Here is a 72,089-nt window from a genome sequence, read left to right as displayed (position 1 = left end):
ATCTTGCCCCTCATAGAGGCCTTCAGTGTACGGTTTCCACCTATTCGCCCTGTTACTGTGCATTAAACAGTAGAACTCACGTTGTGCTATTAATGTTACCACCCTTGTTTTTCATTTCACCGAAAATTGCTTTGATTTCGATATACGCTGCGTCAGTCGCTCCGACAATTGTTTCTCTTTCCATTTATTCCATTTTTCATGCAACCGTTACGCCTTAAGTTCCCTGCCTTTCGTATTTATTTCATTCCCAAATGACTTGTATTTCCGTATCCCTGAACTTCCCTGAGCATTTTTGTACATTGTCCTTTCATCGATCAACTGAAATATTTCTTCCGTTACCCATGGTTTTTTCGCAGTTACCTTCTTTGGACTTATGTTTTCTCTTTTAGCTTTTGTGATTGTCCTTTTTAGATATGTCCATTCCTCTTCAACCGAACTGCCTACTGAGCTATTCCTCATGGCAGAAGCCTTAGAAAACATGTTACTGCTTCTGAATCCCACTTCTTTGCGTATTGATTCTCCTGACTAGCCTCTTAAACTTCTTCCTCATCACTACTAAATTATGATCTGAGTCTATATCTGCTCTTGGGTACACCTTACAATGAAGTATCTGATTTTGGAATCTCTGTCTGATTATGGTGTAATCTAACTGAAATCTTCCCATATCTCCCGGCCTTTTCATGTATACTTCCTCCTCTTGTGGTCCTTGAACAAAGCATTCGCTATTACGAACTGAAATTTATTGCACAGTCTTTATCCTCTCTAATTCCTTGTCCCAAGCCGACATTCTCCTGTAACTCTTTCTTCTACCTCTTGCCCTGTTACCGCACTGCAAACCCCTATTTTCATCTACCTTTACATATTGAATACCCGTTCAATCCACTCATATATTTTCTCTCTCTGTTCATCTTCAGCTTGCGACGTCGGCATGTATGCCTAAACTATCACTGTCGATGTTGGTATGATATCCTGTCTGATGAGAACAATCCTAACGCTATACTGTTCCGTTACATAGTCTACCTTCCTGTTCGTAATGAATCCTACCCTCGTTACAGTAATGTCTGGTGCTGTTGATATTACCCTATGTCCGTTAGACTAGACATCCTTGTCTTCTTTCCATTTCAATTAACTATAACTAGACTGAGCCTTAGCAATTCCCTTTCCAGATTTTCTAGCTTCCCTGCGGCGTTCAAACTTCTGGCATTCCACATCCCGACTCGTAGAGCGTATCCTTTCATTTGTTATTCTATCTTTTTCTCATGGTCTCCTCCCCCTTGACTGTACACTGCGGAGAACCGAATGGGGCTAGGCCGGAATATTTTGCCAATGGAGAGATCATCATCATACTTTGTCAATTACAGGCCACATGTCCTGAGAATATACATTATGTGTATTTAATGCACTGGTTTTTATTGCCTTCTGCATCCTCATGCCGTTGATCAATGCTGATTCTTCAGCCTTTAGAGGCAGTTTTCCACCCCAATGGGAAGAGAGTTCCCTGAACCTTTGTTCGCTCGTCCGCCCTCTTCGACAAGGCCGTTGGCGGAATGAGAGTGACTTCTTACGCTGGAAGTCTTTGGCCGCCATTGTTATTGACTTATTTTCAGAATTTAAGGGGTTGTGGTGTTCGAACCCGGGACTGAGAACATTTTGATTCCTAATCAAAAACGCTGTCCCTAGACCATACAGAATATATCCAACAAATTGGTAATATATGTAACAAATAATTGAGGACGTAAGGTGCGACTGCTACTCTTAGGTGAAGAAATCAGCACAGGAAGGGAGTTTTTGGCGGATTTCATCTAGCCTCACTGAAATCTTATGAAACACAGATTTTCGGTGTCCTTTTCTGACTTTGAAGACAAACATCGATCAAAATATTCACATCAATTACATACCGATCCCTTGTGAAATGCTTCCTGCTGGATCATTAAGGCACCATACGGGTTCGCGCCCTCAGTGATCCATTTGTAATTTCAGGGTAATCAGTCGTATGGAAGGTCAGCGAGACCTTGCCCGGGACGCACTAGGCGTCTAAACACTGGGGCGACCGCGAGGAGACCGGGTGGCGACCTTTAACCTTAAAACTCTTTATTTATGCCGAGCACCAGCAGTAGATTGTCCTCATCAACAGGTTTTATTTTGGCGTGCTGCATGCATATGCTAATAGTACTCCTTATGCACTAACAGCTTTCCTGAGACACTGCAGTTCCTAATGAACAAAACTCTGATTTGGGAGAATGCGCCTCAAAACCCGGTCTAGAAATCCAGATAGAAGTTATTCGTGGTTTCACTTTTAATCGTTCAGGCAAGGGATTGGTTTATTAAACAGGCGATTACCACCCCTTTTCCTCCCCACCTTCCCACTCTCTTATGAAATTTGTTATTAACAACCAAACCCAATTCAAAAGTAATAGCAGTGTGCATAACTACAATACTAGGAGAAAGGATGATCTTCACTGTTCAAGATTAAATCTAACTTTGGCACAGAAAGAGGTGAATTATACTGCCACTAAAGTATTTGGTCACTTACCAAATAGTATCAAAATTCTGACAGATAACCAACAAGTATTTAAGAAGAAATTAAAAGAATTTCTGAATGACAACTCCTTCTACTCCATAGAGGAATTTTTAGATATAAATTAAGAAAAAAATAATAAAATAGTTGTTATATTAACTTAATTATGTCATGTATTGGAAAATTTGACTCGCTCCGCATCATTACGAAATATCGAATTCATGATCCATGGAACTAGTATTAATCTAATCTAATCTAATCTAATGTAATCTAATCTAGTTAGTGCCCCATCTCTAACTCCACGATGTCGACAATAGTTCGAATATTAATATTCCTTCCTTCTTTGGAGAAATACGAAATTTTCTCCACGTACACACATTCTGGAGTATCAATTTGGGCTACGTCGTCCCTCATGAGCGATTCAAGTCATATACAGCGTATATACTGTGCCAGCTTATGTTGAAGAACGATAATCATAAAAGTGTGATAATCTTTGTTTGTTGATTACCGTATTATTTTAACCTACCGTTCGTAAGTTACGCGCATGAGATATTCACGATGTCAGGAAACTGTGGCGCGGCAGTTTATTTTTGATCCACAAATCCGCTGTCTGGTCTAGGACTACGAACAATGTAACTCATTCAAGAACAGCTGTGCAATGAACGCCTCTCTATTGATCGTAAATCTGTTCTACACTTCAGGTCAAGGTTCACTGACTGAAGTAAGCACTTTGGAAATTGGCTATGATATAGGTTCGTCCTCATTAATCACAAGTACTCCAGCCAAGTCCGTACTAAACTATAGGGATACAATTCTCGTAAAAAATGGTAATGTTTATTTATCTGAGTAACGTATCAGTCACTCAAACTACACGCTTGCAACTGAAAGTCAGCTTCCACATAGAAACATTGACCTTCCGATTAAAAGACACGGCTAAAACAGCCTGTTTACAGTTAAAACCTGCATATGGTATTCAGTAATCAGAAACGCTCTACGTAATAGTCTGCAGCTGCTTACCAGTCAAAGAGCTAGGGTCTTTAAGCAAAGGCCGTGTTGCAACCTGTAGCAAGGGAGGTAATTATCACTTTATTAGAAAAACTCACAGAAACGCAATCGAAATAGGATGTTAATATCCTGTCTGTCCAAGTAAATAATTGAACGCTTTACTATGACTTTCAGAGAAACGTGAGTCACATCCTTCCCCTATGAAAAATAAATCCCGACTCAACGATCATTAGTCTGCGTAGGTAGTCTACCGTCTACAGAATGCGGGGAAGCGCTCTTTTCGTGTTGGCTGATACAAACTAGGGCAAACGAGCGTTGTTGCTGCTCTTATATCACACCACGTAAACTTTAAATCTCAGCATACGACCACGTACGTGTCCGAAGGACAGAAGTAAAGATATTACTTCCTTTTTTACAGTCCACGTGATTCAGTTCACGTTTGCTCTGGGTTACGCACACGCTCTTAGGAAATTACATCCATCCTAATATTATAATTGTGAAAGTAACTCTGTCTGTTACGGTTTCACGACTAAACCGCTGAACCGATTTTGGTGAAATTTGCTATGGAGATAGCTTGAACGCCGAGGAAGAACATAGGCTACTTTAGAAACTGTGTAGTACAAGATGTTTATTGATTTCAAGAATATAACTAGAAATATGGAACAGTAATTACTCTTTGAAAAAGCTATTTACTCTTTGACTTTTGAACTTTATCATATTATTGAAAATGCTGTTATTGTTTGCTATGTTCTGTATAATATGATTCAGCGTAACGAGTTCAGTGCTTATACGCTGTTCTACGTGTTTTATCCACACTTCCATACTAATATCCGTCACAAGCCCGTCTCATTGTAGCCACTGAGCACCAACCCGTCTCTTATAACTTCTAAGATGTGTTCCGATTTGCGTGAACAGCTCGTGGCCATGTGGTTAGCATTACTGACTCTCGGTCAGGGGTCACGGGATACCAGGCATTGATTTTTTTCCTTTCATTTTCCGTAGCCCCGCCTTCCCTCCTTTCATACTACGGTGCTGACGTGCTATGGATGCTTCCAAAAGCAACTTAAATTACATTACGATAATAAACAAGACAGATAAAATTAATGAAAGCAATTTGAGGAAAAAGAATGCGAAGGAAAATGGCCAGAATGTCTTTGACAGTAATAAAACAGTATCGATCCACAGATATCATCTGGAATACCACAGGGCCCCCTGTTTTGTACCTGCGTAGTTCTCCAAATCTGTAAATAAAAGTGCACCTTCTGTTGTTGGAAAAGAAAAAAAGTTTCGATTCCTGCCCGGGTCGAATTTTTTCCAGTCATAACTGGGTGTATGTGTTACCCTCATCATCATTTTATCATAATCAGCGCGCAAGTCGCCGACGTGGCGTCAAGTAAAAAGACTTGCGCCAAGCTCCCGAACATCCACACCGTGGTCTTCCAACCAATAACTCCATACGCACATTTAATTTAATTTTATTAGTATGAGAACGTAGCCGCGTGTAACAGCTAGAATACTATACTTGTGCTTATACAATCCTCAACGTGGTTAATCCACAACAATTCATACTTCCGTATTAACATTACACATACGAAAGTAACTGTGTTATGTTTCCACGATCTTACTTCTTAACCGATTCCGATGAAATTTAGAATCCATAGGCTACTTTAGGAAGTTGTATCTTAATAAGTGTTGTTAACATCTTTAAATATGTTGTATACCCAGAATGAGATTTTCACTCTGCAGCGGAGTGTGCGCTAATATGAAACTTCCTGGCAGATTAAAACTGTGTGCCCGACCGAGACTCGAACTCGGGACCTTTGCTTTTCGCGGGCAAGTGCTCTACCATCTGAGCTACCGAAGCACGACTCACGTCCGGTACTCACAGCTTTACTTCTGCCAGTATCTCGTCTCCTACCTTCCAACCAGATTAAAACTGTGTGCCCGACCGAGACTCGAACTCGGGACCTTTGCCTTTCGCGGGCAAGTGCTCTACCATCTGAGCTACCGAAGCACGATTCACGCCCGGTACTCACAACTTTACTTCTGCCAGTATCTCGTCTCCTACCTTCCAACCGATCAGCCTCAACATTATGACCCCCTATTTAAATTCGGTAAGTTCACCTTTGGCATGGATAACGCCTGTGACGCGTCGTGGCATTGAAGCAAAGAGGTCTTGGTAGATCGCTGGAAGTAGCTGGCACAACATCCGCACTTACAAGTCATCAACATCGCGTATATTCCGGGGAAACGTGGCGATGAGCTTTGACGCCATTTTAATCACACCCGAGATGTGTTCGACTGGGTTCAGATCTGGTGAGTTGGGGTGCCAGCAGATCAATTGAAACTGTCATTGTGTTCCTCGAACCACTCCATTACACTTCTGACCTAGTGACATAGCGCATTATGTTGTGTTGAAAAATAGCACTGCAGTCAGGAAACATGATCGTCGTGAAGGGATGTGTGTGGTCTGCAACCAGTGTACGATATTCCTTGGCCGTCACGGTGCCTTGCGAGAACTTTACTGTACCCCTGGATGCCCACCTGCATGTTCCCTAGAGCATAATGGAGCCGCGGCCAGTTTGTCTCCGTCCCAGCAGTACAGGTGCGAACGAGCTGCTCCCCTAGAAGACGACGGATTCGCGCCCTCCCATCGGCATGACGAAGAAGGTAGATATTCATCAGACGATACAATGCTCTACACACGGGCAGCACGCTAACTAATATACGACATGCATCGTGGCGATGTCTGACCAGCAGTCTCATTCCTCGCGAAGTGACGCTTCTGTCCCCTGGACGGGTTTATGTCGATAGTAGGTCGGTGTTCATAATGTTCTGGATGATCAGTGTACTTGAGTGGTATGCAGACGGTACTGTCGCGATAGGCTGCGACAGCGTTTGCAGATTATTCCATGGCAGTGCAAATCCGATGTTATTGTGCGCGAGGTTTATGATATTTTGTTGCTAAACCATCTAGCATAGCTGCAGAGTTTTTGTGGAGATACAACGATAAAATCCGATGGTAAGCCCTAGAATCATGTTTAAGACTATTACGATGAACCTTCCAAATTAAGTCTGATTTAGAACATAGTTCTAAGATAGCTCAAGCTACGAAGTCTTTCTCTACACATTTATCCTCTACAGCTCCCTCTAGAACCATAGCAGTTACTCGCAGATGTCTCAACAGGCGTCCTACCACCCTGCCCCTTCTTCTTATCAGTATTTTTTGCCACTTCAACGGGGAAACTCCTCATTTCTTACCTTATCAGTCCACCTAATTTTCAACATTCGTCTGTAGCACCACATCTCAAATACTTCGATTCTCTTCTGCTCTGGTTTTTCCACAATCCATATTTCACTACTTTACATTGCTCTGCTCCAAACGTGCCATTCTCAGAATGTGTAGAGAAATTTCTCTTGGCCAGGAATGCCCTTTTTGCCAATGCTAGTCTGCTTTTGATGTCCTCCTTGCTCCGTCCGTCATAGGTTATTTAGCTGCCCAGGTAGCTATCTAGCTCCATCTACTTATACTTTGGGATCATCAATCTTGATGTTCAGTTTCTCGCTGTCCTCATTTCTACTACTTTCGACTTCCTTCGATTTACTCTCAATCTGTATTCGGTACTCATTAGACTCTTCATTCCATTCTGCAGATCCTGTAATTCTTCGACACTTCCGCTGAGGAAAGCAGTGTCATGAGCGATTCTTTTCATTGATATCCGCTCACCTTGAATTTTAATCCATTCTTCAATCTTTCCTTTATTTTTCATCATTGCTTCTTCGATGTATAGATTTTACAGCGGCCTGCCACGAATTCCTCTCCTGTGCCATCCTCTTCATCTCAGAGTAGCAGTTGCAACCTACGACCTCAATTATCCTCTACAGTTTTTGCCCTCTGCAGCTCCCTGTGGTACCCCAAGTGTCTTAACAGATGTCCTATCATCCTGTCCCTTCTTCATGTCAGTGTTTTCCCCATATTCCTTTCCTATCCGATTCTACGCAGAACCTCCTCATTCCTTACCTTATCAGACCACTTAACTTTCAACATTCATCTTTAGCACTACATCACAAATGCTTCGATTCCCTTTTGTTCCGCTTTTCCCACAGTCCACGTTTCACTACCATACAGTGCTGTACTCCAACCATACATACATGGTGTGGATGATATTTTCCCGAAAGGCAGTTGGTGTATGTTGTTGTGGTTTTCAGTCCTGAGACTGGTTTGATGCAGCTCTCCATGCTAATCTATCCTGTGCAAGCTCCTTCATCTCCCAGTACCTACTGCAACCTTCATCCTTCTGAATCTGCTTAGTGTATTCATCTCTTGGTCTCCCTCTACGATTTTTACCCTCCACGCTGCCCTCCAATGCTAAATTTGTGATCCCTTGATGCCTCAGGACATGTCCTACCAACCGATCCCTTCTTCTAGTCAAGTTGTGCCACAAACTTCTCTTCTCCCCAATCCTATTCAATACCTCCTCATTAGTTAGTAATCTTCAACATTCTTCTGTAGCACCACATTTCGAAAGCTTCTATTCTCTTCTGGTCCAAACTATTTATTGTCCATGTTTCACTTCCATACAGGGCTACACTCCATACAAATACTTTCAGAAACGACTTCCTGACACTTAAATCTATACTCGATGTTAACAAATTTCTCTTCTTCAGAAACGCTTTCTTTGCCATTGCCAGTCTACATTTTATATCCTCTCTACTTCGACCATTATCAGTTATTTTGCTCCCCAAATAGCAAAACTCCTTTACTACTTTAAGTGTCTCATTTCCTAATCTAATTCCCTCAGCATCACCCGACTTAATTCGACTACATTCCATTATCCTGGTTTTACTTTTGTTGATGTTCATCTTATATTCTCCTTTCAAGGCACTGTCCATTCCGTTCAACTGCTCTTCCAAGTCCTTTGCTGTCTCTGACAGAATTACAATGTCATCGGCGAACCTCAAAGTTTTTATTTCTTCTCCCTGAATTTCAATACCTACTCAAAATTTTTCTTTTGTTTCCTTTACTGCTTGCTCAATATACAGATTGAATAACATCGGAGGGAGGCTACAACCCTGTCTCACTCCATTCCCAACCACTGCTTCCCTTTCATGCCCTTCGACTCTTATAACGGCCATCTGCCTTCTGTACAAATTGTAAATAGCCTTTCGCTCCCTGTATTTTACCCCTGCCACCTTTAGAATTTGAAAGAGGGTATTCCAGTCAACATTGTCAAAAGCTTTCTCTAAGTCTACAAATGGTAGAAACGTAGGTTTGCCTTTCCTTAATCTTTGTTCTAAGATAAGTCGTAAGGTCAGTATTGCCTCACGTGTTCCAACATTTCTACGGAATCCAAACTGATCTTCCCCGAGGTCGGCTTCTACCAGTTTTTCCATTCATCTGTAAATAACTGGCGTTAGTATTTAGCAGTCCACAGCTCGTGGTCGTGCGGTAGCGTTCTCGCTTCCCACGCCCGGGTTCCCGGGTTCGATTCCCGGCGGGGTCAAGGATTTTCTCTGCCTCGTGATGACTGGGTGTTGTGTGCTGTCCTTAGGTTAGTTAGGTTTAAGTAGTTCTAAGTTCTAGGGGACTGATGACCATAGATGTTAAGTCCCATAGTGCTCAGAGCCATTTGAACCATTTATTTTGCAGCTGTGGCTTATTAAACTGATAGTTCGGTAATTTTCACATCTGTCAACACCTGCTTTCTTAGTGATTGGAATTATTATATTCTTCTTGAAGTCTGAGGGTATTGCGCCTGTCTCGTACGTCTTGCTCACCAGATGGAAGAGTTTTGTCAGGACTGGCTCTCCCAAGGCCGTCAGTAGTTCTAATGGAATGTTGTCTACTCCCGGGGCATTGTTTCGACTCAGGTCTTTCAGTGCTCTGTCAAACTCTTCACGCAGTATCATATCTCCCATTTCATCTTCATCTACATCCTCTTCCATTTCCATAATATTGTCCTCAAGTACATCGCCCTTGTATAGACCCTCTATATACTACTTCCACCTTTCTGCTTTCCCCTCTTTGCTTAGAATTGGGTTTCCATCTGAGCTCTTGATATTCATACAAGTGGCTCTCTTTTCTCCAAAGGTCTCTTTAATTTTCCTGTAGGCTGTATCTATCTTATCCCTAGTGATATGCGCCTCTACATCCTTACATTTTTCCTCTAGCCATCCATGCTTAGCCATTTTGCACTTCCTGTCGATCTCATTTTTGAGACGTTTGTATTCCTTTTTGCCTGCTTCATTTACTGCATTTTTGTATTTTCTCCTTTCATCAATTAAATTCAGTATCTCTTCTGTTACCCAAGGATTTCTACTAGCCCTCGTCTTTTTACCTACTTGATCCTCTGCTCCCTTCACTATTTCATTCCTCAAAGCTACCCATTCTTCTTCTACTGTATTTCTTTCCCCCCTTCCTGTCAATTGTTGCCTTATGCTGTCCCTGAAACTCTGTACAACCTCTGGTTTAGTCAGTTTATCCAGGTCCCATCTCCTTAAATTCCTACCTTTTTGCAATTTCTTCAGTTTTAATCTACAGTTCATAACCAATATATGGTGGTCAGAGTCCACATCTGCCTCTGGAAATGTCCGACAATTTAAAATCTGACTCCAAAATCTCTGTCTTACCATTATATAATCTATCTGATACCTTTTAGTATCTCCAGGATTCTTCCATGTATACAACCTTCTTTTATGATTCTTGAACCAAGTGTTAGCTATGCTTAAGTTATGCTCTGCACAAAATTCTACCAGACAGCTTCCTCTTTCTTTTATTAGCCCCAATCCATATTCACCTACTATGTTCCCTTTTCTCCCTTTTCCTACTCTCGAATTCCAGTCACCCATGACTATTAAATTTTCGTCGCCCTTCACTACCTGAATAATTTCTTTTATCTCATCATACATTTCTTCAATTTCTTCGTCATCTGCAGCATATAAACTTGTACTACTGTAGTAGGCATGGGCTTCGTGTCTATCTTGGCCCACTATATCTAACTTTAACCTATCCATTTCCCTTCTTAAATTTTCTAACCTACCTGCTCGATTAAGGGATCTGACGTCCCACGCTCCGATCCGTAGAATGCCAGTTTTCTTTCTCCTGATAACAACGTCCTCTTGAGTAGTCCCCGCCCGGAGATCCGAATGGGGGACTATTTTACCTCCGGAATATTTTACCCAAGAGTACGCCATCATCATTTAACCATACAGTACAGCTGCATGCCCTCAGGAAAAATTACGGCTGTAGTTTCCCCTTGCTTTCAGCCGTTTGCAGTACCACAACAGCAAGGCCGTTTTGGTTAGTGTTACAAGGCCAGACCAGTCAATCATCCAGACTGTTGCCCCTGCAACTACTGAAAAGGCTGCCGCTCTTCAGGACCCACACGTTTGTCTGGTCTCTCAACAGATACCCCTCCGTTGTGGTTGCACCTACGATACGGCTATCTGTATTGTTGAGGCACGCAAGCCTCCCCACCAACGGCAAGGTCCATGGTTCATGGGGGTATATAGCCAAACTTATATATTCTACACCTCAACATGAATAGCGGTCTCGTTGCCACTTCTCCAAATTATTTTAGAAATTCCGATGGAATGTTTTCTATCCCTTCTGTTTCATTTATCTCAAGTCTTCCAAAGCACTTTAAAATTCTGACTCTAATAGTGAATCCCCCACCTGTATATCGTCTCATGTTTCTTCTTACATTGTATCAGACAAATCTCTCCCGTCTCCCCTCCCTCCCCACCTCTTAGAGGTCGTCAGTGTACTCTTTGCACACCTGCACCCTCTCTCCTCTGCATTTAATGGTGGAATTGGCATTGTACTCTCGATGTTACCACCCTTGCTCTTAATTTCACTGAAGGTTATTTTCACTTTCCTCTCTGCTGAGTCAGTCCTTCCGATTTCTTCACATTTTTCGTGCAGCCATTTCATATTACCTTCCCTGCACTTCCTTTTGTGTCATTCCTCAGCGTCTTATATTTCTGTATTCCCAAATTTCCCTGAGCATTTGTGTACTTCCTTCTTTCATCGATCAACTGAACTATTTCTTCTGTTACCCATAGTTTCTTTGCATTTACTTTCTTTGCACCTCTCCTTTCCTTTCCACATGCTGTGATTGCCCTTTTTAGAGATGTCTATTCCTCTTCAGTTGCATTGCCTACTGAGTAATTCCTTATTGCTGTATCGATAGCCTTACAAAACTTCTAGCGTGTCTCGTCATTCCTTAGTTCTTGCATATCCCACTTCTTTGCGAACTGATTCTTCCTGAGTAATCTCTTAAACTTCAGACTACTCTTCATCACTACTACATCTTTGTACTTCCTTCTCTCATTGATCAACTGAGGTATATCTTCTGTTACCATTGTTTCTTCGCTGTTACCTTCTTTTTACCTATGTTTTCCCTCCAACTGCTCTGATTGCCCTTTTTAGAGGATTCCATTCCCCTACAACTGTTCTGCCTACTGAGTTATTCCGTATTGCTCTATCTATAGGCTTAGAGAACTTCAAGCGTATGTCTTCAGCCCACTCTTCATCACTACTAAATTATTATCTGAGTCTATATCTGCTCCTGGATACGCCTGATTTCGGAAACTTTGCGTGATCATGGTGTAACCTAACCGAAATTTTCCCGTATCTCCCTACCTTTTCCAAGTATAGCTCCTCCGATTGTGATTCTTGAGCAGAACATTCGCTACTACCAGTTGAAATTTATTGCAGAACTCAATTAGTTTTTCTGCTCTCTCATTCCTAGTACTGTGCCCATATTCTCCCGTGGTCCTTTCATCGACTTCTTTCTTTACAACCGCGTTCCAGTCTCCTATAACTGTTGGACTTAACATATTGAATTACTCATTCAGTATCCTCAAACACTTTCCCGATCTCTTCGTCTTCTGCTTGCGACGTCGGCATGTATACCTGAACTATCGTTGTCGGTCTTTCTTGATACAAGATTATCGTTGTAGGTGTTGGTTTGCTGTCGATTCTGACGAAAACAACCCCATTACTGAACTGTTCACGGTAACACATTCTCTTCCCTATCTTCGTATTCATAACAAACCCCTCTCCCGTTATACCATTTTCTGCTGCTGTTGATATTATCCTATACTCGCCTGAACAGATATCCTTTTCTTCTTGCCATTTAAATGACCTGAACTATATGAGCCTTAGTATTTACCTTTTCGGATTTTCTAGCTACAACGTTTAAACCTGACATTCCATGCCCCTACTCGTAGATCGGTACCTTTTCGTTGGTTATTCGATATTTTTCTCATGGTCACTTCGCCCTTGGCAGTCGCCTCCTGGAGAACGAATGAGGGAGTATTCCGGAATTTTTTTCCAATGGAGTGATCATCACGACACTTCTTGAATTACAGGCTACATGTCTTTAACTCAGTGGTTTCCATTGCCATCTGCGACCTTATACCATTGATCATTGCTGATTTTTCCGAGTTTAGGGGTAGTTTCCCGCCCCAAGGGCAAAAGGTGACTGCAACTCTGTTCGCTCTTCCGTCCTCTTTGACAAGGCCGTTGGTGGAATGAGGGTGACTTCTTATGCCGGAAGTCTTCGTCCGCCAATTTTGATGAGTTTTATTCATAATTTGAGCTATGGTGAGGTTCAAACTCGGGACCGAGAACGTTTTGATTACTAATCACAGACTCTTCCCCAAGACCACGGGTGACCGCATGGCAGCAAATAAGGACGCATTTCATTATGTAAGACTGAAAATTTCGTTTTAAGTGAATTTATCAATCCAAAAGTCATTAAAGTTATCAAATAGAGACTTGAATTGTGAACTATGTTACTACAATTTCAAAGAGTTGTGTGAAGTTTCCCTAGAAACTGGTGTGTTCGAACATACAAACCCATCCACAGTTTGTGCATGATGAACGCCTCAATAAGGGCTCGCACAACTGCTTCCCATATGGAGGAAGAAGAGATAAATAATTCCTCTTGAGTCATTAAATATCACTTCAGCGCAACACAGTAAAACAACAATTTATACGAATTAAATTTTAGGATATGGTGCAGTAAATTTAAGATTTGCTCAGGGCTTTATTACATGCTTTGCAGTGAACGTTCGATCATATTAAAACTGAATATACCGTGACAACTGAAAATTTGTGTAAGACTGGGCCTCGAACTCGTATCTGCTTTTCACAAGCAGTCGAATTTTCTAGTGCGCTATCTGAATAGGTAGTCAGAATGGACTTGCGCTGTCACTGATGTTTCCGCCTACGATTTCTAAAATCTACCTATGTGAGAATATACCCAACAAGGGAGCAGATTTGATGGAGGCTCGTCGATTACCATTACGCCATGGAGAGATGTGAATTAAATGTGACTGGCTCTATATCGATTTGATACCAATCAACCCCCGTTTATCCTTTCCGTATAATTAAAACAATCCCTATATGTACCTTTAGACAGAGTTAGAAACAAACCCCACCGGATCCACTCCGCCATTGGCGCTATTATCACATATCCAGAGGGAAAACCTCTCTATGCTATTCGGAAACTGTATACTGTCCAGGCGCATTAGTGTCACCACCAGTTAAAAGCCTGAAAAACCACCTTTTATTGCGCGGACCGCTGCGGGAAGTGCAGGAAGAGTGAGTGAGTTCCTGAGAGGTATCGATAGCGAAGTGGGGCCATGCCGACTCTGGTGCCGTGGCAGATGGGCTAGCCTCCTCGGCTGAGCGTGCACGGTGCGAACAACTCGATCGAGCTGGTCCCACATTTTCTCGACTGAGCTTAAATCCGGTGAGTTTGGTGGCCAGGGGAGTACGGTAATCTCAACCTAGTGTCCTTCGAACCATACACGTACACCGCGAGCTGTGAGACACATTGCATTGTCCTATAGGTAGATGCCATCGTGTCGAGGAGGTAGACACGGTCCCAAAGGATAAATGCGTGCTTGTGTTGACCCATTGTGCCATCCAGGATGACGAGATCACCCAGGGAATGGCACTAAAACATTCGCCAACCATAACGCTCCCTCCACTGACCTGCACCATATCGACGAATGTTGTAGGGTGTTTGCTATCAGGTGTTTCATGCATATGGAAAGATCACACGTCGCCAGTCAGCAGAAAGTCCAGTTGCTGTATTGGCGTGCAAATTACAGCCGTCGTCTCCTATGAACAGCAGTCAACATGGGTGCATGAACCAGGCGACTGCTGCTGCACAGAGTCCTGACTTGAATCATATAGAACACCTCTGGGATGTTTTGGAACGCCGACTTCGTGCCAGGCCACACCGACCGACATCGATACCTCTCCTCAGTGCAGCAATCCGTGAATAATGGGCTGCCATTTCCCAAGAAACCTTCCAGCACCTGATTGAACGTGTGCCTGCGAGAGTGGAAACTGTCATCAAGGCTAAGGGTGGGCCAACACCATATTAAATTGCAGCATTATCGATGGAGGGCACCACGTAAGGCATTTTCAGCCAGGTGTCCGGATACTTTTGATCACATAGTGTATCTCCGTAGCCTTTCTTCACCCCTCTCGTCTATGGCCCGTGGTGCACCAAAGTTGCTTTGGCGCCGGTTCTGGGTAACGCCATTTCGCCATGCACATTATACTTCGGAGGCACGCGAACAGTTTGCAAACGTATGTTTCGGAAATGCTTCCACCCTTGTTCCAAAGGTCTATGATCATGCCCTTTTGTACGTCAGTTGGCGCTCCGTTTTCGCATTACGTCAAAGACTGCACTGTTTTATACGTCCCCTGCAACACGCTTTGTATACCCATCACCGTTAGAGCTGCCACCTACCGTCTGTGAGTGGTTATTGCACACGGTGACGTCAAACATACTGACATTAACATGACTGGTTCCTTTATTTCCTGAGACCATTCACCGAACTTTTCAGACGTACCTTGTAGGCCTTAAACCCGTAATACTATGTTATGTTTTAGTTAATTACTGGTTTTTGAGTTATATTACAGTCATATTACATTTTTTCTATTACGGAAATTATCTCAAGAACAAATCGCAACTAAAAGAAATTATCTGTGGCGCATTACAGTGAGTTAGGGTTGACGATGAAGGTGTAGAAATATTCAAATAGAAATGCGTTCATTTAGAATTCAACGGTAGTCCTTGAGAGCGGCACTGTTTATGCATTATCGAATTATGGAACAGCTTTGAGAGAGAATTCTTAATAGAGTGCAGATGAAAAAGAAATTAAAGGGAGATAAGTTGGGCTCCCAGTGATTTCTTACGGTATTTCTGGACGAGTGTAAGATGATTTCAGCTGTGCCACTTCTTGCAAACAATTCATACACGTCATCATAGGAACATAACAAGCGTTAAATAATAAAATATCGCGAGTTGGTATTTTTGTGAACTTTCCAAGGCATTTGATTGTGTAGGTCATGCTACACTTTTAGAAAAAAAATTAAAGTTTTGTTGGAATTGTATTTGACTAACAGAATCCAAAAGGTTGTGCTGAATAAATCAGAGAAAGCTGGAAAAGTAGAAAATTTTAGTGACTGGGGAGAAATCACAAAGAAAATCCGCATGGTTGAATTTTGGATCCACTCCTGCTTCTTATAAATGTCACTTAACATTTAACAAGCAAAACTGGTCTCTCTCTCACTGACCTTGAGCCTTACTGATCGTAATTGAAGTCCCTTAAAATAAGTAGGTAAATGGGTTGGGATCATTGATATAGTCGGTATGAGAGAGTGAGAGAGGGAGATATTTACTGCTGCTGGTTCTGTGAGGTTTGTAGCTTCAATGACAGTGTGTCACATAGTTTTAATCCGCAGACGGGCAAGATGTCTAGCTTCTGCGCGTCTGCATGTTTTGTAATGTCGTGTAAAAATTTGAAGTAAGTCAGTCAAGAACCGTTAGAAATTTTATTAACAACGTTTCCTTGTTAGATATTATATATGTATATTTATATGTATGATATATATTGAAAAAATATATAACCTGTGTCTGGCCTAATGTTTATTAGAATGTGGAGTAAAAATTTGAAAGAAGTTAGTGAAGAAATTACCAAAATTTTTGTCGAAAATATATATACTGTCTACGTGTATCTACTAAAAATTTGCAGGAAATCGGTCAAGAAATTTTTGAGATTCTTGGTGTCAACGTTTCTCCTGTAAGAGGGTGAACATTAGTAAAACAAAACAAAACAAAAAAAAAAAAAAAAAAAACTGCACGGACGGATCCTTGCCTGAAAATGGGGGAAAAAGATTCTATGAACATGTCCCCAGAAATGCATCGTTGCTACGTGAAATGGCGCGCACGAATGACAGTTCCTCTTCCTTTTGTATTGCAGGCTGTGTGATTGACGCAGCGTACTGTAAAGAGGACTCATAACAGAAATCCTGTAATTGTGATGGTCTGCTGCAAAAACCATCGATAAAATCCTTCCCTTAGAGGGAAATTCACTGCTGATTATCCTTGCAGTCGTTGTAGGTGATAGGAGTAGTAGCGGTTGTCATGCAGGCTACACATAATCTTATTTTCGTTTGGTCGACGTTGGCGGGGCACTGGTTTGTACTAGGGTTCGTCTCAATATCCTGTAGGTCCTGGTCTTCCAACTCTGGTGTATGCAGAGTCCGCCGCCTCCTCTGCGTTCGTCAGTTTGAAATGATCCACGATCACACAAACGCCCAAAAAGGATTTGAAATGTAGTGTAATGTGGTTGATGTCTGTGAGGGTACTTGTTTTGGCACTGCCCTGCTAACTCTCGATCATTTCTGTCTGGTTGGCCATACATAAACACCATCTCGGTTTGTTCCTGAAACGAATATGGGACCATTATGCGGATTAAAGTACGCTCCGTCTATCACACGGCCTGCAACACACAAGGGTCACTCGGCACATAGTCAAACTGTCATTCGTCAGCATCATCTGCCTTGGCAACAATGCATTTCCGGATACATGTTCAACTACATTTTTCCTTCATTTACCAAATTTTCCACATCCCACACCCGTCCCTACCTAAGAGACTTACAAGAAAGTGAGTTAATATTACTTTGTCATCCAGTTCCATGTTTAAAATTTCAAATTTCTAGCTAATTGAGAAGTTAATTTAAAATTGCAGGAATGCAGACTAAATAAGAGTTTAAAATCAATTGCCAAATTTGTACTGAACAGAGAGACAGTCAAGAAAGCGACCTTATAAAAGCTTTAAAGACGAGTCAGTCATCTTTACTCTTAACCAAAGGCCAACAGAGAAATTCGGAGTTCATAATTTTCACTGGTAAACAATGTCCAAGAGATTAATTAAAAATAGCTCCAACCTCCTTGTTCCGGTCTATGTTTTCAGAAAGTTTCCGTTGATATAAGTTAAATGCAGAAACTGGAAATCTACTGCCAAAATATTCGTAGTTGGGAACCGCTCTGACCCAATCCCATCTCACTGGAATGTAACAATAAAGATCATTGCTGTTAAATATCCGCGTAAAATTTTCAACAACAAAAATGGTTCAAATGGCTCTGAGCACTATGGGACTTAACATCTGAGGTCATCAGTCCCCTATAACTTAGAACTACTTAAACCTAACTAACCTAAGAACATCACACACATCCATCCCCGAGGCAGGATTCGAACCTGCTACCGTAACGGTCGCGCGGTTCCACACTGAAGCGTCTAGAACCGCTCGGCCACTCCGGCCGGCCAAAATTTTCAACAGCTAAGCTGGCTTTGACTTATAAGCAGTTTTGAAAAACACCATAATATTAAGGATAAACAAGGAGAATACTTGTCTTAAAGCTGTTTCAGAATACGTAGGGAGTGTCCATTCACGTGGGAGAACTACAAGAGATTGAAGAGAAAGGGATGCAGTTGCCGATAGTCTTGCCAGTAACACGGAAGAATTGTTTCAATCTAAGGGGGCTGTCAGTGGCGCGGTTCTCACACAGCCAGCTGCCCCTTGAGGATAGAGGATGAAATGTGTTTAAAAAAAGTATGCACACTCAACAGCACAAATATAGGCTACTGCTATCGTAGTCAGGCGTGAAGTACTGTACAGCATTAATGCAAATGAAATCGTATCAATTTTTAAGTTTACGTGTGGAACAAGGGCCCTCAATAAATGGTGCCCTACAATTTTTTTGTCGAAACATACATTTTACTATCAAGCTGTCGAGTTGTGACGCGACTGTGTGGAATAATGGCATCCACGCTACTCACCACGTCAGCACATGCCGTGACAGGCCTTCCGAACGTGGGCAGCCCCGTTTTTACACTTCACGTCGCTTTAACTCTATTTATCCATTGTCCTACAGTACTAATGACCATATCAGCGTCATACAGTGCACAAAAAATGTTATGAATGTCCACCATGGTTTCTTTTTCCACAGCCAAGAATACAATTGCAACACGTTGGTTGTAAAGAGTGCCTTGGGTAGGTGCATTTTTATCGGTCACTACGGCTCGGCCATGTTTCAGAATTGTTCGAAACTTCGCTTATGTGCAGAAGAAAATTCAAATCTGAAGCACCAAAAAGGACGTTTTCATATACAGGATTTCCCTCCTAAGAGTCGTCAGGGGAATTTCTCTGGTATTTAGGCAAATATTTGCAATTTCGTTTTTGCACTGTGTAGCTGGAGTGAGTCGATACGAAAACTGTTCATCACGTCTTCTACGCGACAACCAGTGTCGACGGAAAGCGTCTGTTTATTTCGAGTTACAAAGAAAATGTTTCTTTAAGCGGAAATTCATGTGCTCATTCGATAGAACGGCCCCAAATTAGCCGAGTGCAATATTCATACAGTACTCCAGCAGCGGCAGCACCTCCGTGACCCTCTCTGGCTGCTAAAGCCATGCAGCAAAGCTGCTCAGTCGCTACTGCAGAACTGATTATTTTTCCCGTCTTACTGTCCCTGTTGGTATACATCGTTGAAACAGATATTACACTAAACTAACATGGGACCGCTCTATCGAATGGGTACATACAATTTCGCTCTTAAATTAATTTGTTTGTAAAGGGAAATAGCCGGCGCCTTCCTTCGACACTGGTTGTCGCATGGAAGACGTGATGAACAGTTTTGTATCGGCTCACTCCAGCTAAACAGTGCGTCGCGGAGAAGACGCGAGGACCAGTATTCGTTGGGGTGTTGGGATGACCGCAGATGCACACTAAAAACGCGAAACTAAACATCTTCTGACATATCGGAGTAAATATGTCTGGCGACTATTAGGAGAGACACCCACTATATTAACGACGGTAAAGAAAGGCGTTAGTTATTGAATGACCGTCGTACATCAGTGCTATGTCACTGAAGGAACAAGTAGACAAGTCAAGTCGACGCCGCGGAGGTTTGAAATTACGGAACACAAAAGTCAGAAATAGAATGTAAGAAACAAATACCAACGAGGCCTTTGCAATAGAGTAATTATATTCTTAAGATTCAGACAGCTAAAGGGCCTCAATAAATCAGAAATAACATTTCAGACGAACAAGCTGGAAAAAATTTGTTCTTGGAAAGCCGGCCGGGGTGGCCGAGCGGTTCTAGGCGCTACAGTCTGGAACCGCGCGACCGCTGCGTTCGCAGGTTCGAATCCTGCCTCTGGCATGGATTTGTGTGATGTCCTTCGGTTACTTAAGTTTAAGTAGTTCTAAGTTCTAGGGGACTGATGACCTTAGAAGTAAAGTCGCGCAGCGCTCAGAGTCATTTGAACTATTTGTTCTTGGAAAATCGATATTTGACTTCCGCAGTATGAAAACTGTGACAGGGGAAAATATATTTCCTACTACTCCAGGCTGTAGGTAGGGTATAGAATGACGTAAGATGGAAGGTGTCTGCTGAAGTTCTGTATGAAATTATTATTCACAAAACAGTGAAAACGAAGAATTGCATTCACAGATACTACGAAACATCTCACAACAGACGCTGACAGAGAAATGGCTGAAATACATGAAATGTGAGTCAATGGAAAATACGTATTCACGAGAGCCGATGTAGAGTCCTATTTCAGTAGAGACTGGACGGGAACGGCTCTCAAAATTTTGGAAACAGAGGAAAGTTTGGCTATTTGTCTGGTAATAAATAAGCAAGCAGTCGCTTTTTTAGTAGATGATTAAGTACACAAACTTTCCAAATAGCAACTGCCCAATAATTATTTTAGATAACGTAGTGGGAAAAGTATTTTAAACAGGGTAAAATGCCATAGAAGAACTGTTGCAGAATTATAAATCAGATTTAGCTTTCAGGACAGCAAATCTACGGAGGGCGCAGGTTACCAACTGCCATAAGATAAACGAGCTGTCCAGATGTAAAATACGTGCTAAGTATAATAGTAGACATTTATGAGGCTTTCAGCATGATGCGGTGCCTGAAGAAAAATAAAGGAGCTTGAAAAAGTCACCGGTAATTCGCAGTATTTAGGGGTGTACGTATTCTAACATGGAACAATGTGTGATATCTTCAAAAATACAATTCTATTATGAAGATAAATATGGGGTGGGCAAGTTCGCTTTTAATGTCATTAGTAACATATAAGGATCCACGGATTTACATGTCTTTTTTATTTTTTATTTTTTTTTTAAATACACAGCGTACCACGGAGAACTGGTATGTATACAAGTTACGGAAATCACTAACTGAATTCATTAGTTGGTGAAATTACATATATTTCTTGTTGGCACATAAAACAGTATTTCACATTTTATCTTCTTATAGGACATAAACATCACAAATTACTTGTCTGGAAAGTATTTTCTACCAATTGACCTTCAAACATTGATAGCTGAAAAACTATTCGCATTTGAATGATACATTTCACAAGATTGATAGTCACCTTACAGCAGTCGGAAAGGTATGAGGCAGTAAGGTCGATACCTGTACTTAGGTATAAAACCTCTGTACTTGGGTGAAAAACCTCTCGATTTAGATAGAAACTATGAGCACCTTCGGTACTTTTTTGGACGATGATATATGTGCACATGTGCACATGTGAATAATGTTGTTAGAAGTCAAGCAACATCGCCACTGTCGACAGAAGCTCACAGTCTGTTCCGCCACGTGTTAGCAGCAGTGCGTGTTGGCCGGCAGCTGTGATTCCACGGTTGCTGGTGAGAGGTGTTAAGCGCTTTCCGATTTCCTCTTGGGGCTGCCGGAGCTGCGGAGTCTGTATAAACGACATCACAGCGCGGATCTCCGGCTGATTCCATTAATTTCCGAGAGATCGGAGCTCTCTTAATGTCCATTAGGCCCCGGAGAGGGGAGGTCAGAGAACCGACCGCGCCGCTGTTCAACGTACTGGTTGAGGATCGCCGGCGGAGGGGCTACAACTCAGTGGGTTTAAATATTCCTCCTTGCTTCACCGATTCAGCTCGTCGCAATGAAATGGAGAATACTAATATGCTGTAGGCTTAACGATATGCGTGTGGGAGGCGAAATCTTTATGGCGCCAACGAAATGGGACAAATAGCGAACTCACTTTTCATGACTTGTATGAAACGATGATGTTTATGTGTTACGCCCCTACTCTTCTGCAACAAAGGAAACATATTTCGAAATGATTTACTGAAACAGATTTATGCGCAAGTTGAATACCGGTGAAGGCGTCGCATGGGAGTTCTGAAATTTTTAAGGCCTTGCCATTAAAGAGTGGAATAAACACAGCAGAGTTTATGGATTGAGGTTAAATGGAAGGAAAATGAAAGTAATTTGGTGTGGGAGAAAGTTCGCCATAGTGAAGACAATAGTAAATCAAAAAGTAAAGTAACTAACCAGCTAACATACGAGAGTCATGGCGTAGACAGTAGTAAATCAAAAAGTAAAGAACACGAATCATAATAAGCCAGCTAACATACGAAGTAGGAGAATACGCTATACTCAAGGCAAACAGATAGCACATATGAAACTTCCTGGCAGATTAAAACTGTGTGTCCGACCGAGACTCGAACTCGGGACCTTTGCCTTTCGCGGGCAAGTGCTCTACCAGGTTCGCAGGAGAGCTTCTGTAAAGTTTGGAAGGTAGGAGACGAGATACTGACAGAAGTAAAGCTGTGAGGACCGGGCGTGAGTCGTGCTTCGGTAGCTCAGTTGGTAGAGCACTTGCCCGCGAAAGGCAAAGGTCTCGAGTCTCGATCGGGCACACAGTTTTAATCTGCCAGGAACTTTCATATCAGCGCACACTCCGCTGCAGAGTGAAAATCTCATTCTAGATAGCACATATGAATTGAAAATGCGCAAAAAATCATGAACCTAAAAGAATTATTTTAAAAGATAATTTATTAGTGCGGTAAGATATACACTACACATACTACGGTAAGCCACTGGAGCGCTTCTCCGTATCCTGTGCTTTCCGTATATTTATTGACCGTTGAAACCATAAATTACACAATTTCAAATATGTTCCACAGTATGAAGGCCACCCCACTCACAGAAAGGATCATTCGAAAGATCCCTCTTTGTCATTAAGTCTTTTCAGCTATCCGTTCCACTTTTTGTTTAATCGGTCCTCACCCTCAGCTGAGAGGTCAGCGCTTCTGCCGTGCAGCAAGCCCGTGCTCTATTCCCTGCAGGGTCGAAGATTTTATCCGCCAGGGACCTTGGTGATGCGTTGTCCTCATCATCATTTCATCGGCACCGGCACGCTAGTCGTCCAATGTGGCGTGAAATAAAGTCTGGTGGATCGGAAGCAGTTGCCTCTTGTGTGGTGGGAGCTTATACGTAGGATTTAGAAATGACAGACAGTTCCAGCATGGACAGATGTTTCCATGCATTGTGTAATGCATCTTTATAGCAAAGCATTTATTTGCAGGACTGTGTTCTTCCTCTTCATATGTTCATGCATTAATGCTCGCTTCCATTCTTCATGCAGTGAGCTGTGGATTCACTCCTCAGCTGAATGAGTGCATGTAATACAGCTATCAAAATTCCTCCTGTCTGTCACCAACATATCGCTAATTGAACACCGGCAAATCAAAAAGCACACCGTATCTCAGCCTCTTGTGGTGGTAACACCGAACTATGCCCGCTACTGCTGTAGGTAGACAATAAATTTAAACAAATTGTATTCGAATTGAATGACATCGTGAGCAGTCTCTAGTGGGGGCAACACCATACTAACTCGCCTAAGCTGCAGGGTAAGCTCTTAGAGCAAAATTCCCTCCAAAATTCGAAATTCCCGCCCATTTACCAAGTGGATGACGCGCCAGGACCCCATGCCGAACACACTTGATGGTGGTACTGCCTCTAATTGTTTGACTAAAGACTGAAAATAAAGACTTATGTCCAGCACACGCTGAGTCCTTTTCCCACCAGTTCCTAGGAAGAGGTGGCGGACGGGTGACTTAGGTTAGTGGAGGTAGACCAAGTGCCTTTTTTCCGCCATTTTCTCAGGTTAGTAGACGTAGGCCAGTTGACCTATCTTCCCTCCAAAATTCGAAATTCCTGACAGGGGGCGTGGCACTTTCAAGCCAAAAGCCGCCATCTTGGATAAAGGTTCAAAAATGGCTCTGAGCACTATGGGACTTAACATCTGCGGTCATCAGTCCCCTAGAACTCCGAACTACTTAAACCTAACTAACGTAGGGACATCATACACATCCATGCCCGAGGCAGGATTCGAACCTGTGACCGTAGCGGTCGCGCAGTTGGATAAAGGTACTCACGTCATCAGCTGACGACACGGCAGCCATATTGGATGACGTCAGTGGGGTGACGCCGCCCTTGTTGCACTTCTTGTTTGCTACCTTATGTACATTAAATTTTATATTCTTGAGTATGACATACTAGTGCTCTATCTCAACACAGTCTATTTTCAATTCAGTTATCTATTGGGGATAAACGTTTAATAAAGGAAAGGAGGTTGGCTGATTTGAGGGAGGGCACGAAACAGCGAGGTTATCGGTCCCATCGAATTGGGGAAGGATAGTGGAGGAAGTCGGATGTGTCCTTTCAAAAGAACCAGCCCAGCATTTGCCTGAAGTGATTTAGGAAAATCGCGAAAAACCCAAATCACGATGGCTGGACGCGGGTTTGAATGCGAGTCTAGTGTGCAAACCAGTCCGGCACCTCACTCGGTAAAGGAATGGAGGACCTTCAGCAATTTGTTTTAACTATAGTTATTTGCGGTGTGACGGCACTAATATTGTCCTCCTGAGCTCCCTGACCAGGAAGCCGCTATCCTGTGCCGATGTTTTGAGGACGGGAGAATGTGCCTTGACGGATAACGCACCGTCCCACGGCTGCTAGCTTCGCCAACTTGATGTCGCACTGTTGCGCCGAGCACCGCCTCGGCGCTAGTGGACGCACGACGACCGCGCAATGTGCAGCAGAAAGCCATTCAGATGGTCATCATTGTATAGATGGCCCACCGTCACGTGACCTCTGCTGGCGGAGAGCAACGGCTTCCCGTATGCTAACACTTCCAAGTACTGTATTAATAGATGTGGCTGGGTCAGGCGGCGTGGCACGTCAACAGGCTTTCGAGGCAACTGTCAACAACCTAGAAGGAACCTGAACGAGACATCATTTTTCCTTTCAGATAGATGCGGAAGGAAACCTCTGTGTTTGCAATTCTATAAATTAAACTTCTGCCTCTGAAGATTTAGATTATCGGATCTAGACAAAGTATCTATTGTCTTCTGATGGCTGGAGTGTTTGCTAAGTTATATCACATTTTTAAAACGTTTTTGGTAAGGTGGCCGTCGCGCCTAATCATTTTGCTGCTCTTGTTATAGTGCCTGTTGTGTTTCATAATGTTTGGAAAAGTGACCATTGGGCCTAATCATTAACTTTAATTTTTAAGGTCTTTTGGTAACGTGTACGCTGGTCTTAACTATTGAATTCAAAGCTTCTTATTAAACTTAATTTTAAATGTTTTAGATAAAGTGACCACTGCGCCTATCTGCTTGAGACGTGCTTGTTTTAAATTGTGCCCACTAGGGACGATTAAGTGCTGCTCTAATCTTTCTTTTACTAAAAGTTGTTAAGAATAACCCACTTAATCAATCAGCCCTTCCATATGTTCGTAGATAATTCATGAGAAAAATCCTCTTCTTAGCAATATAACAGAATTTAAAGTACAGAATATGTTGAATTTTTTTCCCTAGAACACTATATGTTCACAAAAAAGCAATTTCAAAGTTCTCACCACCATGTATGTCTTACTAGCAGACAAAAAATTGGTTCAAATGGCTCTGAGCACTATGGGACTTAACTTCTGAGGTCATCAGTCGCCTAGAACTTAGAACTACTTAAACCTAACCAACCTAAGGACATCACACACTTCCATGCCCGAGGCAGGATTCGAACCTGCGACCGTAGCGTACTAGCAGACAGATTATGTCATACATTAATGATAAATCGACTTCAGGGTAAACCCTGTTGGAAACAACTCAGATACTCTCCTAGCATACAACACGATGTGATTCAGCAATGTATTCATAATAACATTTGAACTGTAAATAAACGCTGCCAATGGAAAGACTGCGTCCTGCACTGACGGAAATAGAAAGAATTGAAACCGGTGTTACCTCGGCGTATCATAAAACGCCCAAAGGATTAAGCGGAAGAACTGGACTTTAGGGCAGGGGAGCATTAACCTTTTATTGTTCACAATATTTATTAAAGTCAATGAACAGAGATAACAATTGTCAAACTTCAACTGACACCATATGTACATGAAGCCCATCAGTTGGCACCCAAGCAAATATTACAACTCTTCAAATGAGAAAGACGATACCTTAAAAAAGGGGTAACTTTACACATGAACTGTGAATAACGTTATTTTGTATTGACAAATAGTGAAGAAATACATTTATAATAATAATCTCAGTCAGAGAACATTTGTACATAAAGCTCATCAGTTTGCTTTAGTTACTAACAAATGTATAACAATTTTTCAAATAAGACAGGTAATACATTTTTATAAAAAATAGTTAACACTATGCGCCCAAATATATTCATTTAAAAGAAAAAGTAACCTAACATACGGCTTTCCAATATACAGGCAATAGTCTACAACAGACACTTCTCTTACAAATACACTCCTGGAAATTGAAATACGAACACCGTGAATTCATTGTCCCAGGAAGGGGAAACTTTATTGACACATTCCTGGGGTCAGATACATCACATGATCACACTGACAGAACCACAGGCACATAGACACAGGCAACAGAGCATGCACAATGTCGGCACTAGTACAGTGTATATCCACCTTTCGCAGCAATGCAGGCTGCTATTCTCCCATGGAGACGATCGTAGAGATGATGGATGTAGTCCTGTGGAACGGCTTGCCATGCCATTTCCACCTGGCGCCTCAGTTGGACCAGCGTTCGTGCTGGACGTGCAGACCGCGTGAGACGACGCTTCATCCAGTCCCAAACATGCTCAATGGGGGACAGATCCGGAGATCTTGCTGGCCAGGGTAGTTGACTTACACCTTCTAGAGCACGTTGGGTGGCACGGGATACATGCGGACGTGCATTGTCCTGTTGGAACAGCAAGTTCCCTTGCCGGTCTAGGAATGGGAGAACGATGGGTTCGATGACGGTTTGGATGTACCGTGCACTATTCAGTGTCCCCTCGACGATCACCAGTGGTGTACGGCCAGTGTAGGAGATCGCTCCCCACACCATGAAGCCGGGTGTTGGCCCTGTGTGCCTCGGTCGTATGCAGTCCTGATTGTGGCGCTCACCTGCACGGCGCCAAACACGCATACGACCATCACTGGCACCAAGGCAGAAGCGACTGTCATCGCTGAAGACGACACGTCTCCATTCGTCCCTCCATTCACGCCTGTCGCGACACCACTGGAGGCGGGCTGCACGATGTTGGGGCGTGAGCGGAAGACGCCCTAACGGTGTGCGGGACCGTAGCCCAGCTTCATGGAGACGGTTGCGAATGGTCCTCGCCGATACCCCAGGAGCAACAATGTCCCTAATTTGCTGGGAAGTGGCGGTGCGGTCCCCTACGGCACTGCGTAGGATCCTACGGTCTTGGCGTGCATCCGTGCGTCGCTGCGGTCCGGTCCCAGGTCGACGGGCACGTGCACCTTCCGCCGACCACTGGCGACAACATCGATGTACTGTGGAGACCTCACGCCCCACGTGTTGAGCAATTCGGCGGTACGTCCACCCGGCCTCCCGCATGCCCACTATACGCCCTCGCTCAAAGTCCGTCAACTGCACATACGGTTCACGTCCACGCTGTCGCGGCATGCTACCAGTGTTAAAGACTGCGATGGAGCTCCGTATGCCACGGCAAACTGGCTGACACTGACGGCGGCGGTGCACAAACGCTGCGCAGCTAGCGCCATTCGACGGCCAACACCGCGGTTCCTGGTGTGTCCGCTGTGCCGTGCGTGTGATCATTGCTTGTACAGCCCTCTCGCAGTGTCCGGAGCAAGTATGGTGGGTCTGACACACCGGTGTCAATGTGTTCTTTTTTCCATTTCCAGGAGTGTAGTTCCCAGCTAACGGCATCTGACAAGTGCGGACATGAACGTCCTGCGCAGCGGCCAACACGGGCCGCACCTGGTTGTGCCGTTCGGACCCAATTTATCGGCCCGACCGAGGGAGCGGAGTACAGTAGGAGCGTTCGTCTTCACTTCCCGGGTGCTCCTCCCCCTCAAGCCGTTAATTGAGAGACCTGCTATTGGGTCCGCCTGGGTCTCAACGGAACGTTCAATTCCGTCAGATTCAAGAACAAGCGAGAACCCGAAGGTGTAACCCAGACTCACCACCTTGGTACATCATAGAGTTCAAAATCCACCAGACTGTTTGGAACAAACTTAACGCTCAGTTTTAAAACATTATACACAATAAGCCCCACGGATGGGATGGTAAGGCAGAATGCCGACGCTACTATACACCAAGCAACAAGAGTTCCGTCAAATGGTGCAGCAAATTGCGTAGGGTTCGACCAGACATGGATTACTAACAGATTTTCATAACCCAGCACTCGCTAATACTTTGTCTTAGGTGAGTTACACTTGCAGAAGGTGTATGTCCAGTGAAAAAAACATGAATAGAACGACGTCACCTTATCAGTCCAGTGAAATAATCGTCCAACAGCATCAGAGAAGCACGTCGCCACTACAATCTCCCAATAAATATAGGTCAACGGCCACAAACTGCTTGCCTGCGCAGATCATCTCAAGACACAGCCGTTACAACTGTCGCCTGTACAATGCCTTTTAAAAACACCTCTTCATCGACCGGGTTACCTCCCTTCCTTGGGCAATCGCACCGCCTTCTCTCCACCTCTCAACTGAACTCCCTGGCGGCCGTCTTTCGATCCGCTCCCTGCCGCGCCACCTCGCGACCGGCTCACAAGGGCCGAAAGCAAAGCATCTCTGAAAAAAATGTCGATAGCCGCAAAGCCGGCATGGCTCAAGAATGATCCGTATGACAGCAACTGTCCAAACGTGCGAAACTGAATAAATTAAGTAAATACGTTTGAGGAACAGCAGAGGTAAGACCAATGCAATACCTAACAGATAAACGGTGGTTGTACCCCATATGCAGAAAATAACTGAGTATCCTGCCTGGCCATTGATATGTCACTCTTAGAGCGTGGCTAGGTCACAGTGGAAGAACATATACTTTCATACCGCCCTCCAACCAGCGATCTCCACAGACAGTCGCAGCGTGGGATTCAGTCGTGGCAAGACATTGCTCAGGGTGATTGACGGAGGCTGTCTGCTTCCATCTCAAAACGAATGCAAGGCTATATTCGTGGCGGTGGAAGTCACGCCTAATGATGATAGAAATAAATATTTAATCATTTAGTAGTGTAATGCACATTTACACAGTTCGATAAATAAAGCACATAGATTCGTTATGTACGTATCTGCTACAGCAGACGATGAGGCTAGAAGACTCGAAATCGATCTTGGTGTAATAAAATGAAGACCATTAGCTGCAGCCTGATGAAATTTCTTTTTCTTAATAAACCATAGGACTATTAACACGATCAACGGTAGAAAGTTTAATATACAAATATCGATCGGGTGTTGATGGTGTAACTCTTTCTACATACGTCAGTGTAGTTCCACAGTGTCACGTCTCTGTATCGTTCGAGCTCAATATCACTATGACAATTTTTACGGTCTTCACAAAAGTTAAAGCCTGTACTAGCAGGCACTTTCTTAAAAGTGGAAGAAAAGCACGTGGAAATGTGCAGAGGCGTCTAGAAAAGTGCAGGCACTCTTTGATAGTTAATAATTTTGGAACAAATTGACATATAGTTGCAGTTTTGCGCCTTAGCGTGGTCCATTCTTTCCTCAACAGATCTGGGCGAGTGTTTTCCAGCAGATGACAATCCAGCAAAGAATGAAGTAAGATTGTTTTTGAGCAACGCAAGGCCGTATTGAAATTGTACTGGAAGTACGAAAACATGATGGAGGTACGACGGCCATGGAGTAATGTGTACGGAAATCAGCCACCAATACGTACAACAATTCATCGTATTCGGGATGAATTTGAAGCCGACAATACCGCTTAGGATGTGCATAAGAAAAGGTCTGGCCGATCAAAAGTATTAATAAGTCCAACTTGCAGCGCTGCTGTCTTGCAACATTGTACAAGGTCACCTCGTAAATCTGTCAAGCAAGGTGCACGAGAAAGCGTTGTCAGCTGACGAAGCGTACGACGAGTTCTTAAGGCTGCAAAGTGGAAAGTGTACATTCCAAGATCGCTGCGATGCTGTGAAGGAGGACGACCTAGCCGGCCGTGGTGGCCGATCGGTTCTAGGCGCTACAGTCCGGAACCGCGCGACTGCTACGGTCGCAGGTTCGAATACTGCCTCGGGTATGGATGTTTGTGATGTCCTTAGGTTAGTTAGGTTTAAGTAGTTCTAAGTTCTAGGGGACTGATTGCCTCAGATGTTAAGTCCCATAGAGCTCAGAACCATTTGAACCACTCTGAGGACAACCTGAATCGAAGGATGTAGTACTGTGAGTCGTGTGAAGGCATGCTTCGCGAGGGATGGCGGTTTCAAACTGAGCGGTGCTGTATACCGTCGCAACTGCGTGTACTGGGCTCCTGAAAATCTTACGTTCACGTGCACAAATGTGTTACTCTGCCGGGTGTTAATGTGTGGTGTCGGCTATCATCGCGCGGTTTCATTAGCACATTCTTCTTTAAAGGTACCGGAACTGGTGAGGTGTATTTTCTGTGCTGCAAACATCGATTTTACCTGCAATCCGAGAGGTGTTTGGAAATGAAAGCTTTTACCTACAGGAAGAGGGCGCTCCGCCTCCATACCACAGAGATATTAGAGGCTACTTGGATGAAAATCTGCCTGCACGATGGATAGGTCTGCAGACCTTACAGACCTTACGCATCTTGACCTATGGGGGGAGGGGGGGGGGAGGTCTTGAAAAATGAAGTTGATCAACATAAGCCAGCTACACGACAGAGCTACGAGAAACCGCCGAGGCATCCTGTGAAGCTGTCACACCAGCAACACACACAGCCGTAGTTGATCAACAGCTCAGCGGCATCGACGTTGTTTGGCCGCTAGTGAGTGTTCATTTGAAAGCATAAAATAACCTTCGCCCCGTGCAAGAATTGTAACGTTATGTCATTTTGTTCCATTAATGTTGACTATCAGAGAATGCCTACATTTTTCTGGACTCCCGGTTTTCCTTGCTATGTGAAGCTTGCGGGTAGGGCAACAGTGCCTGCCGGGTCATTAGCCCCGAAGCTCGCACGTGTGAGCCGCGCCTTTAGCGCGCACATACGACACCGCAGGCCGTCAGCAGGGCGACTGCAGCGACAGTAAAGGCCGGGCGTGGAGGCCAAACACGAGCGTAAAATAGAACGCAACGCTCGCCGCCGCGTGCGGAGAGGCGCCGAGCTTCGCCGTGTTTTAGCGGGGCGCAGCAGTGCCTGCGGTCTGCACCAGCGGCATATGGCCGGCGCGTGGCTGCACAGAGGACGCCCGGTCTATTCTCCATTTCTTCCTGTCCCGCACTGCAGTGTGCCACCCGCCTCTTTCCGAGCGATTCTACGAGTTCAATGTGTCACACATTGCCTGGCAATCAAACTTCCAACACCTTGTCGCTGCCAGTTTCAACGCTTCAGAGCGTCATCTTCAGGCCGGTATGCATAAAACACTTCACTGAGAGAGACTGATAAGTTGATAATGCTATCTTTAATCAGTCAAGTTAGACAGAAACAGATTAAAACAGAAAGAAAAACAATGCCAAGATTCGACAAATGAATTTACACCGAACGTTTGACAGAAAGAACAGATACGTCCATTGTCACATATCTAAAATAATACAAATTTCCACTCAATACATCGTAAAATTATACTATCTACTAAAAATTTCTTTAAATACTATTCATGATTTTTATTGGACAGTCGGACACATTATCTGCACAACGCTGAAACAAACGTCATCCTATATTGTAACAAATAAGCCCTCGGTTACAAATATTAAGTCAAAATTGACCTGGTTTCGACGCTACTATGAGCGTCGTCTTCAGAATTAGACTAACTGTACTAAAACATTAGGTATATAGTACATTAATAAAATTAAAGTTTGTACTGACTCGAAAAGATGCAGTACTTATAGGTCACATATTAAAAAAGATCTAAGCAGGAAAAGCGACGTCATGAACACTTGTGAGATGGCGAGCCGCCAAGGGCTGCTCGTACTGTGAACAAGGGTTGCAACAAGAGCTGGCGATGCAACCGCCTTCGCCCGAACGTCAGGTTTCCGTACAACGTATCAAAGCCCGTTTACTCTGCATCAGGGTTGAGCAGCTAGAAGGTGTCCGCATCCGTGCGAGAGTGCAAGACTGCATCCCCAACGAAATGGCGTCAGTCTATCACATTGTCAGCTCATCATGGCGATTTACACTGAGAGGAGCGGACGTGCATTGACACAAACGGACGTTCGCCTGATGCTATGGGACCTTGTACACTCCTGGAAATGGAAAAAAGAACACATTGACACCGGTGTGTCAGACCCACCATACTTGCTCCGGACACTGCGAGAGGGCTGTACAAGCAATGATCACACGCACGGCACAGCGGACACACCAGGAACCGCGGTGTTGGCCGTCGAATGGCGCTCGCTGCGCAGCATTTGTGCACCGCCGCCGTCAGTGTCAGCCAGTTTGCCGTGGCATACGGAGCTCCATCGCAGTCTTTAACACTGGTAGCATGCCGCGACAGCGTGGACGTGAACCGTATGTGCAGTTGACGGACTTTGAGCGAGGGCGTATAGTGGGCATGCGGGAGGCCGGGTGGACGTACCGCCGAATTGCTCAACACGTGGGGCGTGAGGTCTCCACAGTACATCGATGTTGTCGCCAGTGGTCGGCGGAAGGTGCACGTGCCCTTCGACCTGGGACCGGACCGCAGCGACGCACGGATGCACGCCAAGACCGTAGGATCCTACGCAGTGCCGTAGGGGACCGCACCGCCACTTCCCAGCAAATTAGGGACACTGTTGCTCCTGGGGTATCGGCGAGGACCATTCGCAACCGTCTCCATGAAGCTGGGCTACGGTCCCGCACACCGTTAGGCCGTCTTCCGCTCACGCCCCAACATCGTGCAGCCCGCCTCCAGTGGTGTCGCGACAGGCGTGAATGGAGGGACGAATGGAGACGTGTCGTCTTCAGCGATGACAGTCGCTTCTGCCTTGGTGCCAATGATGGTCGTATGCGTGTTTGGCGCCGTGCAGGTGAGCGCCACAATCAGGACTGCATACGACCGAGGCACACAGGGCCAACACCCGGCATCATGGTGTGGGGAGCGATCTCCTACACTGGCCGTACACCACTGGTGATCGTCGAGGGGACACTGAACAGTGCACGGTACATCCAAACCGTCATCGAACCCATCGTTCTCCCATTCCTAGACCGGCAAGGGAACTTGCTGTTCCAACAGGACAATGCACGTCCGCATGTATCCCGTGCCACCCAACGTGCTCTAGAAGGTGTAAGTCAACTACCCTGGCCAGCAAGATCTCCGGATCTGTCCCCCATTGAGCATGTTTGGGACTGGATGAAGCGTCGTCTCACGCGGTCTGCACGTCCAGCACGAACGCTGGTCCAACTGAGGCGCCAGGTGGAAATGGCATGGCAAGCCGTTCCACAGGACTACATCCAGCATCTCTACGATCGTCTCCATGGGAGAATAGCAGCCTGCATTGCTGCGAAAGGTGGGTATACACTGTACTAGTGCCGACATTGTGCATGCTCTGTTGCCTGTGTCTATGTGCCTGTGGTTCTGTCAGTGTGATCATGTGATGTATCTGACCCCAGGAATGTGTCAATAAAGTTTCCCCTTCCTGGGACAATGAATTCACGGTGTTCTTATTTCAATTTCCAGGAGTGTACAAGGAAAATCCGCGGAACATACGTTATTATGAAGAGGCTGCACGATTTTCTCACCCGTAGGGACGTAGCACTCGATGATACCCTGGTGGTGCCTAGCACATCCAACGAGCTGACGTCGGCCTTGGCACGTGAAGCAACGAACAAATCGCCAGGGCCGGACGGTTTACCCCTGGTATTCTACAGCACTTTTTATGATCTTAGGGGCGACAAATGACTTAAAATGTTTCAAGAACTGACCCGTCCCGATTTCGCTGCCCCCATGGAATCCTGATCCCAGTTCTGAAACCGAATGGTGGTTGTAGGTGGCAGGACTTTCGCCCGTTCACACTCCTCAACAACGACTACAAGATCTTCGCCCGCTTTCTCCGCTCGCGCCTCCACACCACTATCTGGAAAGGACCCTCACCGATCAGACATTTTTGGGTATCAGAAACATTTATACAGCGTTAGAACCATACCGCGACGTCATAGCACTGACGGCAGCCTGTAAAATACAAGGCGGCCTAGTTACCGACGATTTCCATCTCACATTCGACTGCGTCGACCTCGGATTTTCACTCACAGTTTTTGAATGCGTGGGCCTCTCTCCAGAGACTGATCCACGGGGTGTGTTCCCGCATGTTGGTGAACGGTTACCAGTCTGATCATTGTTGTTTGACGATTAGAGCGACAATGATGTCCCTTGCTGGGCATATTATTTGCGGAAGCTCTCGGACCAGCTTTGTATGGTCTACAGGAGCAATTGGCTGGCATTTGTATGCGGGACGTGACCTTTCGTTGTGGTGCATTTGCCGATGATGTTTTCCTGGCCAGATTAGGGATGAAATACACACGGCGATTCAGTGGCTACGATAGTACGGGGAGGTCGCTGGGAGCGTCATCAACATGCAGAAAACAAAATACATGGATGTCGGAGGGGGCTTCCCCAAACAACAGCGATGCATTTTGTCAAGGTTCACGTACCCAAATGTTTGGGAGTGCTGTTCTATAACAATGTTCACAGCACGGCTGCGAACACGTTATGTTAACACCTATCTTTACTCCAAACTGAACTATTTTGCCCACTCCTTCCCTTGGTGGTTACGATGGCCGACAGATTTCAAGCAGCAGTTACACTTTCCGTGAGCACAGGTCTTGTTTTTAAAGTCCTATACACCACTGAAGCGGTATCGGTTTATTTCATGTGTATAACGGAGCGCGATCGCTCTATCTCAACAGTGCGTCGCAAGTGGACCTTCCCATGCCAATCTGACGGGCACACTGATAGCTGAAGTGACACCGCGATCTCTGCAACCCCCCGGTTTCTGTGTGCACATTTCACCGGCACTTGCTCACGTCAGAGAGTTCTTGTTTGACCTCAGCTACGTTCGGACCTGCCGACAACACGGACGCCCAGCACGAAAGACAATTATCGTCTTTACCAACAGCAGCAATCCATCAATATGGTCGCCCACCGGCACCCAGAAGCTGACTGGAACGCGGTGTGGCGAGCAGTACACACGCCTTTTCTACCTACAACGGTGCGTTCATTGTGGTACGTGGTTGTGAACGGGAAGTTGTCTACTCGTCAAAGGCTACATTCCATTCATCTGACGGTGGACCCCTTGTGTCCGAGATGCTCAATCGTCGATTCGGATGCGCACCGCCTGACTTGTGACGCCACTAGCGACTGCTGGCTACTCTATCAGCGCATGCTGGCATTACTGTTGCGGCTATTGCCGGAGTCGATCTCCCCTGGGCCCCGACAGCAGATATTTTTCACCAACGAGGACGAAAGCCGATAATTGATTGCATATTTCGTGAGGCACACAAAGGTACACTCTACTTGGTCAATACAGATGACGAACCATGCAGCTTTCAACCGCCACCCGAAGTACAATTATTTAGGTTTGCGGCCCTCCTGCTCATTGGGGGGCTCCGGGTATGAGACGCTGTACCTGAAGAAGATTCCTGGAGCACGTTGATCCCATACGAACGAAACAGAGGTGGAATACCTACCAACTGACGAGAAGACGACTCAGACGCTCGCTTCGGCAGTTGTAGGGCCTTTTGTGAATTAAATAAATACATATATAAGTAAAGGAATAAATAAAAATTGATAAACTTACCAAATCCTCTTCCTGATCCTAGAGCACGTTTCGTGGGCATGGGGACGGGATAGCCAGGCCTCGGGTGTCGATCCCTGCCCGAGCCGTCGCCCTGCTCCTGCAGCGGTTCCTTAAAAAAAGGGGAGGGGGTGGCTTCTTTGACTAACGTCCTCGCTCCAGGATTCGAACCCCACCACCGCCTAAATTTTGAATAAATATCGTCAGCAGTGACAGCCAAAGACTTCCAGCATAAAAAGTCATCCGCATTCTGACAACAGCCTTGTTAAAGAGGGCGGAGGGGGGACACAAGTTCACGGCACTCTTTTGACCTTGGAGTGGGAAACTGTTCCTAAAAGGCGAAAGGGGACAACGGCAAGGGGACGCAGAAGACAATGAAAACCACTGCATTAAAGACAAATAATGTCTACCTACAGGACATATGGCCTGTAATTGAGGAAGTGTCATGATGATCTCTCCACTGGTAAAAGATTCCGGAAAAGTATCCTATTTGGATCTCTTGGAGGGGATTGCCAAGATGATTATGAGAAAAAGACAGAATGACCAATGAAAGGATAACGTTCTACGAGTCAGGGCATGGAATGTCAGAATTCTGAACATGGTAGGGAAGATAGAAAATCTGAGAAGGGAAATGCTAAGGCTCCATCTAGGTTAAGTGAGGGTCAGTGAAGTGAAACGGAAAGATGCTAAGCATTTCCGGTCAGATGTGTATGGAGTAATATAAAAAGCAGTAGAAAATGGTATAACAGGAGTAGGATTCGTTATGAATAGGAAGGTAGAGCAGGGAGTGAGCTACTGTGAACAGTTTAGTGATAGGGTTATTCTCATCAGAATTGACAACAAACCAACTCCGACAACGATAATTCGGTTACACATACCGACGTCGCAAGCAGAAGACGAAGAGATAGAGAAAGTGTTTGAGGATACTGAATGAGTAATTGAGTACGTGAAGGGAGATGAAAATCTACCAGCAGTGGGGGATTGAAACGCGGCTACAGGGGAAGGAGTAGAATAAAGGGTTATGGGAGAATAAGGGCTTGGTACAAGCAATGAGAGAGGAGAAAGATCAGTTGAGTTTTGCAATAAATTTCAACCAGTAATAGCGAACACACTGTTCAAGAAAAACAGGAGGAGGAGGTATACGTGCAAAAAGCCGGGAGATACGGTAAGATTTCAGTCAGATTAAATCATGATCAGACAGAGATTCCGAAATCAGATACTGAATTGTAAGGCGTACTTTGGGCCCGATACAGACTCAGATCACAATGTAGTACTGATGAGGAGTAGGCTGAAGTTTAAGAGGCAACTCAGGAAGAATCAAAGGGCAAAGAAGTGGGATATGTAAGTACTAAGGAATAAAGAGATTCGCTTGAAGTTCTCTGAGGTTATAGATACTGTGATAAGGGATAATTCAATAGAATTCAGTTGAAGACGAATGAACGTCTCTAAAATGGGCCATCGCAGAAGTTGGGAAGAAAACCATAGGTACAAAGGAGGAAACTGTGAAGAAAACATGGATAACAGAAGAAGTATTTCAGTTGATTGATGAAAGAAAGGAGTACAAAAATGTTCAGGGAAATTCAGGAATAAAAAAATACAAATCATTTAGGAATGAAACAAATAGGAAATGCAGGGAAGTTCAAAAAGGCTGCATGAAAACAGTGAAGAATTCGAAAAAGTAATGATTGTCGGACGGACTGACTCGGCATACAGAAAACAACCTTCGGTGGAATAAAAATCAAGGGTGAAAGATTAAGAATCCAGTGGACATTCCACTGTTAAATGCAAATAAGAGAGCGTATAGGTGGAAAGAGTATACTGGAGGCTTCTATGATGGGTGAGACTTGTCTGATGACATGATGGAAGGAGAACTAGTAGTAGATATAGAAGAAATAGGGGATCCAGTAATAGCATCAGATTTTAAAAGAGCTTTGGAAGGTTTAAAAACGAATAAGGCAGTAGAAGTAGATAACATTCCACCACAATTTCTAAAATTATTGGTGGAAGTGGCAACAAGATGACTATTCACGTTGATACTTAGGTTGTGCGAGACTGGCGATATACAATACAACATTATCCACACAATTTCGTAGATTGCAAGAGCCGATACTTGCGAGAATTTCGCACAATCAGCTTAACAGCTCTTGCATCCATGTTACTGGCAAGAACCATATACAGATAAATGGAAAAGAAAACTGAGGATGTGTTAGGTGACGATCGTTTTGACTTTAGGAAAGCCAGAGAGGCAGAGAGGCGATTCTGACGTTGTGGTCGATAATGTAAGCAAGACTAATGAAGAATCGAGAAACGCTCATACGATTTGTCTACCTGGAAAAAGTGGTCGACGGTGTCAAATGGTACAGAATGTTCGAAATAGGCGAATAGAAAGATAGGTGTAAGTTATAGGGAACGACGAGTAATACGTGTACACAAGCCAAGAGGGAACAGTAAGAGTGGAAGGCCACGAACGAAGTGCTCGGATGAAAAAGGGTGTAAGAGAGGGATGTAGGCATTCGCGCCTGCTCTTCAATTTACACAGCGAAGAAGCAATGATGGAAATAAAAGAAAGGTTCAAGAATGGGTTAAAATGCTAGATAAAGGGGTATGAATGATAAGATTCGCTGATGTCATTGCTGTCCTCAGTAAAAGTGAATAAGAATTACAGGATGTGCTGAATGGAATGAAATTCTAATGAGCACAGAATATGGATTGAACATAAACCGAAAGACGAAACTAATGAGAAGTAGTAGAAAGGAAAATGGCGAGAAACTTATCAGTAGATGAAGTTAAGAAATTCTGCTATCTAGGCGGACGGACGGAGCAAGCAGGATATAAAAAGCAGAGTAGCACTGGGAAAAAGGACATTCGTGTCCAAGAGAAGTCTAATAATATCCAACACAGGGCTTAATCTGAGGAAGAAATTTCTCAAAATGTATCTTTGTAGCACAGCAATGTATGGTAGTGAAACATGGACTGTGGAGAAGCCGGAGCGGAAGAGAATCGAACCACTGAGGACACACGTTGCAAGTGAAGAGGTTGGCACAGGAGAGGAAATCTTGGCCGGACTCATGAAACCAGTTAGAGGACTGATGACTGAAGAGAACTATGATTAAGATTCGTTGGGCAGCAGTCGTTTTGCTGCGCAGTATGACTGGGTAACGTCGAGGGTGACTGTCCTTCAGCCGAGCCAAGCTGTGGATCTGCGTGCACAGCTGACGGCGGCGAGTTGTTGTAACCTTTACGTCTTCTGATACCAGGTCTTTTAACTCTAGTACCGACATAAAATGTTCTAAGTCGTCATCCAGGACATGTATTAATTTCTCTAGAAAGTCTAAAGGCAAGCTCGCCTTCGGGATATTTAACACACCTTTATGAGAAATTGGTTCATCCCAACAACGAGTTTTACTCGTATTTCTCAACATATCTACGAGGAATACCCAACTGAGTATGGAAGAGCTCAAGATTGCCCTTTTAACATCTTGACGAGTACTTAGATAGAAATGCTCTTTCAAATTGTTCGTAAGTTCGACGAAGTTCTGTCGTGTTCACGGCCTAAGTGCGCCTTTACCTTGTATGTAGCCTGTTGTGAAGCAGATTTTTTTGTTGTTCACTCCACGACGCTGTATCACGCTCATGAACGCCATTATGGACGCAACAGGATGTTACGTAATTTTATCTGTCAAAAAGCCTTGGAAATGTCTTTGCTTAATTACACTTTCTTCTAGCAGTACTGAATATAGTGTGGGTGTTACTGCAAACAGTATACTGTACGTCATGTGCTATGCAGCAAGATTACTGTCACTATCAAGCGGTGTATTAGCAGAGGATGAGGTGTCCTGGACTATGCCCGTAACCGCAGACAATTTCTGTTGCACTGTCGTAAAATCATGTTCAGAAAAAAACAGTGCACCTTGAACGACTAAAGATAGGGCGTTAATGGTCACAGGATATGCACATTAGTATGTTCTGCAGAAATGATTAGCATTTCAGTCACCTCGGTCAGCATGTCTCCTATTGTGCAGTAGGCACAAGGTCCGCCATGGTCCTGATAACTTCTTCCAGTGATGATGGCATCGACGGGTATATGGCGCGAATGGCGACCTGTGGTATAGCCATCCACATTCCATTCACCAGGTTCCAAAGTTCATCTGTGGTGGTTGGTTGGTACTGGGTCACAGCACTGCGCCAGATATTTCACCATACCCCAGATATTTTCGATTGGCGACAAATCTGGTGATCCGACAGGCCAGGGCAATAGGCTGACATTCTGTGACGTGCAGCAAAATATGGTCATGCATAGTCTTGCTGAAAAATGGAGTCAGGGGGGTGTAGGAAGGGTATGACTATGGGTCGCAGGACGTCATTCACCTAAGTCACACTGGCCACAGTGCCCTGGACACACACCAAATGCGATTTGTGGTTGTAGCCAGTGTCGCCCCACACCACAATGCTTTGGGTTGGTGCTGAATGTCTTGTGCGAATGCAATCACTGTGATGCCGCTCTCCCTGTCTGAAGCGAACCAAAATGCGTCCATCATTTTCAAAGAAACAGAACCCAGATTTGTTCGAAAACACTATCTAATGCCATTCCTGTCCCCAGTGATGTCGTTCCATACACCATGTTTCTCTACATTCGCCAAAGGTAGGCTGAGAAGTGGACGACGTGCATGTAAGCCTCGTCTTAATAAACAGCGGCGGTCTGACATCCCTGATAGTGTACGATGCGTTACACTGTTCCACTGTTGCGCCAGAGCCACGGACGACGCAGATCTGTTGTGCAATGCTATTCAGATGACGTGTCGATCTTCCTGGGTGATGGTCTGGGTGGTGCGACCTGATCAATCTCAGTGTTCGATAGCATGCGTATTCATATTAACATGACAGTACGCTATATTTTAGTCTCTCTTCCCCAATAGTCTGCAATGCATACAAGTGTACTGTTCAATGTCTGTAATTCAACTTCTACCGAGTTTACTGCACGTTGTGGTCAACAATAGTTAATTCTGAGCAAATTTCAGACACGCTTGTCCTTAAGCTTTATTTTTCTCTCTAATAAGTGATGTGAGACCAGGGTGGTATATCTTCAATAAACGCTTATGAAATTTCTGAACTAGTTGAGATACTTTCAAAGAAGGTGAGCCTGTTATCACGATTAATGCTAAAATGAGGCCTGATACTGCTACCCATGACAACAGGTATTTGATTATGTGTGGCCCCAACCCACGTGCTATACTATCACTTATTAACTCCACCAGTCTCCGCTTTCCAGACCTGCTGCATTTCAAACCATGTCTAGTGTAGTCCCATTCCCAAAAATCCCTGCTGGCACCAGTGCAAAGTGAGACAGGCCAGCAGTCAACAGCACTGTTTCCAGCTCCTTATTTACCAGCTGTACAGTGTTGCCAAGGCGAGGCCCGTCAACCCACTGTAAGAGGTCAACCATGCGCACATTTGTACAGTTCGTGCCGCCAGTTATGGAAGTTTTTTGCTCAGTTCACAATCTATATTGTACACCTTGTCCATACACAAGATGTTCCCTGCCCCATCCGTTATCTGATCATAATTCTCACAAACAGGTTATAAACCTTCTATTACCTGGATGAGCCCAAAACCTGGATTGTAATTGTTCCTACCAAAATTTGGAACCTACATCCCTGCCAGGGCTGGTACCTAGCAGCAATACTGTCTTCTTGCTAACTTTAGTGGTAGTCACTGTCTTTTGTACTCCTGCACCATCTTGAGACTCCCCTCCCCAATTGAACTACTGTTGTTGGAGTTGGTTTACAGTCGATTCTGATGAGAATAATCCTGTCACTGAACTTTTAACGGTAACTTACTATCTGTCCTACCTTTCCTATTCATGACGAATCGCACTCCTGTAACATCGTTTTCTGCTTCTGTTGGTATTACTTCTGTATTCGCCAAATTACAAATCCGTACCTTCTTTCAATTTCACTTCGCTGAACCCCACTGTATATAGACAGCGCGTGTGAACTTTCTATTTCAGATTTTCTAACTTCCCTATTATAGTCAGACTTCTCACATTCCACACCCCTTTTCGTTGTTTATTAGACTTTTTCTCATGATGATCAGTCCGTTTGCAATCCGACTGGGGACTGATCCAGAATATTTTGCCAATGGCGAGATCACCATGACACTTTTTTAATTACCTTCCACATATCCTGTGGATACACAGCATGTGTCTTTTATTCAGTGATTTCCATCACCTTCTATATCCTCATGGCTAATTCTTCCTCCTTTTAGGGGCAGTTTCCTATCCCGAGTGCTAGAGGGTGCTCCAAACTTTTGTGTGCTACTCCTCCCTCTTTGACAAGTCTGTTGGCACAAGAAGGGAATGTTTCGGGTGCCATTGCTGATGATTACTGTATTCAAAATTTAGGGTGTGGCATGGATCGACCTCAGGACCCAGAACTTTTTAATTATTAAAAACGCTATCACCGGATGGCCGTGCCACGTACTAACTGCACGAAAAATTTAGGCAGCAGCTGCAGTGGTGACAGTTCAGTGAGAGAGCCGAGCGGATCTTAACAAACCCAGTGGAACTCCAACACCGTAACGTCACTGCCACCAGATGTGAGAGGTCTCGCGCTTAAATATATCCAAATAAACAATTTACCATCATATGCAGTAAAGCTGCATGCCCTCGGGAAAAATTACGGCTGTAGTTTCCCCTTGCTTACAGCCGTTCGCAGTACCAGCACAGCAAGGCCGTTTTGGTTAGTGTTGCAAGGCCAGATCAGTCAATCATCCAGACTGTTGCCCCTGCAACTACTGAAAAGGCTGCTGCCCGTCTTCAGGAACCACACGTTTGTCTGGCCTCTCAACAGATACCCCTCCGTTGTGGTTGCACCTACGGTACGGCCATCTGTATCGCTGAGCTGCATCAAACCAGTCTCAGGACTGAAGACCACAACAACAACAACAACAACACGAAGTTAAAACATGGCGTCGCGATAAACAAAAAGCCTCAGTATGGGGCTGATCCTAACGTTACATCTGTGCAGCGACCCGGGCAAGAGTTGGCCTCCGGAGCGCATTATTCGCACGTAAGCCCTATAACATAACATCATTGTAACAAACTGAGGTCGTCTCGCTTGGCCTCGAGAGCTGCACCACAGTTCCGTCGACCAAAAAAGCATTTTAGTGCCCTTGTCAGAACGAAGAGTCTTGTGAAAGCTGACGGAGCATTTCAGTGTGAGTGCAGTCGGGTGATAACGTAAAATTATTATGCTACCGTAACCACGAGGTGGTGGTGTAGCATTGCTAGATACTGGACGTGTATTTCGGAAGGGAGAAGTTTCAAGAAACTGTGTGGCCATCCACGTTTAGGTTTTCGGTGATTCCTCTAAATTGCTTACGGCGAATTCTGGAATGGTTTCTTAGAAACAGCAGGACCGATTTTCCTGCTAGTTCTTCTCCAGTCAGAGTTTGTGCTCCACCTCTAATGACCTGATCGGCTGGGCGTTAAATCCTGAGCGTCCGTCCTGCCTTCATCTTTCAGGATAGCTCTCAGCTAATAACAACTGTTCAGCAGCGGAGAAGGTATCTGAGATACCACTGAGGTTCCACAGAGACTAAGGAAGTACTTGTTCCTCTTCTAGCAGTAGTTTATCATAGTTCAAATGGCTCTGAGCACTATGGGACTTAACACCTGGGGTCATCAGTCCCCTAGAACTTAGAACTACTTAAACCTAACTAACCTAAGGACATCATACACATCCATGCCCGAAGCAGGATTCGAACCTGTGACCGCAGCGGTCGCACGGTTTCAGACTGAAGCGCCTAGAACCGCTCGGGTTTATCGTACTGCAGACATTATTTAAGGCGACAGTCTACAGCACGAATATATTTTAGAAAATGATTTTCACTCTGCAGCGGAGTGTGCGCTGATATGAAACTTCCTGGCAGATTAAAACTGTGTGCCAGACCGAGATTCGAACTCGGGAGGTAAAGGTCCCGAGTTCGAGTCTCGGTCGGGCACACAGTTTTAATCTGCCAGGAAGTTTCATTGTTAACTTTGCTGTATTGAATTTTATTCATTTATTCCAACCGGTTTCGGTTGTCAGCTATCACCCGCGGAAAAAAATACGACTTTTACATTTCAAATATCATGCTACAGACAAATGCCATACTACAAGGGCATATTTTGTTAATCGTCAACAGCTGTCTGTGACATATTCTGACTTATTCAGCTGAGAGACTGAGACTGCCAACACCGTTACATCACCACAAACAGCTGCAAGAGTCTCGCCCTTAATGGACCCAAATAAACAGTCTACCATTCTACGCTGAAGTTAAAACATGGCGGTACGTTCGATGCAGCCACGACAAACAAATGGCATCAGTATTTGGCTAATCTTAACGTTACGTTAGTCTCTGTGTCTCAGCTGAATGAGTCACAATATTTCATTCATCGCTGCTGATTTATATCGTAATATGCCCTGAAGTATGGCATTCGTCTGTAGCATGGTATATGAAATGTAAAAGCCGTATTTTTTTTTCACTGGCTGATGGTTGACAACTGAAACGGGTTGGCATAAATGACATTCAATACAGAAAAGTTAACATGCATCTTCTAAAGTTATCGTAGTTCGCTGGAGCAACGATAGCAGTCATTGGCCTCTATCGCTGACATCAATTTATTGTAGAATTATGGAACACGTTTTATGCTAATGCGCTATGCGCTTTTTAGAGAATGAAAACCTCCTTTATAAAAACCAGCAATGATTCCGCAAACACAGATCATGCGAAACTCAGCTCGTTCTGTTCATTCGTGGAATCCAGAGCGCCGTAGCTAAAGGCGCCTGGGTTGACGCCGCGTTCCTTGGCTTCTGGATCGCGCTTGATACCGTTCGGAACTTTAGTAAACAACATACGAGACCGCTGAGTATGTGACGAGATTTGCGCCTGGATATAGTGCGAACAGAACACACCAAATAGTTCTTAACGAAATGGACGGATGTAACAGTAATTTTGTGATTACTCCAAGGGAGTGTTGTAGAGCGCTACAGCATCTATTAGTGATGAAGTGGGTAATGTTTTAGGCTCCATGCGGATATTCGCGGACAAATCTGTTGTTTATAGAGAGACTGCAACGCCAGACGACTTTTGAGATGTGAAAGGAGACCTGCAGAGGGACGACACTTTGTGCACGGACTGGCTGTTAATCCTGAACGTAAATAAATGTAACTCACAGCACATGAACGAAGAGGTCCAGTACTGTACGATTATGCTGTTGGCGATAAATGACTGGAAACAGTACCTACCGTAAAAACTTTGCAGTAACCATACGCGGCAGCCTGAAGTGGAATGACTATATAAGTCTAATTACAGAAGTATCAAATTCCGGGCAAAGTTTGGCCCAAATGGTTCAAATGGCTCTGAGCACTATGGGACTTAACATTGGAGGTCATCAGTCCCCTAGAACTTAGAACTACTTAAACCTAACTAACCTAAGGACATCACACACTTCCATGCCCGAGGCAGGATTCGAACCTGCGACCGTAGCGGTCACGCGGTTCCAGACTGAAGCGCCAAGAACCGCACGGCCACACTGGCCGGCGGCAAAGTTTCAGTGGAAGAATGTAAATAAATTAATTCATCCTCGGAACTATAACTATTCGACCTTTTTCACAAGTGTGGTACCGTTATCAAGTAGAAGTAATAAAAGAGATAGAAGAGTGGCGCTTTTCGTCAGGGGATAGTTTAGTCGGTGCGAGAGCGGTACGGAGACACGCAACTAACTCCAGCGGCAGACCCTACTAATGAGGCGTTGCGCATCACGGAGGGGTTCAGTGTTCGAATTCCCAGAGAGTACGTTTCAAGAAGTGTCGGCCACCATATTACTACATCTCACATAGGAGATGGACACCCTGAAGTTTAGTTGCTCTTTTAACCTCATTACAATCTGTCTAGAAATTCTCGAATCACAGGGTGTACAGTCAGACTATCCTCCGACGTGCTTGATTTCTTTGTTGTTGGACAAGAGAAAAAACCTAAATAATTAATAATACGTCAGATACAGAAGTGACCATTTTCACGAAGTAGTAGGGCTTAATGGCTACATAACTAAAAAGCGCTAAACAAATTAAGAAAAATCAATTTTAATTTTGGCCGCCCGTTGTTGCCGAGCGGTTCTAGGCGCTTCAGTCTGGAACCGCGCTACCGCTACCGTCGCAGGTTCGAATCCTGCCTCGGGCATGGATGTGTGTGATGTCCTTAGGTTAGTTAGGTTTAAGTACTTCTAAGTTCTAGGAGACTGATGATCTCCGATGTTAAGTCCCATAGTGCTCAGAGCCATTTGAACCATTTTTTTTTAATTTTGAAAAAGCGTGTTGAGGGAAAAAGGAACTTATTTAGTAGAAATTTCGTACTGAAAGTAAAAATTTAACAACAAAACAGAATTATAATTTCTTTCAAGAAAAAGAAAGTTATTCAAAAAATTTTAGACGCAGTTTTTGCGTAAACAGTTACTTCCAGCCTCACTAGTAGCGTGGACTGTTTGTGGGCCCACGGAGCACACCCTGGGCACTTGGACTCAACCGCGATGTTCGAAACTCTTACCGGGAACGGGCAGTCCACCCCCTTTAGCCATTCTGGTCTCCGTATTAAACTTATGAGGAAGAGTGCTTCATCTTGGACAGTCCGAATGCTGCACATCGCAGATCTTTAAACGTCTTGCCAAGAAATCTTAACGTCAGCAGACGCTCGTAATTTTTCTTTTGTGTCCTCTGACAAAAACTGACTGAACCCCCACCCCCCAAGTACCTTCTTGCAGTCAGTACCACGTAGACTTCAGAACTCTTCCGTTCAATGCCTTCCTTGAAAGTAGATATATGGTTGCAGCAGTTTTGAAAGCCGTGGCATCCTTCGATACCTGGACAGTTTTCTCCATGCCACATGAGTCCCGTCTCCTTTGCGCTTAGACTGTACGTGTATGTAATCATCAGTAAAACCGGAAGGAATGGCTTGGCTCTGAGCACTATGCGACTTAACTTCTGAGTCTAGAACTAATTAAACCTAACTAACCTAAGGACATCAGACACATCCATGCCCGAGGCAGGATTCGAACCTGCGACCGTTGCGGTCGCTCGGTTCCAGACTGTAACGCCTAAAACCGCACGGCCACTCCGGCCGGCTAAAAACGGAAGGACAAAAGTATTAGTTCATGCTGGGTATATTGGCCACAGCTGCTGGCATCTTGGCCACTGGCTGTCTATTGTGTCCACCAAGACGCCGTTTCACAAAAATACACTCCTGGAAATGGAAAAAAGAACACATTGACACCGGTGTGTCAGACCCACCATACTTGCTCCGGACACTGCGAGAGGGCTGTACAAGCAATGATCACACGCACGGCACAGCGGACACACCAGGAACCGCGGTGTTGGCCGTCGAATGGCGCTAGCTGCGCAGCATTTGTGCACCGCCGCCGTCAGTGTCAGCCAGTTTGCCGTGGCATACGGAGCTCCATCGCAGTCTTTAACACTGGTAGCATGCCGCGACAGCGTGGACGTGAACCGGTGTGCAGTTGACGGACTTTGAGCGAGGGCGTATAGTGGGCATGCGGGAGGCCGGGTGGACGTACCGCCGAATTGCTCAACACGTGGGGCGTGAGGTCTCCACAGTACATCGATGTTGTCGCCAGTGGTCGGCGGAAGGTGCACGTGCCCGTCGACCTGGGACCGGACCGCAGCGACGCACGGATGCACGCCAAGACTGTAGGATCCTACGCAGTGCCGTAGGGGACCGCACCGCCACTTCCCAGCAAATTAGGGACACTGTTGCTCCTGGGGTATCGGCGAGGACCATTCGCAACCGTCTCCATGAAGCTGGGCTACGGTCCCGCACACCGTTAGGCCGTCTTCCGCTCACGCCCCAACATCGTGCAGCCCGCCTCCAGTGGTGTCGCGACAGGCGTGAATGGAGGGACGAATGGAGACGTGTCGTCTTCAGCGATGAGAGTCGCTTCTGCCTTGGTGCCAATGATGGTCGTATGCGTGTTTGGCGCCGTGCAGGTGAGCGCCACAATCAGGACTGCATACGACCGAGGCACACAGGGCCAACACCCGGCATCATGGTGTGGGGAGCGATCTCCTACACTGGCCGTACACCACTGGTGATCGTCGAGGGGACACTGAATAGTGCACGGTACATCCAAACCGTCATCGAACCCATCGTTCTACCATTCCTAGACCGGCAAGGGAACTTGCTGTTCCAACAGGACAATGCACGTCCGCATGTATCCCGTGCCACCCAACGTGCTCTAGAAGGTGTAAGTCAACTACCCTGGCCAGCAAGATCTCCGGATCTGTCCCCCATTGAGCATGTTTGGGACTGGATGAAGCGTCGTCTCACGCGGTCTGCACGTCCAGCACGAACGCTGGTCCAACTGAGGCGCCAGGTGGAAATGGCATGGCAAGCCGTTCCACAGGACTACATCCAGCATCTCTTCGATCGTCTCCATGGGAGAATAGCAGCCTGCATTGCTGCGAAAGGTGGATATACACTGTACTAGTGCCGGCATTGTGCATGCTCTGTTGCCTGTGTCTATGTGCCTGTGGTTCTGTCAGTGTGATCATGTGATGTATCTGACCCCAGGAATGTGTCAATAAAGTTTCCCCTTCCTGGGACAATGAATTCACGGTGTTCTTATTTCAATTTCCAGGAGTGTAGTTGTCGACGGCCCCCGATGAAGTATTCATCGACATGGGAATTTATCACCAAGTTGCCACTTTATCATCACAAATATGTCAGAAGAACGTAACATGCTATGTATTTCTGTTATAATTACGTGAAGTAAGAACTTAGATCGGAAGCGCCCAAAAGATGACTGCGAGGAAACGCTACACCTGGCCCCTTCAAATGACGAAGGGGTTGCGAGCGACACGTTTATGCGGTTGCCGAACGATTACAGAGCTGCACAGTCTTAAAAGCGCAAGTGGCCGTTATTCCCGCACTGGCCACTATGCCCGTCCTTCCCCTACGCCTCGCGAAGTGACCATCACGAGAAAATCACAGAAATTGCGGCTCTTTCATACGGAGCTTCACCGATAATCGTTCTGCACTCCTGCCGTTCCTGAGTCGTTCAGCACAAGTGGATAGAGGCAGTGATACGACGATACCCTCCACGACATACCGTAAGGTGGCTCGCGCTGTGTAGATGTAGATGTAGAGCGGTACCTGACCGGTGTTTGTCCGTGAAGTGCCTCTGCATATATAACATCGGAACGCACATATCGTGAATGGTCAGCTGCTGTTCGGAGATCCTCTCCGGTATTCTGTTCTACTACTGGAAAATGTTCATTCAAGCACAGATGTCACAGTCAGGGCAGGAATTCATTCTGCTAACTTGTTTTTTTTTGGTTTTTTGTTTTTTTAAGAACGTTTCTGGTAATGGTAGATTATGAATAATGGAGACGAAAATGGGAAGTAGTGAAATTGACGATGTTGGAGAAAAAAGCACTGAATTGCTTCTGTGGTTTGTTTGACGTATAATTACTGTACATCCAAACACAGATTTTTGTTACAGAAACGAACTAATGAAAACTTTTTGTAGAGATCTCTCTTGGAGATTTAGATGGACTACGTCTAAAAATATTCTAATTTTCCAGAGGTTATTGTGACTGCTTCTCTGAGTGCGAGAAAAACACTGTGTGTGGCAGTACTGCACTAATTGTTTGAGATTATTTTCTTTCAAGCTTTCAAACACAAATCCAGCGAAAGCACTAAAATAGTACAAGATAGTCTCTATTTTAAAACCACGGAGAAAATGGGGAAAAGCTATGGGTGCGCCCACGTAATAGGAAAGTGTCCATGAAAATTAGAACAAAAATTTCGTCATAAAACCATTCTGAAACGTATGCTCAATATAAAGGAGCTGTCACTGCAAAAAAATGCATTCTATAGGTATTTCCATTTTGTAATAAAATTCTATGGCTGTGAGGGAGAAATTCATGTCAAGAGTAAGACGAGGCGAGTGGGATGAAAGGGTGAACTGTGAGAACTATGTGGCAGACAATTTTTCGCTAAATGTGAAGAGAACGATTACAAAGCTGTGTCGGGAATAACATGACAGCAACAGACGTGAGGTAAACGCAGTTTCTGTGAACATTTCTAAGCTGCAGTTACTAAAGGTCAAGCTTTCATCTAGTTGCTGCCATCGTTCATGTTGTTCGTATTTCTGGTAATGCAAGCAGCTTCACTCACGTCATTTCTGGTGTTATACTTCAGGACAGGCTGCAGAACAGTCCAGTGTGATCTCTGTAAACGTCACATTACAGAGCTCTGCAGAGGTCTTCTCTTCATGTTAAGAGCATTTTCCGAATGTTCTTCCGAACACAGTTAAGAAAGAAAAAAAAAAAGGGAGGGAACCTTAGTTGATTCCATATCTTAGTAGATAAAGTTATTAACACTGATAGCACAGGGAAGTATTCGCTCTTTTGCTTGCAATATGCAGGAGATACGGATATTAATGTGCTACGTGGAACAGGAGGCCTTAAGTAATTTTATATACTCTTAACAAACATGATTCTGAATCGTGTGTTTCATCGTTACATTGTTGCACAGCAGAGCCAATTCCCTGGTGTGTACATTAATTTTAAAAAAATCTTACTTGGCACTAACGTTAGAGAACCAGGTACAGCTTATACAGGATGTCACAAACAGTATCTGGAGCATGGGAACGGTGCGCATTTCGCAGAAGACGGGACACACTCGTAATACATTTCCATATCGAGCCGAGCCCTAATCAGGCAGTGCAAACGATGCTATACGATAGTTTCCAATACGCTATTCTGCGAGCCACGCAGTACGGAGTAATAACATTTGACGTCCGAACTCAACCGCTCCATAGCATCCTAGCACTGATGGGAAGTGCGACGGTAAGGGGAAAAGACAATAACTGAGACACCACTGTATGGGGAAGTCCGCTGACACCTCTGGATAATGAGAACAAGTGACTGCTTCACCGACCAAGATGACGTTATGTCCAGCTTAAATACCCCAGTTTCAGAAGCCTCAGATTCAATGTCTATTGATCCAATCTGCATTTCTGTTTCAGACGGAATGACAGTCTCGCTAGTAACATGATTGAAGAATCGTGATATGTTGCTTGCCTGAGTGAAGACTTCGCCACCGAGACTGGTGCCAGCCGACTGCAGTGGAACTCAGCCACTTCTGTTCAGTGACCTCCATGACTGAATGAAGACGTGACGATGAAAGACTGCACCAAGTGACTGCAAATCACTGCTTTCAACTCGTTGGGCAAGGCACCGGAGCACAACTCTCCTGGTAGTACATGTTGCTGCCTCCCGGGTTGTGCATTCCTAGACTTCTGCTTTCACGACGACCTGCATACATGACGTGCTGTTGGTACACGTCTAAGCACGTGCCTCTCTACGAGAGCACTGAGGCGGTCTGCACAAGCAGCTGGTGAGCCACTGTAGGCTTGCGCTGCAGATTCCTGGTCCGGCTATCTGCACGACATCGCCGTTGGGTCCTGACCACTGCGCGATGCCAAAGTGCTGTGTTCACATTCCTAGTCGCATCTACAGCTACATCTACATCCATACTCCGCAAGCCACCTGACGGTGTGTGGCGGAGGGTACCTTGAGTACCTCTATCGGTTCTCCCTTCTATTCCAGTCTCGTATTGTTCGTGGAAAGGATTGTCGGTATGCCTCTGTGTGGGCTCTAATCTCTCTGATTTTATCCTCATGGTCTCTTCGCGAGATATACGTAGGAGGGAGCAATATACTGCTTGACTCTTCGGTGAAGGTATGTTCTCGAAACTTTGACAAAAGCCCGTACCGAGCTACTGAGCGTCTCTCCTGCAGAGTCTTCCACTGGAGTTTATCTATCATCTCCGTAACGCTTTCGTGATTACTAAATGATCCTGTAACTAAGCGCGCTGCTCTCCGTTGGATCTTCTCTATATCTTCTATCAACCCTATCTGCTACGGATCCCACACTGCTGAGCAGTATTCAAGCAGTGGGCGAACAAGCGTACTGTAACCTACTTCCTTTGTTTTCGGATTGCATTTCCTTAGGATTCTTCCAATGATTCTCAGTCTGGCATCTGCTTTACCGACGATCAACTTTATATGATCATTCCATTTTAAATCACTCCTAATGCGTACTCCCAGATAATTTATGGTATTAACTGCTTCCAGTTGCTGAGCTGCTATTTTGTAGCTAAATGATAAAGGATCTATCTTTCTGTGTATTCGCAGCACATTACACTTGTCTACATTGAGATTCAGTTGCCATTCCCTGCACCATGCGTCAATTCGCTGCAGATCCTCCTGCATTTCAGTACAATTTTCCATTGTTACAACCTCTCGATACACCACAGCATCATCTGCAAGAAGCCTCAGTGAACTTCCGATGTCATCCACAAGGTCATTTATGTATATTGTGAATAGCAACGGTCCTATGACACTCCCCTGCGGCACACCTGAAATCACTCTAACTTCGGAAGACTTCTCTCCATTGAGAATGACATGCTGCGTCCTGTTATCTAGGAACTGCTCAATCCAATCACACAATTGGTCTGATAGTCCATATGCTCTTACTTTGTTCATTAAACGACTGTGGGGAACTGTATCGAACGCCTTGCGGCGTCTACCTGTGAACCCGTGTCTATGGCCCTCTGAGTCTCGTGGACGAATAGCGCGAGCTGGGTTTCACATGACCGTCTTTTTCGAAACTCATGCTGATTCCTACAGAGTAGATTTCTAGTCTCCAGAAAAGTCATTATACTCGAACACAATACGTGTTCCAAAATTCTACAACTGATCGACGTTAGAGATATAGGTCTATAGTTCTGCACATCTGTTCGACGTCCCTTCTTTAAAGCGGGGATGACCTGTACCCTTTCCCAATCCTTTGGAACGCCACGCTCTTCTAGAGACCTACGGTACACCGCTGCAAGAAGGGGGGCAAGTTCCTTCGCGTACTCTGTGTAAAATTGAACTGGTATCCCATCAGGTCCAGAGGCCTTTCCTCTTTTGAGCGATTTTAATTGTTTCTCTATCCCTCTGTCGCACTCGAATGTGTGATTCAGTATGCCGCCACGTCCGGAAAGAGCATTCTTGTTGTGAAACCACGAGCGATAAACATGTTTCCAGACAACACTGTTCGGCTAACAGCTACCCTCAGCAGCTCTTAGGCTCAGCCTCATGCACCTGCAGTGCCATCACCTCATCTGCTCACCTTATACGCATACTAAATACTCTGACTCGAGAAGTGATCACTACAGTACTAATACTGGAACACAGTGAAAGCACGCCGAGGAGTGTAACAGAAATCGTTACTCTTGCTATAACGGTCGATATTTGTCACAGAGAAGGAGCACAAGAAGGATTCTAATGGCCGAATGGCTTTGGTAGTGCTTGAGATAATATTTCACAGAATCATCGAGGAAGAGATGGTCGGAGGGATTACCGTCTCCAGTTACTTGCAGAGGAAGTCAGCCTGGAAGACACTCAGTTAGTGTGAGTCAAGAAGACGTCGACATATTTATTTTGACTTCCTTGGAAGTGCTCAATAAGTTCGTGTGCTGTGAACATTTCCGTTGGTGAACAGATACATTCTGTCTGGAAAGTGTCCTGCCTGAGGCGATTGTTCAACCAGTTTTTCTTGGTCCTTAGGTTTTTGTTTCTTCGCGTGTGGGTCTTAAGCTTCGATGTAATTTCTGAATGTTAAAATTATTTTAAATGTCCATTTTAGGCTGTCAAATTTTTTCTACAATTGTTCTTTATTGCAGAATTTATTGCATCACATTACTGGCCAGTTGAGGCCTATGCCCACTTTCAAATGCATTTGGCGTCTGTAACGTAATGAGAGTGTGACGCTGTTGTGTCAACTCGGTGTTTTCATAGATTTCATTAACTTCAGTGGACCAGAAATGACTTATATTAAAGAATCGAGATGTAATAACAGTGTACAGCAGTCAGACCTGTCCGACGCCCTTTGGCACCGTAAGAGATGTCTCCAGCGCCTTGACGACAACGATGTTCGTAGTCAGTATGTTGAGTTAGATGAACCAGTTTCGCACTGGCAATGATGAGACCTAGTGAACACTCTGCTGTATGGCCTCTTTCCCTGAGCTCATCATTAGCAACATATTCGTGCTGCATCTCTCATATTCGCAGTAGCATGCGTATACATGAAATGGATGCCAAGCAAAAACTGTGTGAAGCCATGGCAACCGCTTAAAAAGCTACACGTACACACTATGTCTGCTGTTCACTGTACATGGAACTAGGGGTCGTGTTTATGCCACAGCATCGTTGCTTGCAAATCGTCGGCCCGGCCCGAACTTTGAACTGTGATTGGTTGCTTCAAGGTCACTTTTTGCTCCTCACCAACGAACTCATGAAACCGACAGCAATGTGCCAGCAGCGAAGCTACATCATAAACGTGATCACACGAGGAAATCATTGGTATACTATTTGGTTGTTTAATGCAAGGAATACAGTTTAAAAGTTTCTAGGAGTAAAACGAAAATAACGGTATTCCAAGGAAAATATCCACGAACATCACAATTATTTTATATGATTCAGCTTGGAACAAGTCTGCTCGAATCTCTAATAAGTTTTGATTTTGACTCCGAAGTTGAAAATAAAACACACAAATTCCAAGCTGTCTGTGGGACCGTTAGCAGAGTACTGGAAGGTGACATTCTGCAAAATGATTGCGGCTTCTGTCTTATCCTACGGAAGTGAAAGTTGAGTTACCAAGGGTTCAAAATGGTTCAAATGGCTCTGAGCACTATGGGACTTAACAGCTGAGGTCATCAGTCCCTTAGAACTTAGAACTACTTAAACCTAACTAACCTAAGGACATCACACACATCCATGCCCGAGGCAGGATTCGAACCTGCGACCGTAGCGGTCGCGCGGTTCCAGACTGAAGCGCCTAGAACCGCACGGTCATTGCGGCCGGCACCAAAGGTTCCTGAGGATTAAGAATGGCTGCACAAGAAGAAACATTATTAGATGTAAAAATATTGGAACAGAATTAAATATTTTCAACATGAAGGCAAAAATTCAAAGGTGTCGCGAGAACTGGAAATACCTCATGAGAATGTCGGGTCAAGAATTTCCCAGACGATTCTGGGAAAATGGCTAGACATGGTTTCTTTTTTGTGATTTCGGAATGGGGAATAGCCTAATCTTTGAAAGGAAGATGACGATGATGCTTGTTTCATTGTCCTACACTCGCCCCTTTCGTTTCTGCATGTGGTACTTCGTATGTGTGTCGGATGAATCACCGTTGATTGTACTGAAACGCGGGCGATTTTGGATGTAGTGGTTGCTTGCTAGTGTGACCCAATAATGTCGCTGCGGGGCCGATAAACTGAAGAATACTGATGACTGTAAGCAGGTAAATAAGCAAAGTTCTTGATAATATTCATTCTCATCCACATGATAAGCATGATTAAAGTGACAACTGAGAAAGGATTGCTGCAGTTTAATTAAAGAATGCTCTCGCGGGTGGCAGATGCAAGTGGCTTTCATCTGAGCTCGCCGCCTGTGCCCTAATGAACCACCAGCGGCGCTGCTGCTCAGTCGATAATTCGCCGCACACTGTGGTGTGTGTGTGTGTGTGTGTGTGTGTGTGTGTGTGTGTGTGTGTGTGCGCGTACTGTCACTGTGTGCCCAGTATGCAGATGCTAGCGTCACACACACACACACACACACACACACACACACACACACACACACAGATGTTGCGTAAAGCATGTCAAGAAGAATTTTTAAGGATACACTGAAAAAACAAAATGATGAATGGAGCTCTGTAAAGATGAAGTTTGCATCCAGCACAGTTTAACACAAAAAAATTCGTGTCTGTGTGACCTATTATGTCAGTTTTAGCACATATCACAAACACGTTAGTAATCTGAAAATGTGTTAATTTTGCGAAATTACAGCAGACTTAATTGTGCTCGTCAGAGGGTACGGCACGAGTGATGAATTTAGTGTATTGCTGCTTTTTACTAACTAAGATAGAATTTTGTGTTTATATCTATGAGACTTTTAACAGAGAAATACTCATTTGGAACTTTTTAAATTTGTCAGTTCTGGAGTGTTGAGCAAATAGATGAATACATATCCTGCAAGCCACCGTATGATGCGTGGCGGAGTGTATCTGCACCACTACTAGTCATTTACGTTCCTGTTCCACCCGCAAATAGAGCGAGGGTAAATCAACTGTTTATATGCTTCCGCACGAGCCCTAATTTCTCTTATCTTCGTGCTACCTTCGAGAAATGTACGTTGGTCGCAGTGGAATCGTTCTGCAGTCAGTTTCGAGTGCCGCTTCTCTAAATTTTCTCATTGGCGCTCCGCGAATAGAACGTCGTCTTCCCTCCGGGGATTCCCACTTGAGTTCACGAAGGATCTCCGTAATACTCCCTCGTTGACCGAACAATAGATATAGCAGCCCGGGGGTGAACTGCTTCGATGTCTTTCTATAATCCGACCTGGTCGGGATCCCAAACACTCGAGCAGTACTTCAGAATTGGTCGCACTAGCGTCCTATATGCGGTCTCCTTTACAGAAGATCCACGTTGTCCTAAAATTCTCCCAATAAAGCCAAGTCGACCAGTCGCTTTTCCTACTACCGTCCTTGATGTCCATTCCATTTAATATCGAGCTGACTGCATCAGACAGTACACGACTAATGCCGTGTTCGAACATTACGGGTTTGTTTCTCCACTCATCTGCATTAACTTAGGACTTTCCATATTTAGAGCTATCTGTCATATACCACATCAACTAGAAATTTTATCTAAATCATCCTGTATCTTCCTACAGTCACTGAACGACTCCAACTTCCTGTTTATCACAGTATCATCAACAAACAGCCACACGAGTATACATTCTTTAAGGTTGTAAGTAAGATTTCATTGCATGACGATAAAATAAATGTGCAGTGCTCACCAACGATGATCTTTGAGTCGTATGTTTAAAGGCGTGTGCACTTTAAATACAATTTCAGAGTAGAAACACTCTTTCATCAAATTATCGTATTCACTTCATTAGTTCAGGAGGAATGTGATGTCCATGTTTACAATAATATAAAAATTAATATAATTACTCAATGTTAAAATTAGCTGCAGATCATCCACAAACTCTGATCACTTAACCAATGATATACGATGTTCAATAAATCGGATAATTATATTCAGAACCCGTCAAAAGACTGATAACACAAAAAAAAGCATTGGTCAGACTCACCTCAGCTTCTCTGTTAATCCCTCATTGATAACATTTGGTCCTCTTTTTTTCACGATGTCTTCTGGTGTTTGCTCGGAACCAAAGCTCGGAAAAATTGGAGAATTTCCTGCGAATGAGGAAGGAAGTGGCCAGAATAATAAGGTGAACCAGAAGACTGAGGATGGAACAAGAAAAACTCTAGGAAAAACAACACTAGATATTTTTTTGGAAATTCAAAAAGAGGCTGACAAAATACATGAGTAGAGACCTGTTTATAAGAGATAAGAGACGGAACCTGGCCATTATTACGAAGGAGAACTTTGGGTTACTTGCTCGATACTTTCACGATCTACTGAACTGTGAACCGCGTGAAGAACAACTGGAATTGAAGCCGGACACAAAAGAGAATCAGCGACGACTTCCAACCAGGGAAGAAGTTGCCTGTGCTTTAATCGGCCGAAAGAATTATAAGCAAATGCAAGAAATGGGTCAGCAGCCAAGATGATGAAGTGGGCAGATGTAAGGTAGGATAGAGCATCAGCAAAGATATCTCGAAATCTTCCTGCTGTAATGAATACTAGATGATGTCTCTGTCGGGCAGCCGGTGGTCGTTTTCACCTGGGGATAGAAATTCTTCAGACACAAAAGCAATGGTAAGAATATGAGATCGATACCGGTTGGAAACAAGGAGGACCGTCAGAAATATTATTCAGTACTGCGCTGAACAAATTGATTAGACAGTAGAAAACAAGAAACGAAAGGTGCACCTGGGACACAAAAAGGACGGTAGGGTCCTCGTGGACTACCTAGTCTTTGCGGACGACTTTGTGATTGTGAGACCTGATGGAAAGACGCAAAGAAACAACATAAGCAAGATAGCTAAAGGGCGGTGGTGAGATTCTCCTACAACGAGCCAAAGACACTGAACACTGAACACTACTGCTTCCTCATAGTCTTTGTTGCATCATCAGTGTTTCTTTTTCTTTCCTTTCTTTCCTCATAGTTCATCCTGCTTCTCTGCGTTCAGTTTCATGTCTTCTTATTCGTTGTACATTGTTAATTTCTCGAATTTGTTCATGGAATTTGGATCCTGGAGGAATTTTATAAGGGGGACTATGCTCCAGACTGAACGCTGAAAGGCATCATCAGTCTTAAATGACGATGATGATGATGATGATGATGATGATGAATGGTCCGATGCTATTCTTGTATTCTTACTGACTTTCTCATTATTCATCATATCTTTAGTGTTTCTCCGACTGATTGCTATATAGTCAATCTCGAATTCGCCACTGACGGTGCATGGGGTTGCCTACGTCTTTGTCTAAATCGGCTTGGTTCAGAAGTGTGTTGTAATGAGCCTGATTTTGGGTTCTTGTCACTGTTCAATCAATCTTTCTGCGTTTCTGTTTGTCCTCCGGTACGCGGGTTACTGTCCTGTTCTTTTAAGTTGGTGATGGCGCTATTTGTTCTCTTTAAATGTTAGTGTCATGGCAGGTTAAAATTGTGCACCTGATCGGACTCGACCTAGAATCGTAGTCTGCCCTACCACTGAGTTATGCAAATAGAATTACACTGAGATTAGTATGCCCCCCCTTTTTTTTTGCCCTCAGTCTTCTGACTGGTTCGATACGAATTTCTCTCCTGCGCCAACCTCTTCATCTCAGAGTAGAACTCTCTTCTTCTTGTCAGTGTTTTCTACATATTTTTTGATTTTTGACTGGATTTGTGGTAAAATCCTATGGGATCAAACTGCTGAGGTCATCGGTCCCTAAGGTTACATACCACTTAATCTAACTTTAACTTACGCTAAGGTCAATAGACACACCCATGCCCGAGGGAGGACTCGAACTTCCGACGAATGTAGCAGCGCGAACCGTGAAGGCGCCTCAAACCCGCGCATATTCCTTTCCTCACCAAATCTGCGGAGACCTTCTCACTGATACCTTATCAGTCCGCTTGATTTTCAACATTCTTCTGTAGCACCACGTTTCAAATGATTCGATTCTCTTCTGTTCCAGTTCAAATGGTTGAAATAGCTCTAAGCACTATGGGACTTAACATCTGAGGTCATCAGTCCCCTAGAACTTAGAACAACTTAAACCTAACTAACCTAAGGACATCACAAACATCCATGTCCGAGGTAGGATTCGAACCTGCGACCGTAGCTGTTCCAGTTCTCCCACAGCCCATGTTTCGTTTCCCTACAATGTTGTGCTCCAAAGGTATACACTCATAAGTTTCTTCTTTAAATTAAGACACGAATGCCCTCTTTCCCAATACTAGTCTGTTTTTTATATTCTCGTTGTTCCGTCCGTAATGGGCTATTTTGCTGCCTAGGTAGCCGCTTCATCCAGTTCGTGATCACAAATCGCGATGTTTTCTAGTTTTCTCATTTCTATTACTTTTCATTACTTCCGTCTTTCTCCAGTTTACTGTCAATCCGCATTATGTATTCATCAGACTGTTCATTCCATTCAGTACATCCTGCAATTACTCTTTATTTCGCTGAGGATAGCAATGTTATCAGTGAAATTTATTATTGATAGTCTTTCACTTCGAATTTTAATTCCACTCGTGAATCTTTGTTTTATTTCTGCCACTGCTTCTTCGATGTATGTATTGAACACTACGCCCTTTTTAATCCCAACACTTTGCTCTTGGTCTCCAGTCATATTGTTCAGTCTTGGCTCTCGTACAAATTGTATATTACCCGTCTTTCCTTATAGTTCACGGCTATTCTTCACAGAATTTCGAACATCTTGCATCGTTTTACATGGTTGAAAGCTTTTCCCAGGTTGATAAATCGTATAAACGTGTCTTGATTTTCGTGCAGTCCTGCTTCTCTTATTAACCGCAAAACCAGAACCGCCTCTCGGGTGAGCTTAACTTGCCTAAAGCTGAATTGATCGTCATCTAAAAGATCCTCAAATTTGTTTTTTAATCTTCTGTACGTTATTCTCGAAGGCAAGTTGGATGTGTGAGCTGTTAAACTTAGCCGGCCGGAGTGGCCGAGCGGTGGTTCTAGGCGCTATAGTCTGGAACCGCGCGGCCACTACGGTCGCAGGTTCGAATCCTGCCCCGGGCATGGATGTGTGTGATGTCCTTAGGTTAGTTAGGTTTAAGTAGTTCTAAGTTCTAGGGGACTTATGACCTCAGCAGTTGAGTCCCATAGTGCTCGGAGCCATTTTTTTTTGTTAAACTGATTTTGTCCGATAATTCTCGCATTGTCGGCTCTTGCCATCTTCGGAATTGTCTGGATGATGCTTTTTTCGAAAGTCAGATAGCATATCGCCTAACTCATACATTCTACTCACAGATGCGAATAATCATTTTGTTGCCACTTCCCCCAGTGATTTTAGAAATTCTGATGGACTGTTAACAATCCCTTCTGCTTTATTTGAATCTTAAGTCTTCCAAAGCTCTTTTAAATTTTGATTGTAATACATGATTCACTATATCTTCTGTAACGACGCCTGTTTCTTCTTCTATCACGTCATCAGATAAGTCTTCTCTCACACTAACTAATTTAGTCCCTGGTTAGTCATCGAGTACCTCGAAGTATTTTTGTTTTGAGACATAAGGTTTTGATGTCCCTTTGAGTTATGGAGCTAAAACATTGTCACTCATTCTCGTCAGCAATTTATTGAGAAACATTTTATTTTCAAAATATATGGGAGCGGTGTGGTTTTAAAGCCATAATAGTCGTCCTGGATGTATTTTCAGTCTGCAGAGGAGTGTGCAGTAGTTTGAAATTTCCTGGAAGATGACTGTCTAGGATTGCCCTTCACGGCAATACTCTTACTGACTGAGCTACCGAGCCATGATTCTGGAGCTTCCCTCACGGCTTTACCTCTGCCATTATCTCTTCTGTAACGTTCCACGCTTGACAGAAGTGCACCTGTATACGTTGCGTAGTCCCGCAAGTAAACTTGGAAGAAAGGAAATTGCCCAGAATTGGCTTAACCACAGCGAGAGGATTGTTTGCAGGATTATTTTCCACGGTGGAGTGGAGTACGTGCCTCCTGGAGGATTAAAGCTGTGCACCGGATTGACACGCGAACGCGGGTAGCTCTGCCTTTCGCGGCTAAGTGCTTTCGTGTGTCGTTAGGTAATGAAACTTAACATCAGGATTGATGGTCACGAAGTCAATGAAGTTAAGGAAGTCTGCTACCTAGGCAGTAAAATAACCAATGACGGACGGAGCAAGGAGGACATCAAAAGCAGACTCGCTATGGCGAAAAAGGCACTTCTGGCCAAGAGAAGCCTACTAATATCAAATACCGGCATTAATTTGAGGAAGAAATTTCTGAGGATGTACGTCTGGAGTACAGCATTGTATGGTAGTGAAACATGGACTATGGTAAAACCGGAACAGAAGAGAATGGAAGCATTTGAGATGTGGTGCTATAGACGAATGTTGAAAAGTAGGTGGACTGATAAGGTAAGGAATGAGGAGGTTCTACGCAGAATCGGAGAGGAAAGGAATATGTGGAAAACACTGATAAGGAGAAGGGACAGGATGATAGGATATCTGCTAAGACATGAGGGAATGACTTAATGACTTCCATGGTACTAGAGGGAGCTGCAGAGGGCAAAAACTGTAGAGGAAGACAGAGATTGGAATACGTCAAGCAAATAATTGAGGACGTAGTTTGCAAGTGCTACTCTGAGATGAAGAGGTTAGCACAGGAAAGGAATTCGTCGCGGGCCGCATCAAACCAGTCAGTAGACTGATGACAAAAAAAAAAAAAAGTAATGAAACCTCGCAAGTATTCCACCTGAGAACAGTGCAAAGCACTGGAATGTACAGGCGTTTACGAAGATTCTTTGTTTACGGTACAATGAAAGCACTGCCAGTGCTTTACAATGATCTGGAGTGCGTTAATGCGTAGCACGAAGCAAGAAATACCAATTGCAACGAAGTGATTCCGCAAGACGTCCCGCGCGCCGCATAGGGCGCGTGGCGCCTCCTGGAGGGCTGCTCGCGGCCCTCCGCCAGCAGGCGGCTGCACTCCTAATTAACTGGAGCCGCGGCGCCAGCCGTGCTCCGCCCCGCCGCCTGTGTTTGCCTTTGCGGCGAGCGCTGGAGCCAGCCACCTGTTCCACAACACCGCCACCCGCCTCTGGCTGCGACGTCTCTCACTCACCGTCATCACAGGCTGGCAACCCCGTACCCCGGCCGTCTTCTGCCTTCTGCTTCATCTCTGCATCCCTCGGATGTCATGTGTACACTACTCCCCCTTCCTTCCTCGTCTCCTCTCTCTCTCTCTCTCTCTCTCTCTATCTCTCTCACACACACACACACACACACACAAATATAAACAAGTACGCGTCACATTAACAGCAATCTCAGAGGCCAGTAGAAGCCTGTGATTGGACGGATGTGGATACAGCCTTAACCTGATGAGACGCTTCGTGCCATCGAAATTTGCTGCTCTATGTATGTATATGCCTATTGGTCTTCAGATGGGAACATTACACCAGGAGGTTCCCCTTTGCTACAGCAGATTTCATGTCAGAAATGGGTATCACCATTCTACTGTTATTAGTCATCAGAAACACAATGTACTTAATACAGCTGTCTACATTCACATACACACTCATGTGACAGGTCATAAGACCTCTCTAATAATAGTGTTGGGGCTCCTTTTTCCCGGTGTCGTGCAGCAACTCCACGTAGTATGCAGTCAGCAAGTCGTTAGAAGTCAACTGTTGCGCAATGCTGCTTATGTAGCCATTGTAGCGGCACCACCGTTTTAGATGGGAAAAAAGCTTCAGTGCAATATTTCTGAGCGCACAAGTTACAGCCAGGTGCGGGCCTGTTGACAGTGAGTTACGCTACCAGCGGTTGCGAAGTAGAATGGAGGCCACAGCTCCATAGACCTGCTGAAAAGAGTAAATGCAGTGGTGTGCATGGCGCAAGTTACAGGCAGAAGGGGTCCACTGGCCCAACCCACGTGTTACGAGTACATGACTCGGAGTGGTACGTTAGCAAAGCAGAAGCTCACAGCCGCGTATAAATAGGCGCCGGTTCACTAACGAGGCATTCAAGTGTGACAGCTCTCCTGGACTGCGGGGCGTGTCACACCACGGACTACACACAGCAGCAGATGAGGCGCCTGTGTTCCAGTTCATGGCAGGTCACTCCTTCGACCCTCTGAGGCCAACGTGGGGTTCGCAGCCAGCTAGCGGCGGGCCACGCCATGGCTCGCTACTGCAGGCAGTCTTGTTGACTCCCAACACATGCCAGATGCATCCTGAGGCGAGGGCCACAGATTCGGACGCCAGATCTCAGGCACTAGCCACGCCGGCAAGGAAGCACACCATGGGCCACTTTGCAGGTCCCAATGGACGGCACTGACGTGGCAGGTATGGAGACTGCTGAGTCAACTGCCGGCACATCTTGACCTCATCAAAACTCTGCGGCCGTACAAGGCCGACACACAGCAGAGCTTTGCATGAGTCGCTGAGGCAGCCATTCCGCGCCAAGCCATTTCACATACAGTGAAGTGGTGTCCTCAGCATTGCGGGACTCGGTGATGCAGACAAAGAGGAATGGGAGCACTGTAGCTGGAATTAATAAATCACTTGGGAAACTTGGATGAGTTTTAATACGGCGCATCCTGACAGTTTCCATCCATGTCCAACATTCCTGTACACCGTCCACAACTGCACAAGTGTTACCGGCGCAGGATTTTGTGCACAAACTAACCTCTTGACTTTGTCCATAAATGTTCAATGGGACTTATGCTGTACAACTCCAATGGCCTTGTAACGTTGGTAAAACTGGATCCCGCTCGATCACCTAAGTTAAGCAACAGTGGGCTCAGTTAGTATTTGGATGGGTACCAGTCCACGAATTATATATATAAATAATGTGTGTATGTGTGTGTGTGTGTGTGTGTGTGTGTGTGTGTGTGTGTCAGGCGATTGGGTCACCAACCTATCCACTCGAGTTGTACAGATTGTCCAGAATGTTCTTCAAACCAATCGCAGACAACTACTGTCACCTGGTGACATGATGCATAGTCATTCATGAAAATTCCATCGTTGTTTAAGAACATGAGGTCCATGATTGGCTGCAAATGGTCTCCAAGTAGCCAATCATAATAATTTACAATGATCGGTTCAGTTGGACCAGGGGACCCAGTCCATTCCATGTAAATACAGACCAGACAACTATGGAACCAGCACCAGTTTGCACAGTGCCTTGTTGGCAACTTGGGTCCATGGCTTCTGTGGGGTGCGCCGCACTCGAATCCTATCATCAGCTCTTACCAAGTGAAATCGGGGTTTCATCTGACCAAGTCGTCTGGGGTCCAACCGAGAAGGTCACGAGCCCTGGAGAGGCGGTGCAGGCGACATAGTGCTGTTGGTAAAGGCACTTGCGTCGGTCGTCTGCTGCCATAGCCCATTAACTCCAAATTTCGCTGCACTGTCCTAAGGGATACGTTCGTCGTACATCCAACATTGATTTCTGCAGGTATACCACGCAGCGTTGCTTGCTTGTTAGCACTGACTATCCCTACGAAATGCAGCTGCTCTTGGTCGTTAAGTGAAGACCATCGACCACTGTGTGACAAGAGGTATTGCCTGAAATTTGGTATATCCTCAGAACAATTTTACTGTGCAAACAAATAAGCAGATACACCTATACATACACTAGCTTTTAGTTTTCTTTTCTGGAACATACCCTTTCCAGAATTGCACTAAAATAGTTCCCGCCCCTTGACTCTAACCAAGTTTTTTGGGAGGTTCACCTTCGCTGTAAGGCAAATGCTGGAACTGAAAATTCCCTCCAAAAAATTCCCAACTGTTATTCTCTCTGCCCCACTATCAACTCTTCTAATGTTTGGATGAGAAGTCCCCGACTCTAAAACGGGTCAGAACTCGAATAGTCCACTCTAACTCTAGGGGAAGTGTATGAGTATTGAACAAAAATTGAAATTATTGTTCATTGGACATGAATAAACGGATCAGAATTTCTGGCTACAAAATTGACGGGGGTGGGTGTTGGGGAAGGGGGAGGAGGCGTTGTATGGAGGCTTTGAGCCTTGTCACCTTTAAGGGTGGAATAGAATGACAATCACACAAGTTCCTGTGGACAAATAAGAAGCTTCATGAAGCAGAAGACTGGGCTCGGGTATGAAGTTGATTTTGAAGCCGCATCAGCTGAGTTAAGATTCTTCAGCTTTCGGCAGCTGTTACCATCACTCTCTTCAGAAGTTTCTATCGGCTGTCAGTCGATGCTTCACCTTCTTTGCTGCAAAAAAAAAAAAAAAAAAAAAAAAAAAAAAAAAAAAAAAAAAAAAAAATATTCCTCTTGGTATGAGGCTTGTTCTTTGAATCATGCTGTTCATGATTCTTCAAAGATTTTCCACAAATTTAATCCAAAAGTTGTGTTTATGGGCACAATATGTTTGACATATGCTACAGCACCGCGCGTGTAACTCTCGATAGGGTTGTTTCCTAATCGTCTACTGTACCAAACTCAGCCTTTCCTGTTGCCTTTCATAACATGCACAATTGAGTATATTTAAGAAGCACGAAGACAATCCCATATCATTTTACAAAATCGGCTGTGCCATTTCAGTGGAATCTTCCCTGCATTCGCCATAAGTGACATAGGGAAATAATTGAAAACCTAAATCTGGATGTCTGTGCGAAGAACTGAAATGACGTCCTCCAGCTTGTCCATGATGTCATTTTCCCCTAACTGAGGACAAAGGTGCTCTAACATTTTTACTAGCTGCTCAGAACTTAGTATAAATAGAAAAATTTCGAATGTAGCCAATAATGTTCTATTTTACAGGGTCAACGAGAGTGCCACCGACAAAATTTCAGAAGCTGTTTAGGGATATTTTCTGAGCACTTTGGTACAGCGGGCCTTTGGTATTTGGTGGCTCTTTACAGAGATTTTACATGTCGTTTGATTTCTTACCCAATTTATCTACGTCTCTGTAAGGTAAAGGTAAACTCTGTGGGCTAAGTCCGTAACCAGGCTACCTATCGAACTGGAGGTAAGGTGCAGCCTTTGTCTGGCGCGGCCAAGGAGGGGGAGGGTGGCGGGCCGGTCGCCCAGGCCGCCTTTCATCCCTCAGAGAGATCAGCAGACTTTTTAACGCTGTACTGAAAATCAGGTTGAAGAATAAGATCGAGGAGAAGATGTGAGAGAAACAGGCAGGTTTTACAGTTGGACAATCTTCTATGAGTCATATTTTTATCCTTAGGCGAATAAGTGAGACGGTGCATTGTAAGGGTCAAGAAATGTACCTAACATTTATGGATTTAGAAAATGCGTATGAATTTGTACCCATCAACGGGCTATGGAAAGCAATAGAGTATATACACTACTGGTCATTAAAATTGCTACGCCACGAAGATGACGTGGTACAGACGCGAAATTTAACCGACACGAAGAAGATGCAGTGATATGCAAATTATTAGCTTTTCAGAGCATTCACAGTTTCCAACCGATTTCTCATACACAAACAGCAGTTGACTGGCGTTGCCTGGTGAAACGTTGTTGTGAGCCTCGTGTAAGGAGGAGAAGTGCGTACCATCACGTTTCCGACTTTGATAAAGGTCGGATTTTAGCCTATCGCGATTGCGGTTTATCGTATCACGACCCTGCTGCTCGCGTCGGTCGAGATCCAATGACTGTTAGCAGAATATGGAATCGGAGGGTTCAGGAGGGTAATACGGAACGCCGTGCAGGATCCCAACGGCCTCGTATCACTAGCAGTCGCAATGACAGGCATCTTATCCGCATGGCTGTAACGGATCGTGCAGCCACGTCTCGATCCCTGAGTCAACAGATGGGGACGTTTGCAAGACAACAACCATCTGCACGAACAGTTCGACGACGTTTGGAAGGGCATGGACTATCAGCTCGGAGACCATGGCTGCGGTTGCCCTTGACGCTTCATCACAGACAGGAGCGCCTGCGATGGTGCACTCAACGACGAACCTGGGTGCACAAATGGCAAAACTTCATTTTTTCGGATGAATCCAGGTTCTGTTTGCAGGATCATGATGGTCGCATCCGTGTTTGGCGACATCGCGGTAAACGTACATTGGAAGCGTGTATTCATCATCGCCATACTGGCGTATCACCCGGCGTGATGGTATGGGGTGCGATTGGTTACACGTCTCGGTCATCCCTTGTTCGCATTGACGGCACTTTGAACAGTGGACGTTACATTTCAGATGTGTTACGACCAGTGGCTATACCCTTCATTCGATCCCTGCGAAACCCTACACCATGCACGACCGCGTGTTGCAGGTCCTGTACGGGTCTTTCTGGATACAGAAAATGTTCGACTGCTGCCCTGGCCAGCACATTCTCCAGATCTCTCACCAATTGAAAACGTCTGGTCAATGGTGGCCGAGCAACTGGCTCGTCACAATACGCCAGTCACTACTCTTGATGAACTGTGGTATCGTGTTGAAGCTGCATGGGCAGCTTTACCTGTACACGCCATCCAAGCTCTGTTTGACTCAATGCCCAGGCGCATCAAGGCCGTTATTACGGCCAGAGGTGGATGTTCTGAGTACTGATTTCTCAGGAATTATGCACCCAAATTGCGTGAAAATGTAATCACACGTTAGTTCTAGTATAATATATTTGTCCAATGAATACTCGTTTATCATCTGCATTTCTTCTTGGTGTAGCAATTTTAATGGCCGGTAGTGTATTTCCGGATGCCTCGTGGTCTGCTCTCTCTGGTTTCAGAAGCATTTACCTGGCTGCACTGGAGAGATGAAAGTGATCGATTGGCAAAGAATGTGCGGCGATTGGGTGTATTTAAAATGTGTTCACGGATCTGGCCATACATTGTATTCGTGTGATTCCACGTGTGACGGGCTTCGTATGAGTATACGCTGTTACTAGACAATTGTTTGAGTACCTGATAGTGCTTCTATGAATCTGACTGCTGAATGCATTTAAATGTTGTTCTATAGCGACAGGTTTTGTGTGAGTGCACATTGGTGGTTAACAGCCGCCTTCTTCGACTTGTACATAAAACTGCTGTACTCTCTGGCTCTAGCAAAAAGCCGTGGTACACTGTTTCGAATTGTGAGCTGGGGCTGCAGAGAACTGACGTCCATACGCTAAAGCACATTCTATGACACAATGAACGCTAGGGATCAAAAGGACTATGCTACGGAAGTTACCTACTGCTCATGGTGCAACGTAAATTCAGAATTGGTGCCGATCTATTTGCAAATTGTTATCATAAGCACGTGTTTTTTCTAAAATATGGTGAAATTGAAATTTCATTCGGTTTTAATTAAACTAGTGGTTGTCATTTTTAACGATTCGATTAGATAGTGCTTTATTAAATATTTCATTTTTAAAACTGAATAAAAATTGGAAGTACTTGTTCAACTTGTCATTATTCTTATGACGAGTTGCTTGTGATACTAAATGCTTTAGAATTTTATTGCGTCTTAGTGTTTAAAATATTTTACTGTTCTCAGTTTGATTTCAGTTATTAGGATAGTTTTTTTGGTTAAGTTCAATTGCGCTTGTTTTATTAATCTTGACTGACACTGGTTATTAATAAATGAATAAGTATCCAAATGTTAACCTCAATCAGTCGATTCCACTGTTTTATCCTGTCCCTCAAATTCACGCTATGACCTAGAAATTTTTATGCACCTACGGTTAATACACATTAATATTAGAACCTTCGAGCGGAAGTATCTTAGTGTCTACTGTTGAATTATGGAAACTGGACTTATTCCGTTACGCCCAATGAAGGGCGAAAAGCATTTGACGTGTAGGTAACCTTGTCGTGCGGCCTGTGACTCGGGGAAGTTGTGCCTCATCCTCTCGCTGGGCGGAAATGTGATTTATGCAGAGGGCCGCAGACAACGGCGGCTGAGCCTACAATGGCACGCTCGCCGGCCTTTGTCGCGCCGCCTCGCTACTTGCTTTTCATTTTTGTTGCAGCCACGACTGCTGCTGCTTTTACCTGTATTGTTTATCTCCAAGTTTTGTTCTTCTCCACCTTTTGTTCTGAGGGCTTTTGCTCTCTACTGCAGCGGCGGGGCGAATGGGGAAAATGTTTTACCATCTCTTCTTCCTGAGAGAGGCAGCGCATCTGGGCTTTCGCGGGGGGGGGGGGGGGGGGGGGCTTTTACGTTCGTCGGCGGCGTACGGCAACTGTTCCAAATGTCGTTGCGCCGGAAATTCCCTGCGGGACTGCCGAACTGCATCCGGCTGTGTCTGCTTCCCGCTGTTGTTGATCCAATTTCGGGAAGTGAGTTAGCGTCACTGCGTTACACACAGCCTAACCGCGGGATGCGTGGATGCACAGTGCCCAAGTCTGCTCCTGACCATTTATTAGTTAGTTCCTGCTGCAAGATAATTCGTGTAAGTCCCGATGTAAATTCTCTTTTTTTTTACGAATCACCAGATTAGGGGAATATTGTTGGTAAGGCGGGTGCCAGGTTGAGATTCATTGGGAGAGTACTTAGGAAATGTAGTCCATCAACAAAGGAGGTGGCTTACAAAACACTCGTTAGACCTGTACTTGAGTATTGCTCATCAGTGTGGGATCCGTACCAGGTCGGATTGACAGAGAAGATAGAGAAGATCCAAAGAAGAGCGGCGCGTTTCGTCACAGGGTTATTTGGTAAGCGTGATAGCGTTACGGAGATGTTTAGCAAAGTCAAGTGGCAGACTCTGCAAGAGAGGCGCTCTGCATCGCGGTGTAGCTTGCTGTCCAAGTTTCGAAGGGTGCGTTTCTGGATGAGGTATCTAACATATTGCTTCCCCCTACTTATGCCTCCCAAGGAGTTCACGAATGTAAAATTAGAGAGATTCGAGCGCGCACGGAGGCTTTTCCGGCAGTCGTTATTCCCGCGAACAATACGCGACTGGAACAGGAAAGGGAGGTAATGACAGTGGCACGTAAAGTGCCCTCTGCCACACACCGTTGAGTGGCTTGCGGAGTATAAATGTAGATGTCGCAACTGGACAGTGGTCAATTTGGTCTTAGAAAATACAAAAGTTATCGAGAAGCAATTATGACGTTGCGCTTGACTGTTGAGGGAAGACTTCATAACGTACAGAGCGTCTTGCAGCGGTCACGACCGTTTTAAAATTAGATAGCGAAGTAAGTAAGATATACACTTCATTGAGGCAACGAACACCGTGTACCCATCGGGGGCAAGAGAGGGTATCAGCGCCATTCCTCTCACTAACCCCTACTTAAAAAGAATATTATAATGTGGGTAAACAGAAATCTCTTCTATCTTGCCAGCCAGCCAGACCTAAAAATTCACAATCAATGTCTAAGAAAGCCAGAATATGTAATATATACTGACGAGCAGCAAGTGTATGCAGAAGTATTTGTCTCGAAATCCAAAAGCTATTACGCCATTCTACGCAAACAAGATGACAAAGACCGAGTAGTAAAAGTTTCCAGTAGCGTTGTACCATCATTTTGCGACGTTCTCTTCCCGTGTGGCCACCCAAAATGTGAGTACAGAGAGTATTCGCAGAAATCTGAACGTAAACTGGCTCACAGGAAAGGAGTATGTACGACTCTCATACAAACCATATTCTCTCAGTAAAGTACGTACGCTGTAGGTGATAGATACACTCTTGGACATAAGACCTGGCCAGGGGCCGGCTGCCACAGAGTCCGAGTCCGAGCCGAACGCGATGTGGGACAAATAACATGGCCGCGATGATATATTCATTAACAAGGAACACCTTGAGTGCGAGGTCGCAAGTTCAGTCTTTAACAACTCTCACTTGAAAGTTTTGTGTTAACAAACAAAAAAAATATTAGCTGCTAATGCTTCACCATATGCATAATGAGGGAGACTGAAAATGTGTGTCCAGGATGTGCAGAGATCAACCTCCTATGGGATGTACGTACTTCTCTTCACAAAATGGTCATCTTCGACATTCAAGAAATGTTCAAAACAGACCATTAACTTGCACCATCAACACCGAATTTAAAATGGAGCAGTACAGTGATTACAAAGATTAGCACCATCAAGATCAAAGGCGAACTCATTGTGACGTACAAAAGATGCAGAACGCTCAGCTAGGTATTCACTCTTAAGGAATGCCTGTAGAATCATATTGGTCCACTGGGTGATCAGAACTGATGGAATGTGATGGCATGCAACTGAATGCGAAACAGTCTGTTGTGAACTTTATCGTGAAACTGACAATCCTTTATGGCGTAGCTGCAGATAGTGCGATAATGTGTTTTATAGGCACGGCAAAAACAAACATCTAGAGACTGGATTTATCCGCTGGTTCCAAGTAGTATAAACTGCAATGTCACACAATTTTCAGGAGGGATAGTTTGCTCTAAATGATTTGTATACCCAGACCAGAAATAAAGTTAAAGCAAGTTATTTTGCAGCTATTGGTCAAAAACAGTGCTCAAATCATTGTTGCAGTTCTCTTACGCCCATTTTCCCACGCTTGCTTGTTGTGACGTATATATTCTCTACTGCCCTCGTAAGATCACGCACACGAGAAAAAATCGTAGGGGACAGAGCACCTCTAACTTCTCGCAGCAGAATAAACAATATTCTAGCCATTTTATCATCCAGATTGACAGTCAACATAATTGTGTATGAATGCGTTAAGGCATTGATGTTAGCTGATCCTGACATAATTCTCGTGGTACCTCTAAATTCCAGGATTACTTTCATATGCATTTCCTCTTCATATCCCGATTGGTGGCAACTCAAAACAAAATTTCCTTACTGTACGATTGGATGAGCTTGTTTATCTCATCTACATATTTTCGGGCCAACTCCGCAGTTTGCTGTGTTTCGTCAAATTGACGCTTTGTTTTAAATTTCATTATGTCCTCCAATTCTGTAGCACAGTTTGAAATTATGCAACTATCCACTGCATCCCTTGAGATCACTGTAATCTATGTCGCG

The sequence above is a fragment of the Schistocerca cancellata genome, chromosome 1, assembly GCF_023864275.1.
Source record: "Schistocerca cancellata isolate TAMUIC-IGC-003103 chromosome 1, iqSchCanc2.1, whole genome shotgun sequence".
NCBI classification, from domain to species: Eukaryota; Metazoa; Arthropoda; class Insecta; order Orthoptera; family Acrididae; genus Schistocerca; species Schistocerca cancellata.
This window is presented reverse-complemented; position numbering follows the sequence as displayed.